This window comes from Strongylocentrotus purpuratus, unplaced genomic scaffold (assembly GCF_000002235.5).
Source record: "Strongylocentrotus purpuratus isolate Spur 01 unplaced genomic scaffold, Spur_5.0 spur5_scaffold_12, whole genome shotgun sequence".
In the NCBI taxonomy this organism is placed as follows: domain Eukaryota; kingdom Metazoa; phylum Echinodermata; class Echinoidea; order Camarodonta; family Strongylocentrotidae; genus Strongylocentrotus; species Strongylocentrotus purpuratus.
The window spans coordinates 23,419,793-23,491,881 of NW_022145597.1; the positions used below are offsets into that span (position 1 = coordinate 23,419,793).

Below are 72,089 nucleotides of genomic sequence, written 5' to 3' on the forward strand. Positions count from 1 at the left end.
TTTCATTAACTCTTCATTGTATCCATCTTTAATATATTCTCAGACTTCTTCACTAAGAAAGAAAAACTGAAACCAAAAATATCCGTGTCTGCATAGGAATATTAAGTAAGAGAGAGACCCAGGGGCTATATATCCATTCCCCAAAGCACTGATTTTCGGACAATAATTGAAATAATCTTCGGGCAAATTTTTGTCTAGATCTAAACCTGTAGCTATCCATTGGTACCATATTATGATAAGCATTAATTGCACCTCTTAAACAAATATCTTGAAGATTTCCATATCTTCGGCACTAAAAATTCCCCAAAATGTGGCAGTATTTGACTCGTTGGATCGGTGCATTGTGCATGTATATGATTATCATCAATATCTTTATTTCCAAATACCATAAAACAAGTTTTTTTTAAAAACATTTATTACTAATTAATTGGCTAGATCCATTTGTTTACTTTATCTAATTCTGAGTTCATGATGATTAAGGTTGTTGTGTTTCAAGAATATATTTGTATCATCTGCAAATAAAATAAATTTTGGCACACTGGAACATAAATGCAAATCGTGTAGAGTAAAAAAAGAAGGGGGCTAATATCAAACCTTGTGATACACCACATTTTGAATGTTTCATTTCAGATTCACAAGAGTTAAATACTGTATACTGTTTACGTTCATGTTATAAATAACCGTGCAATAGTTAACGCGGTATATCTCTAATTCCATGAAAAGAAAGTTTTTCTAACAATGTATCATGATCACTTTTAATCAAATGCCCAAGTACCGTCTATTTTCTAAAGCTTCATTTATATTGGGAAATAAGTTAGTACTAATGCAGTCGAGTGTTTTTGTCTAAATCCAAATTGTATTTTTTTTTGTCTAGAAAACACACAATCTTATCATTTAAACATTTTTCAAATATCTTTGCAGAACATGGCAGTTAAGATATTGGCCTATAATTGGAAAATATATTTTTTGTCCGTTTTTGTAAATTGGAACAAGTTTTGAGATCTTGCAACTTTTTGGAACTATGCCCTTTTGAAGAAAAAAAATTCAATATGTATATTTTGGGTTTTGTCGTAAAATAACCATTTCTGGTCTTCTTTATTCCTCATGATAATATATACATCACATTTTCAGCATTTACCTCCATTTCTGGAGGGATATACAAGATTTTCTACATGAAAATCTTCTTCTATCTGTAAACGATAATTTAAGAGTTAAAAATTAATTAAGAATAAAGTCTCTGTTTTGTTCTTTTCTTTTTGAATTCTTTTCGAACAAAGCTTTTGTAAATAGTAAAAAGTGCATACTGTTCAAAATAATATCAACATATCTTTTTTTCTTTGAATTAAATTCAATGCCAAACAATAAATGACATGGTTTGAAATTAAAATTAGACATAAAATATTTCTTTATATTCATTTCAACTTTTTTCCAAAACTTAACTTGTTACAAGAAAAGAACACATGCATGCAATCACCTGGTTGATCATGATAACAATAATAACATTTTTCATTGGCATTTACTTTCCATTTAAAAAAAATATTTGGTATTGCCAAAATATTGCACATGAATTTGAAATTGATCAGTAAACTGTCTTTTAAATATTTCATATATAACGCAATGGTTTACCCAATATAACCTTCTTCAAAACCTTAATGGTCATACGATCATAGCCTGGTGATTCATCATTATCTAAAGCAGAGACGATATCAATGATTGATTTTTCAGTCATTGAGAGTGGGAATACCACCCTTTCATATACCGGTCTGTTTTATACGATATATTACAATTTCAATTTCAATTTCAATTTCAGTTTCAGTTTATTTTCAGTTTCAGTTTATTTTCATATTTCACATGTTGTATAATACATCATTACATTTGGCATGTTACATTTTTGTAATAATTTTTTGGATGCATTTATACAAACGAAAAGAATAATACATAATACTAAGTTAAATAAAGAGAGAAATATGATGGAGCCTAAAGAGAAGGCAATGCTTGTAGGTCATAGGCTCCGGAAATTGATGTATGTTATCAACAAAACATTACAAATCAATTAAAAACATGTACAACAAATGTAGAAATACATATTGGAAACAGAGGGGTCCACTAAAAACAATGCTTGTACAAGTGTGAACACCTCAAATGATACTTAGGAATAATGAGTAGTTAAATAAGTCCGTAACTACAAAAGGAACTACAAAATAGGGGATGCCAAAAGAAACGAGAACGGGACAATTAAGATAGTACTATACATGACGAAGATAGAAGAACACGGTCATAATACAAAGAGTAGACAATGCCAAAAGAGAAGCGAGAGATTGGGGGTACAGAAAATAATACAAAATAATGAGCTGCATGTGGGGTTGAGAAGAAGATAGGGAAAGAGAAATGCACATTAGAAAGAAGATAAGCATGAGAAGGCACAATATAATATATCAAATTACGAGATAAAGTGGCAAGATTTTGACCCAGTTACAAAATAATCATTAAAAGCATTTACTACATTTTCCCCCTCAGTCACCAACTCCTTACCTACTTCAATATCAACATATTCAAAAAATTATTTATCAGTTTCCATGTTTGATTCATACTTCCTTTCACGTTATAAAATTCATTTGAGAGATATTTTTTTTCGCCGACTTTACTGCATTAACATATTTATAAGCAGAATGTCTATAATTGTAGGATGTTTAACAAATTTAATATATAATCTGTTCTCTTTTCTATACATTTTTTTTTCAGCTCCTTTGTATACCCAGGATTATTTTCATTAGAAAACAGTCTTCATATATTTCAGTAAGAGACTCCATAAGTTGATCATAAAGATTGTCTGGATCTTAATTGTTCTTAATTAATCAAAATTATTCAGATTTGTTTCATTAATTAAAAAGGAAAAGAATAATCACACAGTGAAAATGATCAGATAGAACAGCAATTACTGAACCATAGCGTAGTTCACAATTCTTGTTCACAAAAATATGGACAATTTATGATTCAGTAGTGTCTGTAATTCGTGTTGGTGAAAAGAAAGATTGAAAATATTTCTAAAAATTCATTTACATATGTACAAGAGTCAATCTTCTTGAGATCAATGTTTAGGTCTCCCAAAAATATGCACTCTTTCTTTTCGTCATTAACCATTTCTTAAATATTTTAAACACAACATTAACATCATCAACACTTTTTAATACTAGGTGGCCTATACAACACACCAATAATCAAATTCTATCTAGTTTGAGGTATAATACATTTAAATCTAGCCTTACTTTAAATTCAAGTTGATTATGTAAACAAAGACCTACTCCTCCACCTTTCCTATCATTTCGTTTTCATCCTGTAAATTAGTTATCATTAAAAATAACTTCAGAATTATTTTCTATATCTCACCAAGATTTGAAAAAGCTAATATTTAAACTTATGATTTAGCATTTCTAATAACTAACCTATTTCATCACCATTTTTGCAATCTCTGCAATTTTTCATGCAGTGCAGATAATAAGTCTTGTGAATATGTTGGTTCCACAAAGTTCACCTATCAAAAACTGGTTTAGATTACTATTCATTATAATGTGAGTACTTTAAATAGAATATGCAGAGTATAGATGTGATAGCATATGAGGACATCTTGAGCACAATGATAATTATAAAAAACATTGCTTGGTAACATAAATAAAAAAAACATTGCTTGGTCAAAGAGAAGATAGGTACAGAAAAACAAAACATATAGAGCATTAAACACGTCACCTTAAGTACAAAATTAAGAGAAAACATGCCAAATTGAAAGACCAATATTCTAAATAATCTAAATGGAATCATCCAAGTTTCATAACACAACCAATTGAAGAGCAGCATCAATTTTCTGGTTGTAACTTCCCAGATAATAATGGAATACATTACCTGATACAGCAACATCAAATTTAAAAATATTTTACTTTTTTAAAAACTCACATTCAATATTTCAGGACAAATTTGCTCATTTATTTTGTTGTGGTTTTAGTCTGCGGAACTGGGTTTGGGTTTCGCAAGGTTCAGGAGGTCTCGTTCACAGGAGATGAGTTTCGTGTTATGTTTTCTGTCTGTTGCTTTAAGTAAGGCGATACCTCTTCCGTCACTTGTCCAGGCTTGGCCCTCTACAGATGGCGTTTTGAAAGTTTTTCAGAGGATATCAAGTTCTTTCTTTGTCATGTCTTCTGAGATGCTGATGTCAGTTTTTTCAGATGTTTCTTCTTTGAGATCTGATTTGAACACTGAAAATATAAAAATGTCAAATGTTAAGTGGGATAAATGATTTGAGAAATTTGACTGAAAATCATTGATTAAAAGAGGCCCAAAATAAATGAAGGTAGACCGTATGGGGTCATTATTTTTTGCCTTGTGAAATTCATTCCATAATTATGCTGAGAGCTGTCCCCTTAATTCCTTGGTTTTGTACATCAGAGATTCTCTCGAAGGCTCCTAAATCTGCGCCAAAGTACCGCTTCTGGCACAGGAAAGTATCACTGCTTGGACTCACTTGCATAAAAAAGTGGTTATTAAAAAAAAAAATCCCAAATAGTCATGAGTCGTGTTTGAAATCCTTTTTGTCATTGTGACAACATTACAACTTATTCAGTGGGGTACCCTTCTTGCATTTAAAGTACAAGTCCACTTGGAAATTCACTCATGAGTCTGTGACGTCATGTCCTCACTATCGACTAATTGTTTTCTTTATGTTGATAATATAAATTTCCTCTTTTCCCCCTAAGAATCTTATTTCTTCACACCAGCATCCAAGTTAGATTGATAGTAATATGTTTTTGTGTGGATGCACTATTAAATATAGAGTAATTTTTTTTCAGTAAAAAAAATCATGAAAAATATGACGTTTGATGAACTATTTAGATAAAAATCAATAATTATGAATATACAATATTCAGAAAATAGAATCAATTCTTCAAAGTTCATAAAAGATTTTGTGCAATGTCATGAATGCAATATGATACAAGTCATATAAACTGGGCAAAGGCATGGGGAAATTAAGTTTTTGGGGATAAAAAGGGAAATTAATGGGATTAAACTATATAAAGCAATTGATAAATAGTGAGGACATGACGTCACAAACTGATAACCAAATTGGCAATTTGTGTAGTGATTTTCATTGTTCTATAGTTTTAAATACTTTTTCAAAAATTCATAACTTTCTTATTAGATATCCAATTTTGCTCAAACTTTTTTTGATTGGTTTGTCTGATTTTTCTGCTTCTATTGAAAGTAAGTTATTTTTGGAGTGGACTTTGCCTTTAAGGATGATCTGGCATTTGGTGATGGTGATGATGTCATGTAGATGATTCACAGCATTTACATGGCGCAAATATTTGGTTTGGTGGCAATTGCTCCAAACAATAGGGTTAGGTGTAGAATTTGGTGATGGGTTGAAGCTAAGAATTCGGTTCCTGTGGAGCAATTATTGTCGCCGGGACATGTATATCAAAACTGTATTGAATATTGTGATGACTTAACGCAACTCCTATGTACGGGAAGAAGGTTTAAAGTCTTTTTCGTGAATGCAACAAGCGGCCATCGTTAAAGAGGTTGTAATTTGCCTTAAATGAACAATGTTTTTTAATATATTGAATTGAATTGAATTTCTTTATTGTCATGCACAAAATAAAATGAAGGCATGAAAATCGTCTTACAGCTCACATTTGTATAAAATATAACAATACATTAACATATCATAGACAGTAACTACAAATAACATAAATAAGATAACAATGTAATATAATTTAACCTCCCTGTTGAGAGCCAGGGGAATTATTTGATTATTTGTACTCCCCTGGCTCCCAACAGACAATACTAACTTAAATAAATAGCAGAAAATGTACATGACAACAATCAATGTCATATAACATATAAATAGAACAAGTCACAGCAAAGATCTAAAATCAATTATTCATCAATTGTTCAAAATTCCAGATAAAAACTGTTTATTTTGGGAAGTAGACATAAACTAAATGTACATCATACTGGATGGCAGAGAGGAAAAACAAGAGAGAGAACGAGAGAGAGAAAGGGAGAGAGAAAGGGAGAAAGGGAAAGGGGAAAGAGAGAGAGAGTGGAAGAGAGGAACAGTTCAGTGTGAGATGATGCATATACAATTTCATTCAAAACATTGCTTTGTAATAGACATTATTTATATTGCACCTGTGCTTAGTACTGTTACATAATATGAAACACTGCTATGCATGCCAAGAAGTACAAATACAACTGTATGCTAGTACATGTACAGTACATATAGATGGTAGATACACTGTACAGTTGAAAGAAGAAAAATGATGCCAGATAGAAGAGGCTAGCAGAGAGACAAGAAGGAAAGAAGAAGAAAGAAGAAAGAAAGATAAGTGGAGAAAAGGAAAGAGAGGAAAGAAAGGAAAAGGAGGAAAGAAAGGAAAAGGAGGAAAAGTGAAGTGTGAGATATTAAAAATATTGTTGAATTGAATTGAATTGATGAGTCCACATGTCACTTACAAACTACCAACCACCCAACCATAACAGCAGGGAGGACCCCCTCCCCCCTTGACCTTATACAAGCCGACCCATCTTCACCCCCTGTACTTCCAGGATATGAAGAGAGAGAGAGAGAGAGAGAGAGAGAGAGAGAGACCGAGAGACAGACAGAAAGAGAGAGAGAGAGAGAGATATGTAGGATAGAGAGAGAGAGAGAGCAGAAGAAGACAGAGGAGAGAGAGATAGAATGAGAGGGTAGGGGATCGTACTCGGGGGTGTACAGGGTCATTCATCTACAGAAATTGTTGTTAAACACCTTCATTGCACTTGGGAGAAAGGACCTGCCGAACCTATCAGTTCTTATTCTAGGTAACCTAATTCTTCCTGATCTATTGAAAACCACTTCATTATGCAGAGGGTGATTAGAATCCTTCACAATCACTTGCAGTTTATAATGCCCTTAATAATGCCCTTTCTGCAACATCTTCCAGCTCTTTCACAGAGACCCCAATTACTCTGCTGGCATGTTTCACTATCCTATTCAACTTTGCTCTGTTTTTCCCACTGTTAAACCAGGCTAGACAGCAGAAACAGATGACTGACTGTATGACACATTGGTAGAACAGGAACATTGTATCACTTTTCACATGTAATGCTTTCATCTTTCTTAGCAAAGACATACGCTGGTTGCCCTTGCTTAGTATTACCTTGGTATTACTATCCCACTTCAGTTTGTTATCAATTACAACTCCTAAGTATTTGCATTCAGCCACCTGTCGTATGGCTTTCCCATCAATGTACAGGGGCACTTTATTTGTGCCACCATTTTTCCTGTAGTCAAAGATCATTTCATGAGATTTAGTGGCATTTAGAACAAGTGAATTCTCTTCGCTCCAAGAGACAAAATTATCAACTGTATCCCTATATGCAACTTCATCGTTGTTGGTGATCAAGCCAATGAAACAAGTATCATCTGCATACTTTACTACTTGACGAGATGAAGCAGTCGAACAAGAGAAATCACTAGTAAGCAAGGTATAAAGGATGGGCGAGAGCACACATCCTTGCGGAGTGCCTGCGCTAAGTCGTCTAGCTTGGGACATAACATTTCCAAAACGTACTTGCATGCACCCTGTTTGTCATGAAATCCCTTAACCATTGACATAATTTGGGATTCACAACACTGCTTAGTTTTTTCACCAAGGTTCCAGGAACTATCGTATTAAATGCAGAAGAGAAGTCTACAAAGAGCACCCTAGCATATGTACCAGTTCTTTCCAAATGTTTACAAACTGTATGTAGCAGGTAACCAATAGCATCCTCAACACTCCTGTTTGGTTGGTAAGCAAACTGGAGGGGATCTAAAATATCTTTTGTATGTTCAACCAAGATGTTTCTCACAATTTTCTCAAAACATTTCATGACAATAGGAGGTTTTGGAATTTTGGGTACTGGGAAGATTGTAGCCCATTTACAGAAACTAGGAATACTACAAGTATCTAGCGACCATTGAAATAGTACCTGAAACACATCAGCAAGCTGTTGGGAACATGTTTTCAAGCTTTTCCTGACACACCGTCTAGTCCTGTAGCCTTATCAGTTCTAATTGACGCAAAGACTTGTTTGACCTTTTCACCTTTTACAATTATCCTATTATTCACTGGGGTACTCTCGTGTACTTTCTTGCGTACATTCCTGACATTGCAAGTTATCAGTTACTTTATTAAGGCAATCAAAACGACAGTAAAAATCATTTAAATCCTTTACAAAGACAGATACATCATCGTTGAGGCTTACACCTTTACCCCTCCTTCTACTTTCAAAACCAGTTATCAGTTTCAGTCCTTGCCAAGCTGCTTTGGAATTACCTTCCTTAAATTTATTTTCTAACTTACTACAGTACTGGCGCTTCCTATTTACAATGTATTTCCTGAAACTCTTATTTATTGCTTTTACTGAATCTGGGTCATTATTCTTAAAAGCCTCTGCTTTGTTATTTAGAAAGACTTTACACTGCTTGTCTACCCATGGTTTGTTATTTGGATAGATTTTGATCGCTTTCTCTGGCACTATCATATTCTCACAAAATTTGATATAATCAGTCACTACCTCTACAGCTGCTTCGAGAGATGTAGTTTCAAGGAACACTTCCCAGTCCGTCCATTCGAAGCAAGCCTTCAGAGTCTCAGCACTTTCTTCAGACCAGGTTTTCACTTTCTTTATTGTAGGTTCGAACCGTTTCAGCTTTTGCCTATATCGAGATAACAACTGGATGATATTGTGATCCGAGCTCCCTAGTGGAGGCTTTGCCACTGCTTTGTAGCCATCTTGGACATTTCCATAACATTTATCAAGAATATTTGACCCTCTCGTCGAAACATCGATGTACTGATGCAGATGGGGCATGTCGCCGCGAAGATCACAACTGTTGAAATTCCCCATGACAAGTTGGACGGAATCAGGAGATGCAGTTTCGTTTCGTTCAAGAACATTCTGGATCTGGCAGACCTGCCAACCTCTGGAGTTCAAAAACTGTATTCTGTAATCCCAAAAGTTGTATTTTACTGACAAAAGTTGTATTCTTAAAAATAAACACAGACTGTTACAAGGATCAATGCCTCTTAGAGTTCCTACATACAGGAAGAATTTTTTTTAAGGATCATTGGTTGATTATGGATGATTTTGTCACGACTGATGTGTTCGATGAACCAATGAACATCCCTAAATTGCCGATGTGAGATGCTTGTAGGATACTTTGTAAAGGGTTAGGAAATTACCCTGTGACCTGTAGAGGGCGGAGTGCTAAGACAAGCCGGCACTCTTTGCTTGGCCCGCTCACAGGATCTGTCTGTCATTGATTTCGAGTTCTCGACCACCTCACAACTGGCGACGAGGATGGGATTCGAACCCAAGTGGACGGCGGCGTGTGCAACAGCAACATCATCGACGAGGGTGAGAAGACCATGTCCGGAAGACCTCGCACAGAGTCAAGTAGATATGTACGTCAAGAACTTGTATAGTTTTAGAAGGAGTGCTGTTTATTGAATAATAGTCGTGGAACGATAATAGTTAGCCAGGACACATTGAACATAATTTAGCAATGAGTGATAGAGCGACGACGATGTGCATGGCAAGGTGGTGAAAGAACATTGCTTCAAGAACTTGCTTCAAGAACTTACTTTAAGAATGTATTTTAAGTTTTAAGATAGTTGTTTTTATTAAAGATTGATATTGCTACATATAGGTATTGGGGAAAATGTTTTTAACTGAAGTGAGTAGATGTGGTTGGAGAGTATTACTTTTATGGAAAGGTAATTAATTATTCTTGATATTGATGTTATTGGAAATTTGAGAGTCGGTCAAGTTTTGAGAATGTTTAGATTCAATAGATTTATTTTTTTGAAGTCGGTTTGGAACATGTGATAGTACCTTGGTTATTGATATTGAAATCCTTCGGAAGGTGTTATAGTTTAAAGGACTAATTTCTAAGTGAATATATTTCATGATTTAAATCGAAGTTTTTGAGACTAAGATATATATTAGGAAAGTTGTTGTATGCAATTGGAACATAGCTTGTTAATTTTTTTTGTTGATACTCGCCGATATGGCTTTGTACGTTAAGATTGAAGAGGGGGGAAGGAAATTAAAATTTCCTTTGATGGGTACTGATGGGCCCCTTAGCCTAGAAGCATTACAAACCAATTTCCCCAAGGCCAAGGGGCTGGTGTATTTAGACACAGACGGGATGGAGGTAGTTGTACCTGCTATCGGGGGGAAGATCCATCCAATAGGGGAGTGGGGTCATGTCTACCGGCCACTTCTCCAACCTAAAGAGGACAACAGGGATAGTGTCCAAGGACAGTTGGAAAAGTTGCTGTCCCGCCCCCCACTCCAGATTATTATGGCACCTGAAAGAAAGCTGCCCACATTTGGAGGCCGGCCAGGAGAGGTTGCAGATTTTGTGAACTCCATGAGGAGTGCTTTCGCCAAGTACACCATTCCCGACCAACAACAAGGGGCATTCATCCTAGATTATCTCAAAGATGGACCGAAGAAGTCGCTAATTAGAGAGGGGAAAGGCATCGCAGATATCCTCTCGTACATTCAGGACTCGTATGCGGACCATGTCAAGGTGTGGGAGCTCCAACGACTATTCCTGGAGAGGAAGCAGCAAAAAGGAGAAAGCGTCAGAGATTTCGCGTTGGACCTTGAAAACCGTTTTCTCCGCCTCACGAGCTGGAGTGGCCGACTATATTCGGAACCAGAAGCCACCCTAGCTGAGCAGTTTATCGAGGGAATCGGCGACCGATACCTTAGGAACACCCTCCAAAATAGGTATGAGGGGGGAACATCAGTTCAATTCCGGGAACTCAGGGAGGTTGCCATTAGGAGGGAGCAGCGGGAGGAGGCCCGTTTCAAGAGTTCCACACGAACAGTGCACCAGATGGCCCTCCAGTCACAGCTACAAACACAGACGAACCAGCCAGATGTAGTAGAGATGATGCGGGCAGTAAAGGAACTGGCCGATCGAGTCGTCGGAGCAGTTAGCGACCTAGCAACATCGCTGAAACCACCCTTGACTCGCAATGCAGAGAATGTACAATGCTTCAATTGTAGCGGTTGGGGACATTATGCTCGGGAATGTCCACATAAGAGACAAGGACTTCAAGATACCAGGGCTCGTCAAGACAGGGAACAGGGCCCCCAGTATTCAGAGCAATATAGACGTTGGGCACCGAGAGGGGGACCATCTGCACCGCCACCGTTTCCCCATCCCGATGGGTGGGCATCTCATCCTGGGCAACCTTATGGGCAACCACCTGGCGGCTGGGTACAGCAGACCGGACCCTTACCAGTACCTTTGCCCAACCCGGGGGTATGGGTGCCGCCACCAGAAGGACCACCAATTGCCCCATCTTCGATCCCTGTGGAACAGACGCCACGAAACGAAACAGCCCGTCTCAGACAGGAGGGAAGTGTTGCGATATCTGCACGTCAGACAGTGGTGCTTGAAGCACAAAGTACAACTGGAACGAGTGAGGGACCATTTGAAGTGCTTCTAGAGCCAGGAGAATGTAGCGCCTTACCGGTAGGACTAGATATCCAGCCATGTTTCGTTCGGATAGATCAGGAGGCATCCCCCATCGTAATCCGCAATAAGGAAGATGAGATTGTGATCCCAAAGGCTGTCCAACTGGGTGCCCTTTGCGGCAAAGCGTCAGTCGTGCGAGAGATGGAGCAAGATGAACTGTCAGTCGAGAATCATGAGAATCCGGTTGATATGGACTAGACGAGTTTGTATCTTGGAGAACGCACAGATCTAGAGGGTCTTCCGGAGAAACATCGCGAAGTGTTTTCAGCTCGTGGTCAGTATGAGCGCCTGAACCACACTCTGCACAACATGCTGGGATCTCTGCCTGAGAGCAAGAAGCGACGCTGGAATCGTTACCTGCCCTCTTTTGTATATGCCTACAACAGCACTGTCCATGCGAGTACTGGTGTTGAACCCTTATACTTGATGTCAGGGAGAAATGGAAGGCTTCCCCATGGTCTAGTCCTAAGTGGGGAAGGACAACCAGGGCGTCAGAGAAACGTCAAGTCGTATGTCCAGCAACATCAGTCAGAACTGCGAACTGCTAGGCCGATAGCAAGGGCCCCTGATTGAATTTTAGTCATTTTGCTATATATTTTGGTCTTATAGTTTTGATTGATAGCGTTAAAGACGATTATGTTTTTGTTTACAGACAGGAGATGACTTTTTAGCAACAAATTTTATTTTTGGTTTTTGATATTTGCAAAGAAGAAAGATATGCGATAAGATATTGCATACGATTTTTGTATATCATGTACACATGCCTTTTTATGTACTTGTTAAGCTTGTTTTGGGGTCTGGTATGGATCCGTCCAGCATTGGGCCACCCCATTCATTTTTATTGAGGTTCAATTATACTTAATTACCGCTTGTGATCCGTGGTTGACATTCGGACATGAAGCGCTGATTTATAGACATTATGTGCGAATTTAATGGCGATAGATAACATGATTAGTGCATTCCTATTTGAGTTGTAGGTTGGGAGATAACTTTTTGGTGAGACGGTTTATGCTGGGTTTGACGTCTCGACATTAGTAGCAGTCGGTAAATTAGCCATGTTGGGATTTTTATATGTGTTCATATGTATGTATAGTGTATACTGCGTTTGACAAGCTTGCAAAATGACTCTTAAAGGGGACTGCTGTGTAGTGGAAAGATACAGGTAATGGTGCAGTTTAATATAGGTGTTATATCGCCACGTGCTATATTAGTGGCAAGTTTAATTATGTGTTATACGTTTGTTGGTAGTTGATGGCTTGAATATTGTTCCTTCGGTCATCGAGGTCGATGACGTTTTAAGTGGGGAAGGATGTAAAGGGTTAGGAAATTACCCTGTGACCTGTAGAGGGCGGAGTGCTAAGACAAGCCGGCACTCTTTGCTTGGCCCTCTCACAGGATCTGTCTGTCATTGATTTCGAGTTCTCGACCACCTCACACTTTATAGGACAGAATGGGCATTTTGCCGTTGAAAATGGCACACACACCAAATAAAAATTCAAAAATATATATGTAAAAAAATTATTATTAACTCATAGCCTGCCATGAGGCTGCATGCACGCTACCTATTGAGTGCCATGTGCGTGCAAGGGCGCTTTCGTAATAGCAGTTATTGTTCATGTTCATTGGGCTGTGCTGTGTGTTTTGCACTCGCCTTTCATAGAACCATCGCGTTAATCAGATTATCTCCAAAACAACCTGGCACAGTGTGGATTAGCCCTGTGGCACGATAAGAGTTAAAAAAAAAATAAAAAAAAAAAAAATTGTTTTTTGTTTGTTTTGAAAATCCTCCCGTAGACTTTCCAGAGTCTGATGTACGGTCGTTTCTAACACAAGTAAAACCCTCTATTGCAGTGCTACTTTCAGAATCCCTTGGAGAAAACCATGTTTTACTAAAGCACATCATACAACTATCCTGGTATCTGTAGTTTACACATGCCTTCAATTCATCTAGCTTGTTACGCAGAGATCAACAATTTCCCGTCACAATTGATGGAAGAGCAGGCCTAAATTTTCTTTTCCTGAGCCGTGCACGTACATGTACCCCTCCTTTCTTTCCCCGCTTCCTTTTCTTCATTTTTACAGGAATGTCATAATCTTGTCTTACCTTGGAGGCTGTTTCTGATGCTAACGCCATTAATGTATCCTTGGCATAGACGAAAAATGCAATGGCGTGGTAGAGTAGAAACAAGGTCGTTAGAATGAAGTATTCCAGCATACTAGACCAAAATCCAGCCATGGTTGGTGTCACTTTGTTATAATAGTTCACATAATAATAACGTAAGAACAAAAAACTGAAGAAAACCACGAAAATGACGAAAAATTCAACAAAAATGATGAGAAAATATATATATTTTGCTCACAGGATTTTTTCACTTATCAAATTTAGTAATTGTTCTTTGAAATTGTATGGCTATATGAAGGAGAATGTGGTATTCTACCCATTATTTCAAGTAAGAAAACAGTTATTAATAGCTATAGGTAGTGCAAAATTAAATTACAATACCATCTCATGTGAAATTCTTTTCTTTTTATGGTAAACATTACTGTCAATTTCTTGCGGAGAAGATATACTTTTGATCTGGTTGAGTGAGCCATAGATCTTGGTGACAAACAAGAAGCAAGCAAAGAATCCCATGGTACCTGTGAAAGTAAAAAAATAAAAGGAAAGAATTGTAAAGATTGTGGCACATTTCTATATAACAGATTGAAGGGCTAATACAACATTAATGGCACAATGATATGAATGAAAATAGGAGGGGGGGGGGGGTGTAAAGTGTTGTACACTAATTATGATTTATAATAAGAGTCTTCTTGAGGCTGGATTTTGTAGAACTCAAATATGAACAACTTGTTGTATTTATTAGATGTATGTGAAGCCGCATTACAATCTGCGGTAGCAATAATCATGGGCATATGATATAGGTCATTTGTTGAACATACATGTAGATATAAAATGATATCATATCACAATCCCTCTTCTCAATGAAAACTTAATTTCATATTTAGATCCATACTGTTTAAAATATCTTTTTAAAATTCTTTGCTTAAGAAATTAAACTTGTGCTAATATGAACTTACAATTTCGTCCCTTTCTTTGTTTGTTTGTTGTTGTTTTTTTCCAAAAACAATTTGAAAATTCTATCACATTTGTTTTTCATTTGAATGCGAATTGTTTGCTTATTTATCTAAAATGTTTTGATCAGACTTCAGTTATCATCTTGCTTTATAATGCAATAAACTTAATTAATAAACAAAACATGACATATTCAATATGTCTCTTTAAATCTAACTACTCAAAACCTTGTAAACATTGTTAAAGAAAGCAAAAGACAACAATTATTTAAATTATCTCCAACCATATCAATATTTTACATATCGTATCTCTCTGGTTTCTTAATAGTACGACCTGATCTGGTGGTGTATGGTTGGTGGTGATTCGATGGTGTGTCTGGTTTGCTTTGTGTTTGTTCTGTTTGTGCATTCTGCTGGTCGTGTACATCATTTTGTCTATCACTAGCATGTTGACGGTTTTGTTCCATGCTGTCCCTCTCTTGGGTTGGTTTGATGTGCCTACGATTTCGTCGTAGAGTGTAACCTGATGATGTCTCTACTTCATATGACCTTGGTTCTGGTCTCCTGTTTGTGATCTTTCCTCTGTCCCATCTACCAGTCTCTTGATTTTGGATTCTGACTTCTTGTCCTTTGTGTAGTGGGGGAAGGTTGGTAGCGTGCTTGTCGTCAAAGTATTTCTTTTGGTCATCCTGCCTGGTCTGCAGTCTCTGGTAGATGTCATCCTTTTGGGGTGACTGGTTCCGAATCCTGGTCGGTATGTTGGTTTGGATCTTCCTCCCCAGTAACAGCTCTGCTGGAGATGGTAGATGGCTGTCCAATGGAGTGGCTCTCAGGCATTGCAATGCCTTGTTGACGCCTATGTTATCTCTCTTAGCTTTCTTCATGGTGTTCTTGACAGTTTGTACTTGCCTCTCTATAAATCCATTGGATTGTGGATATCTCGGGCTTGAGGTTACATGTTGGAAATTCCAGTCTCTGGCAAACTCTACGAATATGGCACTATTGTATTGAGGTCCATTGTCGCTCATTAGTCTCTCGGGGGTTCCTTGTTCAGAGAAGATTTCCTTAAGCAGTCTGACGACAGCACTACTTGTTGCTTGCTGTGGTAACTGCTTTACAATTGGATACTTTGAGAATACGTCAGCAACAAGAAGGTACTCTCTTCCATCAAGTGTGAAGAGGTCAGTTGTGACAAATTGCCAAGGTCTGACAGGAATTTCATGTGGCTGCAGAGTCTCTGATGGCAGGGAGTTCCCATATTCTTGACATACAGAACATTTCCGTACCATCATCTCGATCTCCTGATTTATGCCATTCCAGAAGATACAGCTCTTTGCTCTCAGTTGGCATTTGATGATGCCTTGATGTCCCTCATGTAGCTTGTTCAGGTATTCCTTTGTCAGGCATTTGGGGATGACAATTCTTGAACCTTTCAGGATAATCCCGTCTTCAATGGACATCTCGTCCCTGTATGGCCAGTATTTGATCAGGCTTTTGTCAAGTTTACGCCTTTCTTCTGGCCATCCCTCTAGGATTACATCTCTCAGGATGCAAAGTTCACAGTCCTCTGATGTTGCGGTGCGGATCTCCAGTAGCTTCTTGTCTGAGAACATTACAAAGTCAACTTTCATGTGCATTTCAGGAGACTCAGGAGGCAGAGGATTGAGTCTTGACATGGCATCAGACAGAAGCATCTCCTTTCCAGGTTTATATTTCACTGTCATGTCATACCCTTGGAGTCTGAGCAGTAGTCTTTGTAGTCTTGGGGGTGCAGCTCCAAGGTTCTTGAGAGTGATCATCTCTAGTGGTTTGTGATCCGAGAGGATAGTGAAACTTCTGCCGAAGACGAACGTGTGAAACTTTTCACATGCGTAGACAACTGCTAGCATCTCTCTCTCAATGTTAGCGTATCGCTGCTCGGTGTCTGTGAGGGACTTTGAGGCAAACGCTATTGGTCTCCCTTCCTGTGTGAGGGCTGCTCCAACGCCTTTCATCGATGCATCTACTTCTAGGACAACAGGTTTCTTTGGATCAAAGTAAGCAAGTGTGGTCTCCTTGCAGATCATATCTTTGATGGTCTCAAACACCTTCTGATGTGAATCAGTCCAGCTATATATCACATCTTTCTTCACAAGTTCCCGAAGTGGTGCAGTCAGTGAGGCAAGTCTTGGAATGAATGGTGACATGTAGGTCACAATGCCTAGGAACTCTCGGAGTTCTGTCACGTTCTGTGGTGCGTTCAGGGCTGATATGGCTGCTGTCTTCTGTGGGTCTGGTTGCACTCCATCTTTGCTGAAGACAAGGCCATAGAATCTCACTCGGTCTTGCTTGATGTGGCATTTGTTCCAGTTCAGGACGAGTCCATGCTCCTTTGCGACGCGCATCAGATTGTGTAAGTTGGCGTCATGTTCCACTGCCGTCTTTCCTACGACTGCTATGTCATCGGCCATTCCTATGACTCCAGGACATTTCTCTAGTATTTGATTCATTCGTTGCTGGAACACGTCCTGAGAAACGCACAAGCCAAAAGGTAGTCTTTTGAAACGGTAACGACCAAAGGGACTATTGAAGGTCGTCAAATGGCTTGATTCTTCATCTAGCTGTATAGCCCAATATCCATGTCTGGCATCCAGGGTACTGAACACTGTTGCTCCTTCAAACTGGTGTCGGACTTCTTCAATGGTTGGCATCGGCATATGGCTTCTCTTGATTGCCTTATTTAAGTCTTTTGGGTCAAGGCAAATTCTCCATCTTCCATTGGGCTTCTGGGTGTATGCCAAGCTTGATACCCAGTCTGTTGGCTTAGTGACACTTTCTATCACTTCAAGACTCTCCATCTCATCAAGTTCTTTCTTGATGTCATCCTTTATGCCTATCGGGCATCGTCGAACTGCATGTATCACAGGAGCCGCATCTTTGTCGATCACGATGTGGTATTTCCCATCAAATTTTCCGATTCCATCAAATCTATCGGGATACAAAGTCTTCAAATGCTCTCTATCTTTGATGGGACTATCATGGCTCTCCATCAGACTGCAATTCAAGACTACTAATCCTAGATCCAGGCACAACTCAAGTCCAAGGATGGCCGGTCTTTGAGTCTTCACCACAAAGAATTCTGCATCTGCTTGTCTGTCCTGGTGGTTACAGCTCAGCGTATGTAGGCCTACTTGTGGAATAACACTCTTTTCACCATAGCCTGTTATCGTTATCGGTGACTTTCTTAGCTTTCCTGTGATAGGTTCCCCATTAGAGTCCACGCGATCAGGGTACATCTTCTGGTAAATGCGTAATGGAAGAATATTCCCTTCAGATCCTGTATCAACTTTGGCTTTTAGAGTCGCTGGTCCTCTTCCGATCTCAACTCCGATCACAGCGAAGGCTTCGTTCTTTCTGATCTGGTCTACACAGATGGTCTCAAACCGCATGTCGTCAGTTTCTTCTGTTTCTTCCTCTTCTTTCATCTCATGGAGTCTCTTTGATCTCTGTGCTTGCGACCTTTTCGGATATGTCTTTGTAGCTTCTTGTTTCCTTTGCCACTGCTGTTTAGATTCTTGTTCCTGTTTCTTCAGTCGGCAGCATTTCTCCCAGTGATTCATTTTATCACAGTTTCTGCATTTGGTGCCATAAGCAGGGCACTTCCTCGGTGGATGGTTCAGTCCACAGAATGAGCACTGTTTCTTCCTTTGGATATGTTGCTTCGTCATATCAACGTTGACGGCTTGACCATGAAGGAGTCTCATATCCGCCTCAGTTGCCTCCTGGGTTCTGGCGATGTCCAAAGCTGTATTTAACGTCAGTTTCTCATCCTTGGCCAACAATGTTTGCTGTACCTTCTTGCTTGAGGTGCCAATGACGATCTGTTCTATGAGGCGACCTTCAAGTTCAATGTCCGCAAACTTGCATTTTTGTGCTTGTATTTTGCATCTGGCCATGAAGTCGTCTATGGCTTCGGCTGGTTCCTGTGCCAATTTCTGCAGCTGAAATCTTGCCAGACGGAAATTGGTCTTTGGTTCGAAATGTTTTATGAAAGCTTCGAAGACCTCAGCTGGGGTCTTGAAGTCCTTTCCCCAGGATTTGTGAATCCTGATACCCTCTTGACCCAGCCACAACATGATGTATGTACATTTCTCTTGGTCAGACTTCTTGTTAAGCGGCCCTGAAAATATCAACTCACAATAGTATTGAAAATTTCTAAATTCAGTCGGCAAATCTTTGGATGCCCAATCCATGCAGGGTGGGTTGATTCCTGTCATCTCTCCCATGTTGTTTGTTTGTGTGTGTGACTTTGTAACAGCCAATAAAATCTAATATAGCCTAGAAGTCTAAGTCACATAAAAAAAAAAACTACTACTAGTCATATTCAGCCTTATACATAAAGGAGTAAGGTCATATAGTGTGCCTTATCCTAATATACAAATAGGAGTAGGGTTACATTAAAATTCACACCCTATCCTGTGTTATCAATACTGCAATGAGACAAAATATCTATGGCATTCGTTATACTGCATCGCAACAAACATCATCAATAATACAATTCCAAAGCAATTTATTCCTTTGCCAGTCCAACTCTTCCATGTCTCTATTAAATATAAGCCGGCCCTTCAATACCTATCCATGGATTTACTCACATTAAATGATCATGGTCAGGTTGGTGATTCAACCATTCTATTCAAACATGTGCAAATAATGAATTCAGCAAAGCGTCCATTATTTCAAAATGTTGAATCTTGATTAAAATCTAGTGTCTCTCAGTTCAAGTTCATATCTTATTCCACGGAGATCTGTATTCCCAGGTTTCACTCTCATAGGTCTATAGTATGTGGGTGTCGATCGAGGTGTCCAGCTCCAGCGACGTCGTCGATCCTCCCGATGAGCTCCGAGTCCGTGTGGCTCAGTTCCAAACCAAAATGCAGGGCTGGGAGTAGACCTCTATAGCGCCCTAGCTGTACTGTACTGTTCCCGGTCGAGCCTCTAGGCTCTGCTCCTGGCGAGCCTCTAGGCTCTGGTTCTGCCTCCGCATCAAGCTGGTCCTGAATGTAGGGCAAATAATCACTTCTCGATCAGTGCTGTGCTATCGGACGGTAGGCTCACTCGGTCTCAGTTCGTATGGGGTTTAAAATCTCATATTTGCGACTCACCAAATAATCAGTGTCGTTTTCTGCAGTACTCAAACGTCCCTCAAATATATCGCTGACCTGTTCAGAGCTTCACCTTTCTCAGTTCAAAATTCATCTCAGCGGAATATCAGTCCAAAATCGTTGTAGATGAAAACTAACTTGCTCAAATCGCGAAGTTTCCGTCATTCACAATGTAAACAATCGACTCACACTGTTCAGTTCAAAATTCCTCCGCGGTTAGCGCGCGTAATTTTTCGTACGTGCTAGTCAGTTCCATACCGCATATACACACGAGCCAAATTAGCACAGGGGGTCGATGCGCGTAAACGAAATCCCAACCTAGGCCTGGCCGGTAAACGGTGCTTAAATTGTCCATAGAATCCAAATCCGGGCTCCACCTGCACTCAAAATGGTCTAGCAAAGTCCTGGCACCGCTGCCACCATGTAAAGTGTTGTACACTAATTATGATTTATAATAAGAGTCTTCTTGAGGCTGGATTTTGTAGAACTCAAATATGAACAACTTGTTGTATTTATTAGATGTATGTGAAGCCGCATTACAATCTGCGGTAGCAATAATCATGGGCATATGATATAGGTCATTTGTTGAACATACATGTAGATATAAAATGATATCATATCACAGGGGGGGGGGATGAGAGGACTGATCGACACATGTGGTTTCTTTTGCTGCAGCAGTTTTTTTGAGGAAGTTTACCACATGTGAGAATGAGGCTTCAGGGGGAGGGGGTAAGCATCACTGTAGACAGGTGGCCTTTCTAGAGAGGTGGGCACTGTAGAGGGGTTCGGAATGTTACACTTACCACAGAAGAGGAAGAAGAGGATAACCATGATGATTGTGTATCCAAAGTAGAGGACAGTGCTGGCCCAGCCGTGCATGGTCAGTTTGGAGGCAAAGTAGTGAATGCAGTAGATGAAGAAGTAGATGGCAGTGAAACCGCTCGTCACGAAAGAGCGCCACCACCAGTGATAGTTCTTGAACAAAAAAAAAACAAGGCAGCAAACATTTAAAAGCAGATAGGCGACATTAAACTTAGCTGTGGGACACATTCAAATCAGACTGACCATTTCTGATGTATCATTTTTTTTGTTACTAGTTTGCAGGCACAGGCCCTAGTTTGGCATACTAACACAATTCCATAAAGCACTGGCTGTGAAAGCAGCAGCTACTGTACATGGCCTACAGAGGGCAGTAGACAGTGATTTCCTTGTGACCTTTGAACTCATGACCCCAAAAATTAATCAGTTCATTGGCTCTGCAAAATACATACATGACCTACGTTTAGCAGGAATCCATCAATCGGTTCTGGTGATAACGCAATCACGAGAACAGGACGTACAGACGGATATACAACCCGAAAACTTAATGCCTCCGGCTACTTCGTTGCGGAGGCATAAAAATGTGCTTGCAAACTACTTTTTTATATTGACATGTTCTAATTTGACTTCACTATTTACACATTCTGGGAAATAGAAGTCATTGGCTCACAGTACTTATCTCCATAAAGTCTCCACTGAGCATTTTCCCCCTACAAAAAGAGAGAAGGAAAGAGAAAGAGAGAGATAGAAATATGGAAAGACAGAGAAAGAAAAACAGTAAAAAAATAGGGGAAAGTAATAAGAAAGAATAGGAGAGGAAAGAGGGCGACAGAGATAGACAGATAGAGAGAGAATGAAAGAAAGGACCTTACCTCGGCACGTAAATGGAAATAGCAAAGGATAATGGTTGCTTCAGAGCAAGTGATGACCAAGATAATAGCCACCAAGGACAGGAAACCAAACATGTAATAGACTTGGTGGGACCTGGTATTAGAGAAAATAACAAAATAAAGTAACGCATTATGGGTTCAGAGTTTTTATTGGTCTTAAAGGTATTACAAAGTTTTGGTATGGGTTCTTGAATTTGGTTCAAATCAACATTTTGGAAGCATAATTTTAAGCATTTTACAATATTCAATGATCCTTGTCGCGGTTGAAATCGAGTCTAAAGTGATGAAATTGTAAATAATAAACTCTTTACCGGTATGTTGTATATTTCCCACTCAAGACTGATATTACTTTAGCTTTAAAACAATTTTTCTTGACTGCAATCGACTGATTAGCTATTCCGGTTTGGAAATTGCATATTCTGAGATTTTCATGGTTGCAACTACCATGGAATGGCCTTAGGCGAGATTTCAAATATTTGAAACTTACCGGGAGCACCAGTAAATTTTTGATTATTCAATTTCTCGATCTGATCTGAATAAGATATTTTCATTACTCTGTATGATAGAAATTTAAATGTACAAACCATACTATTCACTTGTATGCAGTAATCTCAGTCGTACTTAAAAGAAAGGTTAACATGAAATTCCTCAAACTATCATCTTTATCCCCCATATAGAGCAAAAACGTTCAATCCATGTTACCATGGTAATGGATAACTTACCAGATGCCATTTAGGATGAAGAAAAGTTGTACGAAGATGCATCCAAAGGGCAGGATACCACCCATGATGATACCTGGGAGAGGGCGGGTGCAGCAAGACCGTTTGGGGATATGACGAGGGATCTCATTGGTGGGTAAAGGGAACTCGATGGGCTGTCAACAAATACAAAGGGTTCATATTTAGAATGTCATGAAATGTTAGAAGTACATGCACGCACTTAAAATTTCATCTTGGTCCTTTGATCTCCAGGATGGCTACCTGAGTGCTAAAAGGGATGGCTGTAGAACTGTGTTTGTACCACAGAAGGTTGAGGATGAAGAAGATACAAAAACTTATGAATAAACTGTTCATGTCTTTTTAGGGTAATTTACTTGTCTGCTTCTTGAAGCCAAAGCCAAAGAGGCACCTATTAACTCATATCCTGCCATAAGGCTGCATGCACGCTACCGTTATAGTGCTTTGTACACGTGAGCGCACTATCGATTGGCTGCTTAATTCATGTGAGCGAGCCACAGCTTAGCTGCTTTAAGCATGCATGCATGCATTTGTAATTATAGCAGTTATTGTTCATGCTCATTGTACTCTGCTGAGTGCTTTGCACGTGCTATTCATTGCACCATCAGATTATCAGATTATCTCACAATAAACTTGGCACGGAGGATTTGTGGCTTGGCACAATGGGGATCAGCCCTGTGGTACTGGGCTGTATTGATTATGGCAGGATAAGAGTTAAGACCAGGAGGTATAGAGAGTAAGAAGCAAAAGGGCAAAAGATAGCTACCTCCTAAGGAAAAAGGTCTTTCTAAAACTATGATCACTAACCCGCTTCAAGCCAAAGTAGGCACCGATGAGGACCAAGGGGGTGGAGACGAAGAACCAGAGAGCCAAGATGGCCACCAAGGTGCTGAAGGGGATGGCTGCAGAGCTGTGCTCATACCACAAGATGAGATTGAGGATGAAGAAGATACCGAAGATAATGCCTGGGATGAGGAAACTGGTAGAGAGGACGTTGGACTTCCAGCGCTCACCACCAAATGCTGTAAAATAGGAAATTAATAAATGATAAGAGGGGCGGAACGACATGGCTATCTATCTGGCTGGAAATGCTAGTATTATATAGTTTTAATGAGCAAGTTCACACTTTGCAATTTCTCTAATACCGGTAATCACTTTAATTCAGATAGATTGGCCTTTTCATGGCTAATCATTATATAGTTTAAAAGAGCGAGTTCACACTTTGCACTTTCTTTAAGGAGAATTTATTCAGCTAGAGGGTTGACCTTTTGCTTCTTTCCTTGTATTTTGTCTTTTCTCATTCTTTTCTTGTTGTTGTCCAATTGTTATTATCAATTTGGACTCAGGCATACCAGTTGGGTTTTACAAATTTAGCCTGAAAAGATACCTAGAAATACTGGAGCTGCATAAGTCCTGTACAAATTCAAGCCTGAAAAAAAATATGTAAAGAGAAATGAATAGGCCTAAAATCAGGGAAACCCTGAAAAGAGGCATCCCTGTATTGAAGAGGGCAGAAGGAACTTACTCTTGTATATATTCAAGTTGCTCTAACTGTAATTATTAATCTGAACTTGGGGAAACCTGTTGGTTTAACTCATTTAGCCTGAAAAGATACCTGGAAATATTGTACCTACACATGTTCTGTACAATATCAAGACAGAAAAGTGGCCTCCTTGTGAACTCCACAGAGGGCAGAAGTCACTTACTCTTGTATATTCTGGAGGAGACGTATCCAGCAATGAATCCCAACAGGACATAGAGAACCATGACACAGGTCATCAGAGAACCACGGTTGGCAGGTGACAATAATCCCAGACAAGCTAAACCTAGAGAACAAAAAAAGTTATAAATGTATAACAAAAATGCCATACAAGAAAAAAGTGGTGGACTGCACTTGAAGAACAACTTACATTTATATTCAATGATGGTGAACCAAAGAGAACCATATCTCCTTTTTGCTTTTCATTGTTCTGTAATGAAATCAAACTAGTGTCAATATACTATCTGATAACATATTCTTATTCCTGTTTTTATCACTCAGAAACCTGGATGCTGTAATCCAAAGAGTTGTCTTTCTGGGGCCCTGTTTCATAGAGAGTTGGAATAGATTCAAATCAATCGCAACTCAAAATTAATGCAACTGTGTACTTAAAAGATAGGAGTTGCAATTAATTTCAAATTGCTATCGATTCGTATCTATCGCAACTCTTTAGAAGATGGGGCTTAGAGCTTCGGCAGATTCTCTATGTGCAGAGACTTAATTCAAGTATTACTCAGCATAAAACTTTCAAAGCTGGACCACTGGCAAGATTTGTTATGAAAGTTGCTGGTTTTGCAGTATCACAGTAAGTATATAGTTAAATCAATCTTGATGGACACCTCTTTATAAAGTCCTCAATGTCTTCCTTGAGGAATAAATATGTTGTAAGAGTCTGTCTAGAATAACCACTTAGCCAACCGTTTCATGGGTGGTCTTTGCAGACAGGTTTGACTGGATTATTGTTTTTTGGCAATTTCATGTATACTGCTTTCAATAGCAAGGGACAATCAGTACTTAAAGCTACTGAAATCCTGATTGGCCATGAGTAGATTTGTCATAGATTTGAGGCAGTTGTTCTTGATTATATGTTTTATGACACCTATCCGGACCCTAACTTACCAAGTGTGAGGAAGCTTGTAATGATGATCTGGGCCCCGGTTCCTAGGAAGATGGAGAGGAGCATTCCGCCTTTTGGTGGCCTGAACACATCACCATGGACAACCCTCCAGCCAGACTCTTCCTGGGCCTTTTCCTACAGGGACAGAATATATGATAAAGACTTGTTGACGAACATTGAACAACAAGGGATGGACAGGGTTTGAATCCCTACCACAGCTTTGACGTCCTTGGCAAGAGCAGTGGTCTCCTTATCCGGTGACCCGGGTCCATAACCAAGTCGATGTGCTAGTGCACTTTGGTAAGGCATTAATCCTCATCACCAGGTCCCTCAGAGAGGACCTAAAGCCGTGGGCCGTCTGGTTGCTTACTTACAAGTATTTATGCTTTCTTAGCAGTCAGGTAAAATAACAACCACCACCATTAATGTACGATTGCAACACTCGATCCAGATGTAGGAGTACATGCAGGTACCTGGTGGGCTTAAATTCCTTGAACGCACTGAGCACAATAATTGTGGGAACTACATGCAAAGCAATGCAATGATATCCAAAGCCCTTTAGAAGCGCATAGAGGTGTTATATCATAATGTGATATAAGCTATAATATACAAGAATGGATTATTATTATTATTATCATTAATCTTGCAAGCCGGATGTACATCGATCTCATGGACTATCCATTTTTTATAGAGAAAAATCATAATAAAAGAAAAAAATAAAATTTAGGAAAAAGTCAGGGAAAAACAAATACATTGGTAAACAGCTTTAAATCAGGAAATAATCAGGCTCGATTTTACTACACAGACAGTGAGTACGAGTATGGGACTTTTATTGAATGCAGCTACATTTTTCCATCCCCACACACCATTCCTTTGCATGTAAACGAAAAAGATGCAGTGATTTCCTGCATCATGTGTGAAAAAGCGCTAACTCTTATTCTACCAAAATGAATACAGCACAGGGCTAATCCCCATAGTGCCAAGCCACAAATCCCTCCTGTGCCAAGTTCATTTTGAGATAATCTGATGGTGCGATCAATAGCGCATGCGTAGCACTCAGCACAGTACAGTAATAATCAAGAACAATAACTGCTATTACGAATGCGAGCATGCATGCATAAAGCAGCTAAGCTGTGGCTCACTCGCGTGAATTAAGCAGCCAATCGATAGCGCGCTCGCATGTACAAAGCACAATCACGGTAGCGTGCATGCGGCCTTATGGCAGGATATGACTTAATAGTTGGACTCATTGGCTAGTAATCCTATGAGTGGACTAAGTTTAGACAGTTTAAACTTAGTTGGTGCAACTTTGTTTAACCAATTTCAACTTACTTGGCTCCACTTCATTTGTTCCACTTGGCTTAATCATTCATTGAGACGCGAGTGTCAAACCCTTTATTCTGGTCCAATTACTTTTATTCTGTAACAAAATGATTCAATGAAATACATCTTGTCCTGACATATAAATCACAATTCAAACCACAGTGGCATGATTTTGGTTTACTTTGTTACAGAATAAACAGTACTCTTTCCATTTGCAGCCTTTAAAGGGAGACGTCAAGACTAAAATTAATATTTAGCCTGAAAATTGACATCATCATGGTTATGTATCGGACACATCCATCTTGGTTCTGCCTAGTTTTAATGATTCAACCAAACTTACCAGATCCTGTTGATTGTAACGAGAGATATCCTTGTACAGTTTCCTCAGCAGGATCAATAACATACCAGACAAGAACAGGATGACAACCAGGGAGTTCAGAATACTGTAAGGTATGAGAAACAGAATGGTTTAAACAAATGGTACTGGGAAGATGTCTTTGAGCATGTCTTTGTGGATCTTATGGCAGATTAGCCCTGCTAAACAAATTATCCAATGAAGTCTACTACTACTAGTGTCCTCTGCATGATTGTGGCTACCAAACCAGATGGTTACAGGACAATTACCAGGCAGTTCAGTCTTTAATAGGATAGTATCCTCAGCATGATCATAGGTACCAAACCAGGGGGAAGGGAGCGTTTCACAAAACTTGTCATCAGTGACAAATGACAATTTTTGTTATAAGCTACTGAAATCCTTGCTTCTGATTGGTTATCAGCAGATCTGTCATTGAAAAAAGGCTTTGTGAAATGGGTCCCAGATGGGAACAGAGCAATCACCAGGGATTTTATATGTATAATTTGTTTATTTGGATAAAACATAAGAATTCAACCGAGCACTACTGGGGAAAGGTAGCAGCCAACGTTATGCACACATGTTAGTCTTGTACTCTCCTATTCATTTGAAAATGCTCACTTTAAAGGCCCACTGCACTACTTGTAGCTACTTGCACCCTCTATATAACAAACAATGCCTAATCGGTGACCATTGGTCCCCCATGATCCACTTTTTCTTATGTTAACTGAGAGCTGAGTTGATGAGATAACCACCTGTCCAGTGACCTTGCAGGGCACTCTAATCCCTCCTATAAACTACGGCAGATAAGCTTTAATAGGTAACTATTAGTGGCATGTAAAGATGCGTTCAGAAAGCAAAACTATGCATTGTTATCTTACCTGAACCATTGGATGTTGGTGTGTGGCATGGAATCTAGGATGTAATCCCAACGTGATGCCCAATACACATTGGGGCTTGGCTGCATAAAAGCAAGAGAGAACGATTCTGAGGAGTTCTCTGTAGTAGCAATTTAACTGTAACTAATCATTAAAGTCTTTAATTGGCAACACGGTGTGAAATATAAATGTAATATTTCGTGTAGGAAATTGGCAATTTTTTGGGGATCGATTTTGCATACATTGGTTCATTTAATAAACAATTTTTATTTTTTGCGTTGGTGATAGGTATACACTTTAATGCAATGGTTAAGTTCTGGAAAAGATGGACCCCCAAAAAGGTGACATTTTCATTCTTGTAATGTAAGTGCAGAAGAGTATCATAGACAAAATATTCCCTGAAAAAAGATGGCTCCTCAAGTGCCCTCATATTCAAATTATGGCAAGTATAAACAGCTAAAGGTTCAGGACCACAGCATTCATGCCACCTTTTTGTGTAGTCCCATATACACGTTTCTTTGTACGGTGCATGCGACTCTTAGCTGGACTGATCCAATTTCTTATCATTTTGATGAATCCAAAACCTCACAGTATACACCAATAACTATATATGCAACATGATCAACCTTTCCAATCGCTTCCACTCAGTTTCTTTCACAGTGCTATTGCAAGACCAAAGTGTTATCTTGCAACAAATCCAATTTGGGTACTTACTATAAAGTGTACTGAGTAGGAATACGTGATGTCCAGGTCTTTGTTCAAGTCTGATTTTTGGAGTGACATGGGCTCATAATTCAAGCTATTAAGGAAGACGCACTCATCTGGTGTCTTGTGTTTCATACTGGTGAGAGAAAAGGCACAACATTTTTATAACATGCTACAAAATCCTATGAGCTAAATATATATTAAAGTAGCTTGGCGAAGAAATTTCACATAATCACTAAAAATGGGCAAATTATACATGTCAAGATAGCGTAGACCAATATGAAGACACACATTCTGCTCTAAAGTCTTGTGAATATAAATGAAACACGGTAAGAAGCTTTTTCCAAGAACCTTCTCAGAACTTCAATTCCTGGCTTGAACATTTTGTTCGCGCAGTAGGCCGATTATGACGTCCCTGGTTGGGCACGATCGCAATTCCAGGCCTCAAGCTCGCATGTGGTATTTTGCATAGCTATACGTATACATTATCCAGACTTTGCATGCTTCATATCCTGACCAGAAAGTGGAATAACAATCTCTAGAAATCATGTAATTACATATAATATTAAGCAAATTTATGTAATATAATAAGAGGGATGAATCGTGCAATTCGATTTGTCCAAATACCCTTCCGTTCTGTGTAATTTGCTGAGATGTTTTGTATTTGTTCGGTCATCATGCCTTGGCGTGATAGTGATTGCTGTTGATTATATACGGAGACCAGGATGAGTGAATCGCGAGCGTCCTTTTGCATTTGTATGATGTCCTGCAGCTGCAGTTCTATTTATGAATGGTGCATATATGTAATTGATTTTTGCCAAATATAATCTCACATCTAATCATCTTTGTTTTATTATCTGTGAAATTTGCCAAAAAGCCCCACACATCCCGAAAAATTAGAAAATGTCTCGCCCAGTCATGACAGATCGATCGCCAGTTGAGCGGGGCCGGGGGAGCTGAGCGGCAGCTGGCAGCTCAGCCAGCTCGCGCTGATATGCTATCACTTGACCTGCACCAGCATCGACGCCGTCTTCTCCGAATTGTTCTCTTTCTTCCATCTCTCCTAGCTACATCCCCATCATCATCATCATCACTATCACTACCAGTACCACTGTTGTGGAGCTGTGCTCATCAACTTCAAATTCTAAATCGAGTAAAACCTCTTCTTCGAGCTCGGACATTTTGATCAGATATTTAGCGTTCGAGTGGCGTTTGTGTACGTATAATGCATGCAGGCGAGAGTTGTGTGAGAGCTTGAGGATCGCACTCTTGCTCATGTGCCCAACCTCCTACGTCACAAATCGTATGTCACAATAGCGGGCCGATCAAGGGCGGAATAATCGGGTAGTAATTTCACCACTTTTAAAAGCAGATAAGTCAAATCTGTAACAATCTTTGAAAACTAAATATGAACTATTAGAAAGATAGTAACATTAACTTTACAATGATACCAACATTATTAAGGTTAAAAGCCTTTTGAAACCTTCACTCAGCTACTTTAAGACATTTTAAGAGTAAGAAAATGGGTAAACAGATACTTTAAGCAATTAGAGCATTCTGTAAATGGATTTCACAATATACAAGTAAATAAATGCCTAATATTGCAATTTATGTGGAAAATGGGATAGAAATGTGCAGAGTTAAAAAATATAGCTTTTAATAGTCCTAGATACTGGATGTCTTTAGTCAACCATTACATGAAATGGAACTTGATGTGCAAACAATAATATTATCTTTGACAAATCTAATATTATCTGAACATGAAAGCCATTTACAGGGCTCTCACTTAACTTTTTTTCTTGGTTGCAAGCCAGGCATCCTATACAGCTTTTCAGGTTGCCCAATGGCAGTTTAGGTGGTCACAGTGAAAAGGTTTGGTTTAAAGAGGTTTGTGTAATGCCTAAAAATTCACCTTCCCGTATTTCCCTTATTTTGGCTTCAAAGCTCATGAAAATTTCACAGCACATACAAAATGATAATATTATTCTTCAAATAAATTTAAACTCTGTGCTTACCTGAGTGGTTCAAGCTTGGCAGAAACAAGAAGGTTGGTGTCATCAATAAGCGGCTGGTAGAAGATGGTGATGTTGATATGGTTGAAGACGTAGTAGTGTTGTGCCCTCTCGTAATGGGCCTGGTAACGTAATAAGGAGAAGGCCACACATTTGTGCATGCATGTAATAGGAATGATTACAATAATAACAAATGATGAAGATTAAAGGGATCGTTTATAACAATGTTAAATCTGAGATACATGGCCCTACGTGTTATCAGTGTCTGTGATATGGTGTAATATTGAAGCCCTAAAAATAATTGTGCTTCAAGCCTTCAAAATGATCAAGAAGTGCCTAAAAAAAGTTAAAATCTTGGAGTAACCGGTTTTATCATACTCGTTTTCCCAAATTGACTGTAGTGTTATGAAAACCGTTAGACAAATGCAAAATTTGGTTTCGATTTCCAATCATAATTATCTTGATAATTAGACAGGCGATCGGCTTGTAAAAGTCATGGGGTTCCTGACTGACCTAAAGGTTTATAATTATCATTGCAGCATGAGCTACATCAAGCATTTTGTTTCAGAATCTGAGACAAAAAGGAAGAAAAAATGTAGAAAGAAAAAAAGTAGAAAGAAAAAAAAGTAGAAAAAAAAAATGAAGAGTAGGAAAAAGAAAAAGAAGAGAAAAAGGAATAAATAAGATGAAGAGGATAAGGAGAATGAAGAATAGGGGATGAAGTTAGAAGAAGGAAGAGAAGGAAAAAGAAAAGAGGGAGAAGAAGAAGAGTAAGAACCGGGGTGTTGGCTCAGTCAGTAGAGCGTCCGCCTCACAACGGGAGGTCGTGGGTTTGAACCCTGGCCGCGTCATACCAAAAGACGTTAAAAGATGGGAGTTGTTGCTACCTTGTTTGGCGTTCAACAATATCTGGCGCTGCTCAGTGGCTGCCGGGCTCATGATCAATTGGGCAAAAAGAATTTCCGTTTCGGTTTAATACAATTTGGAGTGGACTTTTAGGCTATTATTATTATTATTAGAAGAAGAAGAAGAGTGAGAAGAAGTATAAGAAGAAAGAATAATGACAATAAGATGAAATAATTAATAGAAAGCACATGGAGTCATCAAAGTGATAAGAAATTTGACCCAGTCTTGGTAAAGTTACAAGCACTGTACACAGAAAGATGTATATGGGACTACGCAACACGTGTGCGATATCTATCCGGTCCAAATAGGTATAATAATTTACAAAATGTATCGATTAGTAGGCTTCTCGGCAAAATTTGTATCATCACGTATTAGTCAAAACATATTCTTTCACATGTTTGGTAATAAGAGCTTCCGTTTCATTTTTTAAGAGGGGGGCGTTTCCAAAACTGGTCTTTACCTTTAAATTGTAGATCACACTGCTTTCCAATAAGCCATATCGCTTTCTTCAGCTTAAACAAAATCATCTGTAAACAATAATCAAGTCGGTCTATGCACTTCATATTTTTAAATAAAAACATGTTACATACTGAGAAAAGAAAGAAAGAAAAAGACTTACATCAATGACACAAGCGTCCTTGCGGTTGCCATCTTTATCTACATAACATCCAATGGGAAAACCTGGAGAGCAATATCTTGAGCCAATTAGTACCTCATAACACCACGACACTGGCATGTTGTCAATAATCCTGCAAAGGTGAATAGAACAGAAATGAATAAAATAAAAATAAAAATAACTGTCTGTACAATGTATCTCACCTCTTGTAGGTACATGCATACCAGGTACTAAAACGAGGCAAATTTCAATTTACATGTGCTAGCACTATTAAACATCCTCTTTAAACATTTATCAAATCAGGGGGGTTTCACAAAGATCCTAAGTAGAACTTAACACTAAGTGGGACATAAAAATTATGGACAGCCATTGGAGCCTTAAAATGAAATATATTCAAAAGCAGAAATTCAAGTATTTTAGACTTTTTATAAATTCCACATCCAGAACATGAAATCTCCTTGATGATAGAAAATATGAATGATTTGAATCAACATTTTATGCCTTTTAAAATAACTTTTACAAAATATTTTCAAAGATGCTAATGGCTTTCCATAATTTTTAAGTCCAACTTAGAGTTAAGTTCTACTTAGGATCTTTGTGAAACACCCAACTGGTTGGTAAATTAGTAGTACACTCTATTTTCTCTATTTCTTGATCATTCCAAAAAGTTTCTTTCGCAATTTAATCGTTCGACCAGTACTCAATTCTATCTACATGTATATTGGAAAACTTACCAGTGGTGTTGGTAGTTCAGCTGAATGCCTCGAAGCAAGAAATTGAGCTTGTGCTTCATCTCTGCCTTTTCTGCCTCTTCACCTCCAGCCTTGTAGCTCTTAGTGCAGACCTTCTTACACGTGTTGTTTTTACCAAAGGTGAAGTTATACGGTGAGGAGGTGATACGCTCCCCAAAGACCACCTGACCCAGGTTCTCCGATGGGGAGTACTCTTGCTGGCTCTGGCAGAAGTCATATCTGTTGATAAGATTATTGTGCAGCATAAATAGAAGTTTGGGGCACATCAAACAAAAAGGTTTTGCAATTTGCAAGTTAACAGGTGTGGAGTTGTACATGTTATGCTTACCGGTAGATATAAATGTGATTTGAATACAAGTAGGTAAGGACATAACACTTAGCCAAGCCCAATGCTACATGTACATGTACAGATGTATGTAAAATACTGGCTTACCGGTAATATGTGTACTGAATTGAATACACGACCCATGATGTATATCTGGCTTGCTGTAAGGGCCCTCTAACAAATTGAGGCCATTCTAACCACATGATATTATTACTATTTTGCGTTTGCTTCTGTACCCCACTGATAGAAACAAAGGAGCTGCATCTGGGTTCCGTAACATGTACATGAGCATCTATTTGCTCTTCAGAGCCAAACACCCTTCTTATCTAGATGAAAACAGACCCAGAATAGTATTAAAGGGAAATCCAACCCAAATAGACAACTACTCTAAAAGAAAGCAGACAGATCAGAGAAGCACTGATGAAAGTTTCAATTAAATCTGACTTAATATAAGAAAGCTATGAATTTTTAAAAGTTGTAATCACTACCGGTATACGTATGGGCACTTCAAATTGGCTGAAGGGGTAATGTCAATGTGATGTTATGTAGTGCTGGGCTACTTTCCCGTCTATTCCAACATATAAAATGACTAAAATTTAAATTTTTCTAAAAATCATGGCTCATCAGGAGGATCTATTCTTTTTAGAGGACCTTTAATAATATATTTTGACTAGTGCCCTAAGGGAGAAGGAAAGTATGAGAAAAACAGAAATAAGTCAGTGATATTTTTGTACACAGCAAATGGAAGAGTTTTTCACATCCGACGTCACAATAGACTGACCAAACTACCAATTTGAGATCCGCATAGACTTGGTGTTCTCATATTGCAAACATTCATAACTTCCAGTTTATTATTGGTCCGCTTCATTTGAAACTTTTTCCATTCTGTTTTCTGCTTTCAATACAAAAGAACTTATTACAAGGGTTGGATTGCCCTTTAACTCTCTGTTAAAGTTCAGTACCCTTCTGGCTCATAACAAACAGTGTATGTGTAGTACATTTGCTGGCGGCAAAATGAATACCAGTAATGATCAGATACACGAAATACCGGTAGGCAATTAAATACACCTGCATGTTCCGAAGCCACATATTTAGTACTGGTAGTCTGGTACCTGTACAGTGTAGAAAACCTGCCCAAAGAAATCAACTATTTCATGTACTAGGTAAATAATTATATGCAGATACAAAATCATACCAGTATGTACCGGTACCTGACTGTGCAAGCAATAAGGTTGAAATTAAAGTGGGCATACACACAGATGCATTTTCAACTACAGGTGTAGTTTGTTTATAAATACAATGAGGGGCCAGTGGAATCACATGTATCCGTAGCAACCCACAGCACCAAGCACATCCATACTAACCTGTCATAATCATAAGGGATGACAGTTTCCACAGAGTCTAACCGGTTGACAAACATATTAATGTCACTCTAAAAAGAAAAAGAAATGAAAGACAAAACGATGGAAGATTTTACTTCATTTACGTGTATCTACACATATTTTTATGCACTTCTTCTTCTACATTAAATGAGTAATACAAAATTCCTAGTTAAAAAGAAGTATGAATATTTATCATACATGAGCGTTGACAAAATAAGCAAAGCTTGATACATTACAGTTACTCAGCCACGATTCATTTGCCGAGTTAGACTAGATCCATGTATTTCAGTGTACCTAATCTTCTAATCATAGAGGGTGGGATGGCTACAAATTTCACACTTTCCCTTTTCAACGACTTTTCTTGCTGTCTGTCTTTCACTTTCAGTAAAAAAAAATGTGGTCAAGACGCTCATATTCAACAATAATCAAAGCGCGCAACCTGGAAAAAGTTGCTCTGGTTAAATTACGAGTAAATTACAAAGTTGCATGCTTACTTTTAATTTAAGATGGCGCCCATGCATGTCAATATGTGAGCGCACAGCGCAGGCAGTGACGCAACAATACATGCGCATCTAAAAACATAGATGACGCAATGTTTATGCGCAAATTAAAATGGCGGCCTTAACAGTGAAAGGGTGTATTGACTGGCAAGCCAATAACCTATAACTTTTTCACTGGAAGAAGGAGCAATATAATTCACCCTTCTCCAGAGACACCAAGTTCAAAGATCGGCAATGCGTGACATTTTCATGATTCGGCGCGCGTGTGCGAGGGTATAACACACGTATAAGGTATAGCGTTTTTTCAAAATCTAGCGCGTGCGTTGTGCGTAAGAGCATTTTCAGACCCTCAAAATGCGTGATGTCACGCCTAATGCGTGATACTTGGTAGCTCTGCTTCTCCCTGTAGACACTCCAATTATGACATTCCTGATATGACCCAGCAAGAAAGATACAGATGTAAAGTGACTATGGTGCAAGACCTGGAAGCTGGGACATCCCCCCTTAAAGTTAGACTTGGAAGCTCGACAGCTGGAGATGGCTTTCTTCCAGAAGCTTAGGTATTCAAGGTATTCAGGTATTCAAGGTTACATTTTACATGTCAATGAAAATGAAGTTGACTATATAATTAAACAAAATGTAAACTCTTCTTTGGATTATTTAGGAGGAATTAAATTCAAGATCCAAGATAGGTCTATGTCTAGTTAATACTATAAAATATACTACTAGCCATATGTGACAGTTGACATGGTTAAATGTACTTTAGAGTTTAGTGTTGCTAATAATAATATGGTCAATTCTGAAGTCATTTCTGTTTCACATTCTACAAAATTATACAAATACAATTTTTTTTTTTACAAGATCTAATTTTCTCCTAAAAATCAATTATAAATAACTAGACCCTAGATCTATCAATCTCAGACAAATGTAGCCTTGATTCTACAAGTTGATAGGCGGTCTAGCTAGGCCTACAATGTACATGTAGATCTAAGTAAGTTGACAATAAAGGAGATGTCACCCTCCCTGGTTGACTGCATGTAGACTGCATTGTAATATATCAGTCACGTCCTTCATATCATAATCACCTTGCAAAGTGAACGGTGTTCTGCTTCGTGGTATTTTTGAACTGCCGGAGTGCAAAAGCTAACCGGCGCATGTAGTGGAAAATAAAATGCTTCAACAACATGGGTAGCCAGAATGAAGCAGCAGACCAGTAAGATTGATATTTTTCTCGTCATGGTGAATTGTGATTTCAAAATTCCGAACGAGAAGCCGCAAATAAGCTTGTGGAAAGATTCCTTTTGATGCGACGTGTAGATAATGTAAATATTGATAACACTTCCTGACTAATAGTCTTTCTTTAAGTCACTTTGGTTTTTTTATCATTGTCATCATTTTTTTTTTGCATTGTAAATGTGTAATGACCTAATGTAATGCTCTCCTGTGACATTTGAAGAAAAAAAACGAATAAATATCTTATCTTATTTTTAAAATCTTATATTATCTTATCTTATAGTAATAGTAAGAGCCCTAACTTATAACTGGTCATAACATGTAAGTCTAACATCTTGTGGTAAGCTACTTACTTGTCACGTCCGCGCGCTACGTAAAAAGGGGAAATCCCCGCACGTGCACCATGCAATGTGGCCAATGTACGTGGAGATCAGTGGTGGTGGAGAGTATTATATCCGTACTAAGAGATTATGTACCATGCACTGATCTCTACGGAAAAATCCGTTTTTTCCGTAGAGATCAGTGTTATGTACACGGTCCTCTTTCACGAAGCCCTCTTTGCCAAGATCAAGGACAACATCCGGACTATAAAAAGTATATGACGTTAAAAAAAAACTTGTCATATCTCTATCATAACTTCTACTGTGTTCAAACACCCCCCCCCCCCCCCCCCCCGCTTATTCACCGGCTGGCTGATTCGCCGCTAAATATTTTTTCACGAATTGGGCGAGAAAATAAAAATAATGATCTTCATAATTTATGGCCGTACAGGGGATTTTTATATGTTGGGGACCGGGGTAAACTGCAATGAATTATTGATAATTTATTGCATTTCTTTGTTTTTTTTATTTATTTGTGGGAACTGCCCCCTACCCGAACCCCCCTATATGCGTACAGTCATGGTTCAGTGGCAAAGCAATGGCCTCGTAACTACTGTGAGGCCCCAGGATCAAAACCGTGTCGATGTGCCATATCAGTGCCCCTTTTCTGGGGCATAAATGCTAGTTGATAAGCATAGTAGCATACACATGCTTTAGCAGTCACGCAAAACACACACTGGCACATTATTATTCAATAAAATCTGAGCATACTATCTAGATCTATTAGGAATAAATCATTGTCAAAATAATTCCAAAAATTGGGCCGGGTAAAAAAAAAGATATTCCATCTTTATGAGCAACAGTGTAGGCCTACATGCAAATGCTCCATTTATCCATCCTTTTTTTCAAAATTGATAACTTCGTTGGGTTATGATAATTTTTGTAGGTTAAATTCTCAGAATTTTTTGGCGTGGAAAAAGACTCTTTCCCACATCTCCATGCATCTCGGATATAAACAACGATATTCTTTCAAAAGGAAAAAAGTTTTGCATTATAAATCGTCTGGAAACCCGATTTCAATACACCAAACGTGTCCTCAATACATTATACACAAAAATGTAGACTAAGATTTGGGTAAACTAACATTTTATTGAAATCAAGTCAATAACTTTCGGTTGCTACATCTTTTCAATAAAATGCAATATAATTATAAACCTCTTCTCTTCACAAAATGTAGTCCTTTGTCGTAAATGGGCAAACTCTTGGAGAGTTACAAAATAAACACTTTTTTCTTCGATTTTGATATTTGAAAATTATGTTAATTGATAAAATTCAATTTTTGAAGAAAAAAAATATTAAAAAAAAAAAATAATAATAATAATAATAACAGTGGCGGATCTAGGGGAAGGGGGACACAGGGGACATGTGCCCCCTGGTCCCCCCCAAAAAATAGTGCTCACTACCCCTTCCGATTTAGGGGTGACCGGTTTAAGTAAAAAAAAAAAACACCTCCGAAATGTTGTGTATCATTTTTTGAATTAACAAGGTGTGCTTAAATTATTTTGTGAATTGCAACCGAAACCCTCTTTTCTGACTTTGGCCCTCCTCTTACATTGACAAAATGCAACTTTGAGAAAGTATCTTTACAAAAAAAAAATCAATATTTTACCGGTTGTATCCGAATGTCAAGAAAACTAAGTCAATGATTTTTGGTAAAACAAAGAATAAGCCTAAAATATGTTTGAAACTCGATGGACATATCATTGAGCAAGTCAGTAATTACATCTACTTAGGACATAATATCACAGATGATGCCAGATGCGAAGCAGAAATAAAAAGAAAAATAGAAATTGCTCGGAATACATTTCTGGCAATGAAAGGATTATTCACAAATAAAAAGGTGAAATTTGCGCTTAGGTTGAGACTAGTATGGTCTGTCCTATTGTATGGAGCAGAAACATGGACAATACACAAGGCCATAGGAAATAGAATACATCTTTTGAAATGTGGATCTACAGAAGAATGATGAAAATATCCTGGAAACGAATGAAAACCAACAAAGAGATATTGCACATGGCGGGGCGTATGAACAAATTGCACTAGTAGGATTGAAAAATCAAATACTTTGGTCATGTTAAAAGGCACCAAAGCCTCTTAAAGGATGTATTGGAAGGAAGAGTGGAAGGAATTAAGTAGACCTATAGAGGGAGACCCAGAATCAAATTTCATTTATCATTTGTTTTGCAATCTTCTCAAAAGGAACACAATTTAGGGGATTTCGTTTTCCTAACAAAATAATTAATTCAGTTTCATAACATCGACTTGTAATTTGCACCTCAAGAAAGAAAATTACATTTTTTAATAAATAAAAAAGAAGAAGAATGAATTGTACTAAGCACTTGAGTTATTAAAGTCAGATGTTAACAAATTGCTTTCCTTTACCGTATTTTTTATTTATTATTATTATTATTAATATTTTTTTTGTTGGGGGGGGGGGGGCAAATGTTGGTCAAAGAAGGGCACTCTGTGTGTGTGTGTGTGTGTGTGTGTGTGTGTGTGTGTTTTCAGGAGATCCAATACCCCCTTCGAAGTTGAATTTTTGCCAGTTCTTACATTTATATGATGTACAGCCATAAGTGTTCCTTATGACGCTGTTTAATGGACTTTTGAAAGAGTGGGGGGTAGGGGGGCGGGGGAGGATTGTGACGTGAAAGACCGCATTTTCTTTTCTAATTGCAAACAGCGCATGCGCCTTACACCAACACAACATTATTACTCCGATATAAAGCCTTCATTCCGACTCAAATCTCCCTTTCAGAGGTATAGCTCACCGGTGATGATCATAACTAATTCTCCTCCAGGCTTACAACTATAGATGAGGATCAACACTGAATTAATTGTTCACCAATCTTTTGATATTCCCAATAACTTTGAGAGTCGCATGCATGATTGTGTGAAGAATCATCGATCGGCTCGAGAAAGCGATGAAAAGTATGCATCGCCGCTAAATTCAAAGTCTTTCAAACGTTGCTTTTATTGAGAAAAAACTCCGGCAAATCTGGAAGAGAAACATCAGACGATTAATCCCTTTTCAGGACAGTTCTTCTGCTGCTGAGAGGAGAAAGGGGAGTAATCATGCCTTATTTCCCTTCAGTAAGACTTCAGGTTGCCATCAGCTGTTTCTTATGTGTTTTATTCCGAAGAGAAACGCTTGCAGGTAAGTCAAAAATGTTTTTCCATCTTTCTCGATCGCATGGTTGTAAGATAAAACTTCGATTGGCTCGAGGATGTGAGAAAGCTTTTCCTGTTAAATTTAAAAGTATTTCAAACGTAGCTTATATTAAACATATAGATATTTAAGAAGAAATAGATATCAAACGGAGGAATCCTATTTTAGTAGAAGAGGATGGGGAAGAAATATGAATAATGCCTCTTTTTATATGAGTAAGAATGTAGCATTGCCATCGGCTGTTTATTATGTGATCTATTTCGAAGAGAAACACAATCGGGTAAAGCCATAAATTGTTTTTACTAACTTTTAACTGACAATGATCTAGATGATTATTCAAACGGATGTGACGAGTTATTTCATAGAAATAATAATAATAATAATAATCATATCACATTTATAAAGCGCCTTCTCATTAGATAGATAGATAGATAAATGGTATTTATTGATTCATTTCCATGTATCGCAGTTACAAGTAACTGAATTGTGCATGAATAAAACATTGATGGTGAAGACAATTATGCATTTCAAGTGATATCACAGTAAAAAGTAACTGAATTGCACATGAGTAAATTGCTGAAAAAAAGCAAGTATACATTTCAAGATGTCACACTACAATCTACATAATTATGAAGATCGTGTATATACTATATACCATTAATCTTTTACAATATTTCAATTTAAAAATTTGAGTTAAAAAGAAAGAGAGATGGGAAAGCAGGAGAGAGAGAAAGAAAGAGAAAGAGAGAAAGAGAAAGAGAAAGAGAGAGAGAGAGAGAGAGAGAGGGGAGAAAGGGGACAGATGGACAGAGAGGGAAAACAATTATGTACATGTTGATAAAATACAAAGATACATTGCAAGACAAATATGAATATATTATAAGGTGAACATTAGAGATATTAAGATATAAATATAGATATGCATCGCATTCTTCATGTCATAAAAAATACATTGACTAACTTGACTAAAAAAATCAGACCTCAAATTTATGAATTAATTATATACTAAGGAATATGAAATTGTAATTTGTGTCAGAGTATATTAAATACAATCATAAAAAACTTTTGTTATACAAACGGATCAAATCTGGGATTGGGCTATTCTGCATACGTTTAGTTTTGCACCTGGGTTCAGGGATCTTGTTAGTTCTTCGCAAAGTTCTATTGTGTGCTCGTTGGGGTATAAATTGTTTGAACTGGTCTGTGCATAAAAGAGTTTTTTTAAAGAAGGTAACACATAAGTCATTTCGACGACTTTCCAATGTTTGTAATTTCGATTTAGTAAGAGCGTTTGCGTAACTATGATAATCCTTTCCAAAGATAATCCTCAATGCACGTTTTTGTAATCTTTCTATGCGTTGTTTTTGTGCACTAGTGAGACCTCCGCTCCAAACTTGAGTAGCATATTCAAGGATTGGGCGAATATAGCCAATGAAAATAGTAATCAGATCTTCATGTGAAAGACCGAATTTCCCCAAAGAATGGAGCATATATAGTTTCGCATTCGCTCTTTTTCAATATCTCTGACATGGGCTTCCCACTTCAAGTCGTTTTGTATCGTGACACCAAGTAATTTCACCTGTGAAACAGTTAAAAGAACACAATTTTCGAGAATAATGGAAGACTGATTGACTGGTACTCTTGAAAAACAAAGTTTCGTACCCTGGGGCACACCTGCATTTATTTGACACCATTCTGAGAGATCGCTGTGATAGCGAACTCTTTGTTTACGTTCAGAAAGAAAATCAGATATCCAGTAAACTACCGCTGGTCGTACACCGATTTCAATTAACTTTTTGATGGCAACTGTATGATCTATTCTATCAAACGCTTTTTGAAAATCTGTGAGAAGTATCGTCGATGACGATACAAAGCGTATGAACAAGAAATACTAACAAACAAACAAATAAGGAGAACACTATCATACGGAACTTAAATCATTTATAAAGAGAGAGGAATGTTACAACAAATTAGGGATTTTTTTTCAGACACATCTTGAAAGCTGTGAGAATATGGCAATTTTATAGCGGGAGCAATTTAAAAAAATACTTCCTTGCAAGGTTTTCCAGGGCACTGCAACATAAAAATCAACTTGCCAGCTTGATTTAATAATAATAATAATAATAATAATATTGGATTCTTATATAGCGCACGTATCGACCTTCCAAGGTCCTCAATGCGCTCCAACATTACCCGGCTATGCTAGGCTGCCGATTTCGACGCTCACAGCATTTTAAAGAATTCCTTCCTACCGGTACCCATTTAACACCTGCATGGGTGGAGAGTGGCAAATGTAGATCAATGTCTTGCCAAAAGACATTAGTCCTTTGGCAACCGCGGACCGCGGACCTTGTGATCGACAGTCCGGCGATGTATCCACTCATCCACGAATGTATCTCCAGTCTTGCTACCATGAATTATTATATTTAACATGAAATTACTTGCATGATGCTAGTTATTGTATAGAGTTACAATTGAAGTAAATACGATTTGTGGGGATACAAATAATTGTAGTCTTTATATTAAAGGGCCCAGATGTCACATCGTTGACCAACGCTTTATTAAAGGTAATACAAAGTTTTGGGAAATTTTGAAAATTGGGTGGAAAGTGATGCTTTAAGGCCCGGTCACACAGGGAGGACGCATGGGGAACGCACGGCCAGCGCATTGGAAATTTGCAATTTGGGCCAGTGCGTTGTCGTTCGCTAGGCGTGCGTCATCATTCGTTACTCGTTCGTCGAGCGCGCTGGACCAACGCTGGACCAGCGCTATGCATGCGTCGTCATTTGCTGTGTGCGTCGGGATTTTTTGAGCATGCTCAAAAACGTGCGCCGAGCTCGACGCATGAATATACACGCCAAAGGCACGCCAGACATGCGCCGGAGCGCGCTAGACCAGCGCCAGACATGCGTGGAGCGCGCTAGACCAGCGCCAGACAAACGCGGAGCACACGCCCTGTATACGCACAGCGCGCTAGCTACACGCCGTGCATTTTGTGTCAGCTCGCTAGCTTTTCCAAAATTATGACAAAAGTTAGGCACACGTTCTTTTCCGATTTCCAATGCGCTGGCCGTGCGTCGTAGAACGCGGTGCATGCGTGGACCATTCGTCCAGCGCGCTAGCAACACGCTGTGCATTCGTTGAAGTTGTTTTCATGTGCGCTCTGTGTGCGCCCTGTGTGCGCCCTGTGTGCGCCCTGTATACGCCCTGTATGCGTCCAGCGCGCTATGCATTTGGTGTCAGCAAGCTGTATAGCTTCGACAAAAGTTGGGCGCACGACAACGCACTGGCCAAAATTGCAAATTTTCCATGCGCCGGCCGTGCGTCCCCCATGCGTCCCCTCTGTGTGACCGGGCCTTTACAATTTTGATTTATTTGGATGCCCCTGTGGATGTATTATAAGCACTAAAAAAAATTAGCCCCCAAAACACTTCTGTTTTCGAGAAAAATTGAATATAAAAATGTACCGGTGCTCCCGGTAAATTTTGATAAATTTCAAATAGCGCCTACGGTCGTACAATGGTAGCTGCGACCATGCAAATCTCAGAATATGTAGTTGTGATATATCATTTCCGAACGGGAACAACTAATCGGTATATTTTAGCCAGGAAACATTGTTTTATAGCTTAATTAATATCTTGACCTTGAGATGGAGCTATTCAACATAAAGAGTTTATTATTTACAATTTCATAACTTTAGACTCGATTTCAACCGCGACAACGATCACTGAATATTGTAGGACCGCATATGCGTCCAATATGTTCATTTAAACCAAATTCATGACCCCATACCAAAACTTTGTATTACCTTTAATACACCAATAACTGTAAACCTAAGGATTTAGAATCTTTTGGTTTAAAATCTTAAAACTTAAAAATTACAATCTTATTTACTAACACTAACCATAATCCTTACCCAAGACCTTATCCCAATCTCGAAATCTAACCCTAATTACGGGGGGCGGTGGAGCGTCTTCGGGGGGAGGGGGGGCACCTACAAACGGTAACTAAAAATCGGAGAAAAAACAATTTGAAGACATTTGTATACATGTATAGTCCCATATTCTTATCTCATCTTCCAAACTTATTCTTTTTTTTTCTCTGTACCTCGTTGTAGATGCTCCTATATACATGTTTCCGCATCATTCTTTGCAGTTGTTTGTAATGGTCTGACTATTTATTTGCGAGCGAGTGAAATATTCTAAAGATTTGTGCGGGAGTACGCATTGAGGTTATAACCGATACCGATATAAACTGTAAATGCGAGCTCGAGCAGCAACCTAGTTGATATTCCACAAAGCATTAAAGCTAATCGTGTAATGAATGTCTCTGATCATATCGACAACAGAGATTGGCTTGTTAATATTGTTATACAGTGTGTCCTAGAAAAAAAACTGAATCCGGATTTCATGGTAGAAATAATAATAATAATAATGATAATATTGGATTCTCTTATAGCGCACGTATCGACCTTGCAAGGTCCTCAAGGCGCTCCAACATTACCCGACTATGCTATGCTGCCGATTTCTACTATAATGACTAATGGGATATACATGTATGAAAAGTTTTGCTTTTATTTGATTCATTATTCACACATGATTGAATTAAAACATTGGAAGGTGGTACTGTCAAACTTCCATTTGTACTCACAAATTGCAACTATGAGTAAGTTGTTTAGGGAATCATAGGTGATCATTATAAATAGAAAGAAAGCAGAACATACACATCCTTAATTTTCTCTTTACGGACAACAGTGTAGTCGAAAAGGTATCCTTCAGTACTATGAGTACACTAATAACAAAATTCCTTCAAATGCTGGAGCGCTGTAATGGCAGCTAGGCTAAAGCCGGGGTAGTAATTAATGCACCTCGGAATATAATTTTTAGATAGACGCCACGGCGCTATAGAAATGCCTATAATTATTATTATTATTAGAGTATGTATGTCAGAGTGTCCATCCCACCTTAAAATGCAACATTTCTCAGCTCTAAAAGGGCAATATTCCCTCCCAGCCTATAGCTAGTCAATCTGCCCCCTAAAATAGTGACCATCTAGTAGGTCTACACCGTTTTTTCAACCTGGGGTGCCAAGAAAGAAATTGGGTTATATTAACAAATATTTATAAAATACCGTCGATTTGGAAAATACCGAAGACAAGAAACACCGAGAGAATACTTAAATTTTAAAAAAAAAAATAGCATTTTGAAGCTAATAAAGAGTCTTTCGTAATTTGAAAAGGTATTTATCGCATAAAAACACTATTGCAGCTTTAGGGCTGAAATTACAGTGGAAGTTAGAGTTTGGATACGTGATATAAACCCAATGACAGCAACTAACACCACTGAATTAATAAAAATTCATTAGAGTACGAAAAGTAATAATAATGTTCACTTATATGGCGCTCACATCCGTGTCGCTCAAGGTTTCTGGTTTATGAATGATCTATGACAGCCGGTAAACATGCATGACATTGAAAAAGATAATTACAATAATTGTGAGACAAATTTGCCCACTTATATTTTCTATCCATACGAATTGATGATTTTGTTAAACCCGTGAATTTCGTGTTATTATTATAAAATTATTATTATTATGGATATTATTATTGTCAATATCATAATTGTAACTTTTAAAATATTATTGTTACTATCATTTTTTATTATTATTGTTTTATTATTATAACCATTTTTATTATTATTATTTTAACTATGATTATCATTATCATCATCACAATTGTTATTATAAAGTCTTCTTTATACAGGGTGGCCTCATTAGTGACATGCACTGTTCTCACAGGGGGCCAGTTTAAAGAAGGATATCAGATATAAATATAAAAAAGAAACAAAGAGTCAATATTTACAAATATACTAATTGTTCGTGCTTATAAATCTAAAACTTGAAATTCGGGGTCTCGGCTTCCACAAGTTTGACGAAATAAAGGACAGGACTGTTGCTGAATTTTATATCGGACATGCCAAACTATTTCACAATACCGAGCAATCAACTGATGGTTATTAAATATTCTCATGACATTCTGTGTCTACAATCGGAACATTATTAAATGAATCTTTTCTATCATTGCTAAAAATAAAATAAGTATGAAAATTAAATTTGCCTTCATACTTATAATTTTTGATTTTCACAAGATGTACCTGTGCATTTTCAATGAGAGAATCAGATGTTTTGGAATTGAAATAAAAGAAATGCAGTACAAGACGTGTGAAAGGCAATACATAGGTGTTAATCAAGGTTAGGAATTTTAAGAGAATGTGTTTAACTTGTGCATTCCTTTTTGAAACGTCGGTTTCTTGGGCTGTAGAATAATCTACCCACTGAAGTCATTGATGCCCCGCCCCTTAATTAATTTAAGCGTTTATTAAAGGTACTCAGATTTAGTTGGGACGGGGTGTGCCGCTCAAGCCTCGAACTCCCTACCCTCATTTGGGGGCAATCTTTTCGAAATAAAGGCCAGTTTTTAACAATTTTCGGAAAATTTTAGAAATTTTGAAAAAAAGGGACTATGTTTAGTGTTTAAGGGATATCATTGTTAAAAATGGGACCCATGTTTAGGGATTTTTTTTTATAATGAAAAGGTGATCCATTAAAGTGGTTTACCCCGTATGTCGTAGTATGTAAGTATCCCCCGGGTTAAAAAGCATACCTTTTTACATTGTACTATACTTAACTGTAATCCAGGTTAATTTAATAATCCTCTGAGCATTGTAGCCATTTTTATAATTATATAGTGTAGTATATTGTAATTGTGATGTCATTTCTTATACTCATAATTCATATCTGTTAGGCACAGAATGCCAGGGTATTTTTAGAGGTTGATTTTGTATATTCATTAGCTGTACCTAAATTATTTTCTGTAGTGATTGGTACACTTATAATTATGTATTTCCTAGAATCTCATATAGAACCCATTACTGGAACTTTTTCTTTAAATTATCTTAGGGAAAATTAATATCTACAGTATATAAACTGCAGGATCGTCAGAAATGTTAGACAGTACATAATAAGAGAGTGCAGAATATCACCAAACCTCTTGTTTAAAGAGAAGGTTGAGTTCTGGGAAGAGGTGAAAAATTATTTGTGAGCGTTATCATTCTTATTATGCAAGTGTGGAAGAACATCAGATAAGACATGTTCCCTGAAAAGCATGGCTCTTCAAATGCCTTCATATTCTAAATATTACAGTGGAAGTTAGAGTTTGGATACGTGATATAAACCCAATGACAGCAACTTACACCACTGAATTAATAAAAATTCATTAGAGTACAGAATGTAATAATAATGTTCACTTATATGGCGCTCACATCCGTGTCGCTCAAGGTTTCTGGTTTATGAAAGATCTATGACAGCCGGTAAACATGCATGACATTGAAAAAGGTAATTACAATAATTGTGAGACAAATTTGCCCAATTATATTTTCTATCCATACGAATTGATAATTTTGTTAAACCCGTGAATTTCGTGTTATTATTATAAAATTATTATTATTATGGATATTATTATTGTCAATATCATAATTGTAACTTTTAAAATATTATTGTTACTATCATTTTTTATTATTATTGTTTTATTATTATAACCATTTTTATTATTATTATTTTAACTATGATTATCATTATCATCATCACAATTGTTATTATAAAGTCTTCTTTATACAGGGTGGCCTCATTAGTGACATGCACTGTTCTCACAGGGGGCCAGTTTAAAGAAGGATATCAGATATAAATATAAAAAAGAAACAAAGAGTCAATATTTACAAATATACTAGTTGTTCGTGCTTATAAATTTAAAACTTGAAATTCTGGGTCTCTGCTTCCGCAAGTTTGACGAAATAAAGGACAGGACTGTTGCTGAATTTTATATCGGACATGCCAAACTATTTCACAATACCGAGCAATCAACTGATGGTTATTAAATATTCTCATGACATTCTGTGTCTACAATCGGAACATTATTAAATGAATCTTTTTTATCATTGCTAAAAATAAAATAAGTATGAAAATTAAATTTGCCTTCATACTTTAATATAATTTTTGATTTTCACAAGATGTACCTGTGCTAAATTGCTAAAAAATAAAAATAAGTATGAAAATTAAATTTGCCTTCATACTTATAATTGTTGATTTTCACAAGATGTACCTGTGCATTTTAAAAGAGAGAATCAGATGTTTTGGAATTGAAATATAAAAAATGCAGTTCAAAACGTGTGAAAGGCAATACATAGGTTTTGATCAAGGTCAGGAATTTTATGAGAATGTGTTTCCTTTGTGCATTCCTCTTTGAAATGTCGGTTTCTTGGGCTGTAGAATAATCTACCCACTGAAGTCAGTGATGCCCCGCCCCTTAATTAATTTAAGCGTTTATTAAAGGTACTCAGATTTAGTTGGGACGGGGTGTGCCGCTCAAGCCTCGAACCCCCTACCCTCATTTGGGGGCAATCTTTTCGAAATAAAGGCCAATTTTTAACAATTTTCGGAAAATTTTAGAAATTTTGAAAAAAAGGGACTATGTTTAGTGTTTAAGGGATATCTTTGTTAAAAATGGGACCCATGTTTAGGGATTTTTTTATAATGAAAAGGTGACCCATTAAAGTGGTTTACCCCGTATGTCGTAGTATGTAAGTATCCCCCGGGTTAAAAAGCATACCTTTTTACATTGTACTATACTTAACTGTAATCCAGGTTAATTTAATAATCCTCTGAGCATTGTAGCCATTTTTATAATTATATAGTGTAGTATATTGTAATTGTGATGTCATTTCTTATACTCATACTTCATATCTGTTAGGCACAGAATGCCAGGGTATTTTTAGAGGTTGATTTTGTATATTCATTAGCTGTACCTAAATTATTTTCTGTAGTGATTGGTACACTTATAATTATGTATTTCCTAGACTCTCATGTAGAACCCATTACTGGAACTTTTTCTTTAAAATTATCTTAGAGAAAATTAATATCTACAGTATATAAACTGCAGGATCGTCAGAAATATTAGACACTACATAATAAGAGCTGAGTGCAGAATATCACCAAACCTCTTGTTTAAAGAGAAGGTTGAGTTCTGGGAAGAGGTGAAAAATTATTTGATAGCGTTTTCATTCTTATTATGCAAGAGTGGAAGAAAATCAGATAAGACATGTTCCCTGAAAAGCATGGCTCTTCAAATGCCTTCATATTCTAAATATTACAGTGGAAGTTAGAGTTTGGATACGTGATATAAACCCAATGACAGCAACTAACACCACTGAATTAATAAAAATTCATTAGAGTACGAAAAGTAATAATAATGTTCATTTACATGGCGCTCACATCCGTGTCGCTCAAGGTTTCTGGTTTATGAATGATCTATGACAGCCGGTAAACATGCATGACATTGAAAAAGGTAATTACAATAATTGTGAGACAAATTTGCCCAATTATATTTTTCTATCCATACGAATTGATGATTTTGTTAAACCCGTGAATTTCGTGTTATTATTATAAAATTATTATTATTATGGATATTATTATTGTCAATATCATAATTGTAACTTTTAAAAATATTATTGTTACTATCAGTTTTTATTATTATTGTTTTATTATTATAACCATTTTTATTATTATTATTTTAACTATGATTATCATTATCATCATCACAATTGTTATTATAAAGTCTTATTTATACAGGGTAGCCTCATTAGTGACATGCACTGTTCTCACAGGGGGCCAGTTTAAAGAAAGATATCAGATATAAACATAAAACACAAACAAAGAGTCAATATTTACAAATATACTAATTGTTCGTGCTTATAAATTTAAAACTTGAAATTCTGGGTCTCTGCTTCCGCAAGTTTGACGAAATAAAGGACAGGACTGTTGCTGAATTTTATATCGGACATGCCAAACTATTTCACAATACCGAGCAATCAACTGATGGTTATTAAATATTCTCATGACATTCTGTGTCTACAATCGGAACATTATTAAATGAATCTTTTTTATCATTGCTAAAAATAAAATAAGTATGAAAATTAAATTTGCCTTCATACTTTAATATAATTTTTGATTTTCACAAGATGTACCTGTGCTAAATTGCTAAAAAATAAAAATAAGTATGAAAATTAAATTTGCCTTCATACTTATAATTGTTGATTTTCACAAGATGTACCTGTGCATTTTAAAAGAGAGAATCAGATGTTTTGGAATTGAAATATAAAAAATGCAGTTCAAAACGTGTGAAAGGCAATACATAGGTTTTGATCAAGGTCAGGAATTTTATGAGAATGTGTTTCCTTTGTGCATTCCTCTTTGAAATGTCGGTTTCTTGGGCTGTAGAATAATCTACCCACTGAAGTCAGTGATGCCCCGCCCCTTAATTAATTTAAGCGTTTATTAAAGGTACTCAGATTTAGTTGGGACGGGGTGTGCCGCTCAAGCCTCGAACCCCCTACCCTCATTTGGGGGCAATCTTTTCGAAATAAAGGCCAATTTTTAACAATTTTCGGAAAATTTTAGAAATTTTGAAAAAAAGGGACTATGTTTAGTGTTTAAGGGATATCTTTGTTAAAAATGGGACCCATGTTTAGGGATTTTTTTATAATGAAAAGGTGACCCATTAAAGTGGTTTACCCCGTATGTCGTAGTATGTAAGTATCCCCCGGGTTAAAAAGCATACCTTTTTACATTGTACTATACTTAACTGTAATCCAGGTTAATTTAATAATCCTCTGAGCATTGTAGCCATTTTTATAATTATATAGTGTAGTATATTGTAATTGTGATGTCATTTCTTATACTCATACTTCATATCTGTTAGGCACAGAATGCCAGGGTATTTTTAGAGGTTGATTTTGTATATTCATTAGCTGTACCTAAATTATTTTCTGTAGTGATTGGTACACTTATAATTATGTATTTCCTAGACTCTCATGTAGAACCCATTACTGGAACTTTTTCTTTAAAATTATCTTAGGGAAAATTAATATCTACAGTATATAAACTGCAGGATCGTCAGAAATATTAGACACTACATAATAAGAGCTGAGTGCAGAATATCACCAAACCTCTTGTTTAAAGAGAAGGTTGAGTTCTGGGAAGAGGTGAAAAATTATTTGATAGCGTTTTCATTCTTATTATGCAAGAGTGGAAGAAAATCAGATAAGACATGTTCCCTGAAAAGCATGGCTCTTCAAATGCCTTCATATTCTAAATATTACAGTGGAAGTTAGAGTTTGGATACGTGATATAAACCCAATGACAGCAACTAACACCACTGAATTAATAAAAATTCATTAGAGTACGAAAAGTAATAATAATGTTCATTTACATGGCGCTCACATCCGTGTCGCTCAAGGTTTCTGGTTTATGAATGATCTATGACAGCCGGTAAACATGCATGACATTGAAAAAGGTAATTACAATAATTGTGAGACAAATTTGCCCAATTATATTTTTCTATCCATACGAATTGATGATTTTGTTAAACCCGTGAATTTCGTGTTATTATTATAAAATTATTATTATTATGGATATTATTATTGTCAATATCATAATTGTAACTTTTAAAAATATTATTGTTACTATCAGTTTTTATTATTATTGTTTTATTATTATAACCATTTTTATTATTATTATTTTAACTATGATTATCATTATCATCATCACAATTGTTATTATAAAGTCTTATTTATACAGGGTAGCCTCATTAGTGACATGCACTGTTCTCACAGGGGGCCAGTTTAAAGAAAGATATCAGATATAAACATAAAACACAAACAAAGAGTCAATATTTACAAATATACTAATTGTTCGTGCTTATAAATTTAAAACTTGAAATTCGGCTTCCGCAAGTTTGACGAAATGAAGGACAGGACTGTTGCTGAATTTTATATCGGACATGCCAAACTATTTCACAATACCGAGCAATCAACTAATGGATATTAGATATTCTCATGAAATTTTGTGTCTACAACCGGAACATTATTAAATGAATCTTTTCTATCATTGCTAAAAATAAAATAAGTATGACAATTAAATTTGCCTTCATACTTATAATTGTTGATTTTCACAAGCTGTACCTGTGCATTTTAAATGAGAGAATCAGATGTTTTGGAATTGAAATATAAAAAATGCAGTACAAGACGTGTGAAAGGCAATGCATAGGTGTTAATCAAGGTCATGAATTTTATGAGAATGTGTTTCCCTTGTGTATTCCTTTTTGAAATGTCGGTTTCTTGGGCTGCGGTGGAATAATCTACCCACTGAAGTCAGTGATGCCACGCCCCTTAATAAATTTAAGCGTATATTAAAGCCCGGGGGGGGGGGGGAGGGGTACTCAGATTTGGTTTGGACGGGGTGTACCGCTCAAGCCTCCAACCCCTACCCATTTTTAACGCTCATTTGGGGGGAATCTTTTCGAAATAAAGGCCAAGTTTTGACAATTTTCGGATTTTTTTTTTTGAAATTTTGAAAAAAAGGGACTATGTTGAGTGTTTAGGGATTTTTTTATGATGAAAAGGTGACCCATTAGAGCGGTATACCCCGTATATCGTAGTATGTGAGTACCCCCCCCCCCGGGAGTTTAAAGTTACACCTTTTTAAATTGTACTATACTTAACTGTACTCCAGGTTAATAATCCTCTGAGCATTGTAGCCGTTTTTATAATTATATATTGTAGTATATTGTAATTGTGATGTCATTTTTTATACTCATACTTCATATCTGTTACGCACAGAATGCCAGAGTTTTTTTAGAGGTTGATTTTGTATATTCATTAGCTGTACGTAAATTATTTTCTGTAGTGATTGGTACACTAAAAATCATGTATTTCCTAGACTCTCATGTAGAACCCATTAGTGGAACTTTTTCTTTAAATTATCTTAGGGAAAATTAATATCTATATAAACTGCAGGATCGTCAGAAATGTTAGACACTACATAATAAGAGCTGAGTGCAGAATATCACCAAACCTCTTGTTTAAAGAAAAGGTTGAGTTCTGGGAAGAGGTGAAAAATTATTTGTGAGCGTTTTCATTCTTATTATGCAAGTGTGGAAGAACATCAGATAAGACATGTTCCCTGAAAAGCATGGCTCTTCAAATGCCTTCATATTCTAAATATGTCATGTAACGTCGTAAAACTCCAGGGTAGGATTTTTACGCCACGTGTTCGTGTAGTCCCATATACATCTTTCTGTGTACAGTGTTTGTAACTTTACCAAGATTTGGCCAAATTTCTTATAATTTTGATGATTCCACAACCTTGCAACACACACAAATTCTTATATGCTAGATGATCAACCTTTCTGGTCGATTCCACATCGTTTCTTTCACAATGCAATCGCTTGACCAGAACTCAACTTTATCTTTAAAGCCAGACAGTATACCTTTCTCAAGTTATACTATCAAAATGTGTCAAACATTCATACGACAGAAATATTTACTGCTCCAAGATTTCTGCAGTTCGAATTTTGAGCGCTTAAATCTCTTTTGATACTTTATTACTTTAATTGAATTGAGTATAAATCAAGAGTTTGTTCTTTCCCCTTTACAAGGATGCTCGATTGGAATGATAATGTAATTATGGGAAGTGTTGTAGTCCTCTTCAAAGGGAGCCAAGGCAATTGTGACAAGTTGCATTATCCACAGTAAATTGTCCATTTGTTTGGAGGATGGAATGCATTATTAATGACGCAGGGGCAGCTTTACAAAAATACCTATGACGTAATCTATTCAATGGCAGATATTATTGAATCATGGACCCTACTACAGATGGAGTAATAATGAGAGTGTTTTTTGGATCATATCATGACCACCACCACCTGATAATGTGTATGTTGATGAGGACATTCATTTGACGCAACAATGCTGATTATGTAATCCCGCATCATCACAGACAAAATAACCTTTGCATTTCTTCAGATTCTTTTCGCTGGGCCAGGGCCAAGGGTGTAGTTGCAGGAAAAGTATTGTGATTTAAGACCAGTTAGAGGAGCAGTGAACCCAAATTAGGAAAATTTGGGTGATATTAGATTGATTATTAAAGAAGTAGACACTGGTGGACATACATTTGGACTTGCCAAACTTTGAAAAATACCTATACTTTACTGTCCTATTACCTTCTATTTCTTGTAAATGGAAAGGATAAGTTTTTAAATGAAGTTTAAAATCATTGAATTACAGCCAAATTTACAGGTATCTCTTGTAAACTACTTCTAATTTCCTATTGAAAACTTCATATACGTCAATATTCATATGTACGCCACAACTGCACAAGTCATGCATTTCCGTGATTTTAAGCGATTCAGTTTCTTTACGCAGGCATTTTGTTGATTCTTCAAGGCACAGTTTAGGTTTTTTATGGCTGACTGGCGGCGGTCGTGATGAGATCAAAGCTTGGAAGCAGGTTTGGAATGTCATTATGATACTTTTGACAGAGTCAGGTGCATGAATGTATTATGCTACCGATCAGTGTCCATTTGTAGTAGGTCAATGTTTCTTTAACCCCTTTCTTCAATTATACCACATTCAATTGTAATACACTCATATTATTTAAAAAAAGTGGACACTATTGATTATTCAAAATGTTCATATAAACTATAAAATGAATATAGACAATAAAGTGTTATCGATTTAAAGGAAAATAATTACTCTATCAACATCATATTAAGATCAATTTTTGAACTTTCACGCAAGGATTGCCACATGGCGTGATTTCAATTTTATATCACCTTAAAGAGGATTGAATTATGTTTACTTTGATATATGAAAGATTAGTTTATATAATATTTTTATTTGAAAATATAGATTATGAATTACTTTCTTACTTTTATTTCTTGTTTGTCGAGTAAGCAAGAGATGTTTCAATGCTCAAACTCGAATCGGAGAACTATTCGGGAGAAGGTTACAAAGTGGCAAATAAACTGTTCAATCTTTCGGAAAGTAAACATTTTGTTTAATGTTTGAGAGCCCGTAAACGCTATACAGAAATTATTATATAGTAAATTAAAGTAAAAAGGTAAGGTATAGTAAACTAAACTAAAATATAGTGAAGTAGAGTTAAGTAAATTAAAGTAAAAAGGTAAAGTATAGTAAACTAAACTAAAATATAGTAAAGTAGAGTAAAGTAAATCAAAGTCAAAGTAAATGAAGTAATGTAATGTAAAGAGACGTTCCTTCCAGGGGCTCCACTCATTTACTCTGTACTAAAAGGAAAGTTAATTTTCCAATTTCTTTGAAAGAAACGATGCGTTCCGCTGAAAAACCTTCCCTTTGAACTTTATAAAACTTCTATTGTTTTACTCTATTTTTGAATACCGATTGATCATTTCAACGAGTCCCCTGCATGATGGATCATTTCATATTTGTAATGGACTATTGAATGTAATCAGGTTAAGTGGAAATGTGTTATTATTATTCATATTGTGGATCGAGGTCGTCTATTGGCTATTGTCAGTGGCGCGTAGCAACTGAGAGACCACTGAGAGGGGAGGGGGAAGGGGGGGGGGGGGATCGTTTTCCGAAGGTTCTGACTGCGAAAATGATTTCATGCCATTTAGGTAGGGTTTAATTCGGTCAACCTCTTTTGTAGCACAAGGCTGAATGCGATTTATTATAAACAAAAATTATTTATGAACGAACAATGTAAATGATTGAATTATACATAGGTACCTTGAGCATCTCTTGAGATGGGAATGAGCGTTTCTTTTGTCTTCATCATAATAGAAATCAGATTTCGTGAATGAGGAAAATAAGTGCAGGACCTAAAAACTGACCTGTCGGTTGACCGATCAATTCATTATGGAGAAGAAATTTTGAATATTGCATCATATCAGAGCATAGATATCTTAATGCAATTCCAAACGTGACCTGGTTCTCTTTTTCATTGATATTAGTTGAATGCCTGGCATTTTTTTTAATGGATGCGGTAAATTATTAATTGACTTTTTTCTGTCACGGCACCCTTTTAAGACATAACAAGATTGCGCATCACCCCGATCCCAGAGTAGTTTGAAGAAGATTGCATCACTCTGAAACTCGTTAAGTGCTATGTACACATTTATTTCTACATTTTTCGAGCGAGCAAAGAAAAATGACATTTCGAATATCATTATGATAACAATTTTACTTTATAATGAGCACACTAGATAACATTTAGAATTAAGTGTGCAGGCACCTCGCTGCCGAAAACATAATACATAAATCAAAATGCCGAAAACATAATACATGAATAAATATGTTTGTTTAATTCGATGCACAAATGTTAAGAGATTCAGGTATCTCATTGCCAAGAAATATAATTTTATAAGTTGCGAGCGAGTGATGCAAACGACCGTGAAGAAGAAAATGAAATATAAAAGATATAACAGATTTAATATATATTCGGGCACATCGTTGTCAAGTAGAAGGCTATTCGTGCACATCGTTGCTCAAATATGGAGATATGCTCGCACTTACCTGCATGCCCAAAATCATCATATTTCTTTTAATTTGCCATTTTCTCCTGAAATAACGTATTATAACGGTTTCTAATATTTGGTTTTTACGAAAGACGTTACTCCAAAGTAATGATTGATTAAATAAATTAAAATTACTTGAAATCTCTCGCGGCAACCCTTACAGATGTTTTGCGGCATCCCGTGTTTCCTGGCGACCCGGTTAAGAACGCTGGACCAGATAGAGACAACTAAAATTGTGATCTTTGACATGCCATAGGTTTTGCATTTGGATTCATTATGAGAGCTTTGTTCTATTTAAACGATTTTGGAGGGTCAATGTTTATTAATGAGCAATGGCATAAAAACCTGCCATTTGCTGTTTGGCGATTAGCTATTAACAAAATGTTTTTTGTATTACTATTAGGTCATGCATAATCATTTTTTTCTTCTCAATCCCACAACTCCCTACGAAATGTCCGCAAGAATCTGAAAACGGCGGTAGTATGAATTGTGCAACTCTTGAGTAATTGGGAAAAGAACGCTGAAATATTTTTGTGAATTTCTATTCAAATAGAAGTTTGTCAAGTAAATCTCAGTGAAGCAGAAAATCTTATAGGAAAAAATCGACATCGAAGTGATACCATATGATACCAAGAAAATGAATGAAAGATCCATGTTCTGTGAAGATCTTTGAAATGATTGTGATGTGTTCGTAGTTGCAGACAGAGGTTCTCTGCATTGTCACAACTTAACCTAAACTACAATGTCAGATCTAGGCTAAAAGCTATTTCTATATTTCTTCATTAATTTTGTTGAAGTAAAATTATGTTATTCTGCAGTTGAAAACATCATTATTAACAATTTATGTTGAAAAATTGGGTCATAAATGTCAATAGAATTACTTAATACTGCCCAATTATTTTCTTTCATTTATTATTTTGTGAAAGATATATGATGATGGGGGTGATTATGATGATGTAGGCACAATATGTTGTACTATGTAATGATAATGCTGTATGACTGAGGTGTGATAGTGCTGATACAAACGTATGCAGGATTGAGTGATTAGTGTTTGACCTTGTGATTTTTTTATAGATTTGGCAGCAGCCAGGTAGATTTAATCAACTTTACTAATGATCGAGAGAAGGCGGAAATGTAATAAGAGAGCGGGCAGGGCAAAAATAGAAATGCAATACAAAAGTGGTCACAATATCGAAGGGGGGGGGGGCAAAGTTAAATAAAGAATGAGTCAGTTCCAAAAAGACATCATGGGTAATCGTTGTGGTGTATGTGGTGTGTGTGTGTGTGTGTGTGTGAGAGAGAGAGAGAGAGAGAGAGTGGGGGAGGGGGTTATAGGGCCTATGGGCATTTCAGTAGTGAAAGGGGGCCTGGATTAAAATTTTTACTGTCTAGGGGGGAGGGGGCAAATGTTTTTAAAAAAATCAATGGTGTCCATCGCAAATATAAAGCGAAAGAGGCACAATTTACATTTCATGGGCGAGGGGGGGGGGCACAATGTGAACAAATCAACGAAGAAAAGGCGAGAATGAACAATCACTGCAAATATGAAAATATGTTTAGTGAGTGGGATAAATGATTTGGGAAATTTGACTGATAATCATTGATTAAAAGAGGCCCAAAATAGATGAAGGTAGACGGTGAAATGGGGTCATTATTTCTGGCCTCACACCGTGGCGACACTGAAATTTCTTTATGTAATTTCCACCCATGTTCCCCTTCTAAAGTTTATTTCCCCCCCCCCCAGGCGCTGACTGTTTTCCTACACTTTTAGTTTGGGCCGGCCTCAGGATTTTGTCGATAGTAATGCATGCATATTTTGTTTTCATCGGTAGTAAGTAGAGCTCATGAATAATAAAATGTGTAATTCCAATAAACGCACTGCATGCAGGCCAAAATCCTCATTTTGTTCTTGCTCTAAAAAGTTGTCGTATTCATAGGAAAAGTGGGAGCAGTAAGCACTTTCCACCCGCCGCATAATACCTAGGTAAAGTAGGTTCTTGAGAAATGCATGGAAATATCGTTGAGTAACAAAATGTACAGGGCATCTCCCGGCCCAATTTCTAGTTGGACTATGCTGTTGGAAAAATGGCCGCCATGTGTAACTACTGTTGAACGATTTTGGGAATTAATATGTAACGGAACATCATGTAACCATGCATGAGGTGTCATATGAAATGGAAAAAAAAAAACGTCTTCAAGATGATATCACATTAAAGAAGTTCGAGGATATTTTGCATTTCAATTTTGAGCCATAAGTGCGAATTTTTAGTACAATTTTTTTCAAAAAAATGAATTATCCCCGAAATACATATTTCTCCATATTGAAAGAACAATGATGATTACTGACTTGAGTTTTTCTGATAAACCGTCCATATTAGAATGGTTCAAGGTTATACGCTCTAAATTTGACACTTTGATATGAGCTAAAACGGCAATTTTGGTTGCTAAGGGATGTCTTCTCCTTAGCAACGTTAATAACGAGAGATGAACAATAGAATACATCCCTAGTAAAGCAGGGAACCACAGCAGAAAAATACTTCAAAATAATTGCTACATGTGCCAATATCATTTGACTCTTAAAGGATTTCTACGCCAACTAGAAATGATAGAATAGATGAAATATGTCATTGGATTTTTTTTTTATGAACCACTGTGCATTCCCAGTTACGACGGGTTAAAGGAAAACGACCTTGTAACTTTCTTAGAATTCGAATGGTAAAAGTGAAACTACTTCCTTTCCTATGATACACAACAAACTGTTTAAGAAAGTTAAAGTACATGTACGTGTCTTAAAAATAAAGATTCGTAGAAAGAACACAAGAAGAAGTAAACTATACAGCTTGATCAACAAGAAAAAAAGCTCGAGTTTGGATATCGATTTTCCGTTAGCTTTCAAGCAAATGTAACGAAAAGAATTCTCATATGTCAAAGAGCGCTATATGTTGGCCTTTAAGCAAAATTAACAACAAAAAAACTTACCCTTTTGTCAAAGAACGTTAAAGTTATATAAATTCTGATGAATATCTTTCACGAGAAGTAAGCTATATCACACAAAAATAGGACGCATTATAAAGTATATGTATACCTAAATATCTGGAATATCAAAAAGAGAATAAAAAATATACAATACTAATGGGGGCAGGGATTATAAGTTATTGATGTGCATTCTTTAAAATCCTTTCAACGGTAAAGGGCAGGCAGGACACGTCAGGCATTTGTGTTGCTTTCAATTTCTAGGTACATACAAGCAATAGGGGCGGAAGCGAACGAAATGGTTTTTACTAAGTGGTCATTGCTTTTTTAAGATGAGAGCGTTGGTGAATACTTATAATCGAAGATGAAAGAATTGTTGCTTCATCCGGAAGAAGTATGATGGCCTTGTCTTTATCATCCAACTCATTTACCCCACTAAAAATCGATACAAAAATGGAGATATTAACTTCGAAAAACGCTTTTTAAAACATGGTAGACTAATAGCATTTTCCTGAAATATATATATATATAGATTTTAACAACAAGAGACTTTCATATATAAATCAAAGAAATGGTTCGGGAAGGCCAATGATATAATGATAGGGTATGGATTTTCGCTTCAAATACTCTTCATATCATGAAAGAAGAAAAAACTTCTTGTTTATAAATTGTGTTCACTTTGTGGAAAGAATATCGGCCAGCGAGATATTAACTTCGAAAAACGCCTTTTAAAACATGGTAGACCAATAGCATTTTCCTGAAATATATCTAAATTTAACGACAAGACTTTCATATACGAATAAAAGAAATTGTTCGGGAAGGCCAATGATATAATGATAGGGTATGTATTTTCGCTTCCAATACTCTTCATATCATGAAATAAAAATAAAAAACTCTTTTGTTTATAAATTTGTTCACTTTGTGGAAAGAATATCGACCAGCTTGAAAAGAATACGTTTTAAACTGTGTACAGTCTAATTTTCGTCGTTGGTGTTCTTTTTTATATAAAGATACAAATTCCCACGTTACTTACGCTTGTGCTTTGGAAAAAATAACGCATATTTCTTGAACCAAATTCATTGTATAACCAGCATTGTATAACTCAAAAAGAAAGGATTGATTAAAAACTTATAATTTTTGTTTACAAGGGTCAGATTTAAACATGACTGGAAAGCGTACGAATCTCAGTTAATTTATGCTATTCAGTCAAAACATTAATTTGTTCATGAAATTGGTTAATATTTATAATATTCCGTTTTTAAATAGCGCCCAATACACTGATACAACGGTGTTTCTAAGCGCTTTACAGGTATATTATTACCTCGGTCATCGAATTCAGGCTTATCCGCACACAATGTATGCACATTCTTCACTCCCTGGGGAGCATTCCAGCCAGTCGCCATTTTACAACTGCACACTTGCTGATCCAACCACATGAACTTTCACATTTTTCCTGGTACCCATTTTACACCTGGGTGGAGAGTGGCAAACGTAGATTAACGTCTTGTCAAAGTCATTAGTGCTGCGGCGGGACTCGAAGCCCGTACATTGTGATCTGCAGTCGGGTGACTTATCCACTAGACCACAACACCTCTATGATGAGCGATTATAATCACATGTGTGAATGATTACGTTCATTTTGGTTTCATGTTCAGTTGCAGTGTGCAAAATAAAATACTCGTGAATAGACATACAGATTACACATTATAAGCATTTCCATTTTATATCAATCACCTTTTTCCCTTTCCCTGTCACCCAGCTTGTCTTATCTTTATCTTTCTACAGTTCTATCACGTCATTGCCTCTTTCCACTATCTTGCTCAAACTTTCTTTATTTTGACACACCTAATTTTTAAAGCTGTAGTATTTTCCTGTGTATTAAATGTAGCTAGTAGTATATTTTATGAAAAATGTAAATATTTGTTTGTGTTTCATGCAGGGCCCATTGGAAGACTTGTACCATTTATTTTTTGTTTTAAATTATATGTTCATTTTGTATATAATATATATATATATATATATGAAGGAATGTTTCAGCTCCTTGATATATATAAATTACTGTTATATATTGTTACTGAACAGGCTACTCAGATTAAAGATTTGAAATTGTAAAAAAACTAATTAATACATGAATAAAATTGCCAGGTAAGGAGACAGCCGTTTCTGAAGGACAATTGATGTCCTCCGTTTACTGCTCATGTTCAGCATCAATGACACGCGTGAACTTTTACCAACGTTACACGGCACAGATTTGGCCGATTTATATCAATTTGTTTTCCAAAAAGATTTTTTTTTAAAAGACTATACGTATAAAGAATAAAGTAAACCATATTTTTGGCATCTACAAAAACAACCGTTATCACCGATAAGGGTCACATCTAGTCAACGCATTTCTTAATAGGACAGGGCCTAATGCGGATATTTTACATATTTAATGTATATTAAACTTTCGAATCCTAGATAATAATATTCATACTGCCTACTTCGATTTCTCCTTATCTTTGTTATAATAAGTGACTCTGGACAACTCCCCTGACGATATCCATCACATCAGATTGTCCATCAACCAATCGGTTGCTGTTGCTTCACCCGGCAACCCAAACAACTATCCCAACAACCTTCGCATCGCGTGGTTCTTTGAGGTTGCCCATGGCAACAGCGCCATTTTGAATTTCACTGCTTTTGATCTCGAAGCTGGGTACGACTATTTGAAGGTCGGTTTCGGGAATGATTCGGGATTGGAGGAGACTCGGCTGATAACACTGAGTGGTAACACCGTACCGACAGAGATTAACACCAGACACCGGACTATCTGGATGGAGTTTAGTTCAGATTCTGCAATCGGCGGTGAAGGATTTTTGCTTGAAGTCCGCGGGGAAGGTGAGTAACAAAAGAGATCGAAAGCACGGATTTCCAAAAGCAAGGTCTCAAGGGCTTTGAAGAAACCATCATGGCCTTCCATGCCCTTTTGTATTACTTCTAAAAAGAACTCTATTTTCGTGTTCTCACATTTCATTTAGACTCACCAGGCTATCAATATAGCTGTAGGTTGATTTATTGAAAGTCTTGGCCAGCGTGTTGCAAGTGAGCCACTTATTGAAAAAAATGCAGTTATTAAATTCGATATTACCCTCAATATCTCCCCACCGCGGTTTGAATCGGAGAAAGATAAGGGAACGATTACCATTCAATCCTTTCAGGCCCTCGCAAGGGAATTTAAACGAAAAACCACACACACAAAAAGCTCCATACAACCACACACGCACACGCACTCACACATATGTACCGACACACCCAGTCATAATATTGAACCCCAAAAAGACATCCACCTTTTAGGCGGTCTTTGCGATTACTCTCATAGTCTTTACAAAATCTTTTATTAATTTATTGTATAGTGTCCTGAGCATCTTTTGATACCAAAGGTGGCATTTAAGGCGCCCCTACTTCAAAACCTCTAAAACAAAACTTCTTATGGTTAGGTTGTAGCGCAGGTGTAGAATACTTAAGTCATTAGGCCTAACCATAAGAAATTGGTCGCTAAATTTACATGGAACTAATAGGGAAATATTGCATTAATCCATTTTCTACTCGACTACGGGTCGTAATTACATATTTACCTCGATTTTTAATAGACGTGCAAATTTTATCTCGTATTTGCCGACCTTAAACTAGGTCGTCTCCATGTCACCAAGCAAATAGTCTCCCTTTTCTTCCCTCAGCTTGAAAAGTCGATTCTATAATGTTATTTCCTATATATTACCCATTACAACGTCGTAATGCATGTAGCACAACTCACAATGTTTGATAGCCCTAAATAGAGCTCGGATCAGAACAAACATATAAAGTAAAATGATACTTCCAGAGACAGTTTATGTTCACCGTGTAACGTAATGGACACAGAAGCTAAAACCGGGATGCTAATATCAAAACTACTTTGGAAGCGCATATAGACGATATACCATACTTTGATTTGCGCTAAACAAGAACGGCATATTGTTATAATTATTAGAATGATCAGATCTACAGAATGACACGCTGATAAGTATCAATGTACATTGAAATTGATCTGCAACTTTCATAGGATATTTACTCTTCTTTTCTGATTCGCGTATCATAATGACTTTCAATCTATACATATTGCTAAATATGTACGAGTACACTTTATTCCATTACCTAGTAAAATATGTGAAACAGAAACAACAGGTAGAAAATCGAGGTTATTTAAGATTTAAATTTAAACACACGTCAATGGCGTAAGTAGAGAGGCATGAGAGGCACATGCCCACCAGAATCAATCAAAGGTAAATAGAAAGAGAGAGAAAGAAGAAAAAAGAAAGAGGGTAGAGAGGGAGGGAGAGAGGGAGAGAGTGAGAAAGAGCGAGGGGTGGAAAGGAAAGTTGAAATAAGATGTTAGAACCCCTCACTCTCTCTCTCTCTCTCTCTCTCTCTCTCGCTATTCGGTAGCCATAACAATACGCCCATTCTGTTTCCTAACCCAAAAGGCTGGACCCACGCTACTCCAATGTAGGGAGCAATTTGTTCTCTGTCACTAATATGATATAAAAATATGGTTATTTTTGTTCGAATCTGACACTTTTGTTTTAAAAGGATTTTATTCAATATTATTAATATGATTTTTTTAAACACAGGGAAGCCTCATTAGCATAAGTGTTGTTGTTCTTTAGGGCCCTTCAATCACTACACCCCAGCAATCGGCAGATACTCATTTACACTTTGATGGAGAGTGGCAATTGTTTTGTTGAATGTCTTGCCAAAGGACGTCAGTGCCGGACTGGGATACGAACCTTCAATCTTCTGATTGAAAACCAATTGAAGGAAGCGCTAAACCAAGACACCTCCACAAATTCAATCGGAAATGCTTGAGATTTCAGTTCGCTTTCCTCTACACGAATTCAAATATATTTGAATTACTTACAAGCTTACTTACAAGCATTTATGCTTTCTTAGCTGTGACGTAAGATAACCACCACCATTCATTCATTATCAAGATATTTATGATTGGAAATGGAATATATATATGTTCATATTATATTCCATTCTCATCCGGAAACAGAGGACACCATCGATATTTCTCCGCTAGATTTCCAGTCAAAGGATGACCAGACCTTCCTGATATCCTCGCAGAATCATCCACAGAACTACTCTCACAACTCCTTGGTTTCTTACATCATAGAGGCACCCGAGGGGTCCTACATTTACGTCAAAGTGTCGTTTTTTGACACAGAAAACGGGTAAGGTATCATGGCTAGAGTGATTTAGGCGCTTGTATTTAAAAACAAAGGTCTTTAAAAGACGAGATTCCAGCTTGGATTTAAAGAAATTTATGATTCTCAAATTAAATGGTAAATTATTCTGAAGATAACGTGATGTATGTACGGATTGAATGTTTAACAGTTTTTTTTCGTGCATACAACAATGTTAAAAGTATTTGTAATTTGCCTTAAATTTGCAATGTTTTTCATGGATGAAATATATATTTTTCTCACGGGACTTGTTCACTTGTCGAATTTACATGTGCACTCATACATTTTACAAGTAAGTGCCTTTTAATATTGTATGGGTATTTGGGAGGAGAATGTTGTAATTTACCCATCATTTCAAGTAAGAAATCAGATATAAATTGCTAGATAGTGCCAAATTTCAATACAATACCATCTCATAAAATATATATTTTTTAGATAGTGACCCCTTTTTTTTTACAGTGAACATTACTGTCAATTTTCTTGCAGGAAAGATATTCTGTTCATCGGGGAAGGGACAGAGGTTGGAAAAAAAGATACACTTCGTGACGCTTTCACCGGAGACTTGAACAGAAAATATTCAACCGTGGAATCTAATACTCGTTGGCTCTGGGTCATGTTCGTGAGCGATTACAAGAACGCCGGTGCTGGCTACCAGATGTCGATCACATACGTAACACGTAAATATATCTTTCCTTGATCCGAGACAATCTTGATACCTCAGTCACACTGCCAAACCTACTCCTAACCGATTTTTAACCGACTGACTTGTTTGCCATCGGGGGTAATGTAATTGTTTGATCGGTATGTTTTTGGTCTGGTGTCGATCTCGTTGGTGTGACTAAGGTATTATCATGTTTAAACCAAACTTACCAAAGTCAAAGTCAGAACGACGAGACCGACTCCAGACCGAGGACAGACCAAACAGAAGCGATACATGTGTGACTCCAGACCGACAGGAGACTGAACAGGGCCTCGTTTCATAAAACTTGTTATCAATATCACTGTTATATTTAAAGCTACTGAAATCGTGGCACTCGATTAGCTGGGAGCAAATATGTCATAGGTAACTAGCACTTGTTATCAATAACAGGTTATATGAAACAGGGACCTGAAGTCGGCTGTAGTCGGCTCGGTGGTGTGGCTGAAAACACTTACTATTTACTGAATAAAAAGGAAATTTAGAAGATCCCCTACACCCCACTCTTTTCATTATGATATAACCAAAGAGATACCCTCCTTGACATAACAATAGGCCATTTTCGTAAGGTAACCAAACTTATGCACATGCCTTTGTCAATTAGCGCCTCTATACAAATTATTTCACCCCCCTGTTACGAATAAATATATCTAAATAGTCAGAATTCGAAATGCATACATTAGTTGTTGCTGGGCAGGACTAACTTTATGGCTTGTCCTACCTAGCAACACGTAATATATGAAACTTGCATTCTGATCATTGAAATACAATTATTCGTATTAAGTGAATGAAATCATTCTTATCGAGCCGCTTCAGAAAGGCATATGCGTAAATTTAATTACATTACGAAAATAATTTTTTGATCCGATGCCACATTTCAGAGCACTTCAACTAATATATTTTACTCAACAGCCAATATTCGCCTTTCCCTTGACGAAACCATCACCATCCTCTCGACCACCAACCTGGAGTACTCATCTCGTCAGTTCAGCGTTGCAAGATGGCGAATTGAAGCCCCTGATGACACCATCATGAATATACGATTCCTGGAGTTCGATCTCGCCCCCAGCCTCGAGTTCTTCGTGGTACTTGATGGCCTTCGTCCTCACAATCGTGAGCGGTATCGCTTCGAGTATGACGGGAACCAACTACCTCCCGACATCGTTTCACTCAGTAACCGAATGAATATTGTCTTCGCGACCTACTCGGACACGTTAAATGGTACTTTCGTTATAGATGTAACGGCGAGAGCGGCTCAACATGGTAAGTAGTGTCAGTCAAATTAAAAGTACGCTAAACATTTGTAGATATGATCGCAAAGACTTACGCCTCAGGCGATTTCAGTAGTCTTGTGTGTCACTTTGAATGTGCGAACATTAAGCATAATCCGAACATAGGCTGTTGAAATTACCCTGAAAAAGTAGATTTCTTAAAGTCTTTGCAATAGAATGCAATTCACATGTTGATATTCTCAATTTATTTATTTGTTTATTTATTCATTTATTTATTCATTTATTTATTTAGACTTGATTCTTCGTATACATGCAATTGATCGTACGATTTTCTTAACTACTTCATCAACATGACATGCTCAATTAAGATTGTGTTCAAGAGTTACACCACGGTGTTTAAGTTTAGTGACAGTTTCTAGTAATTGACCATTCATAAATATCATAAAGTAAAGTATTTCTTTTCCGACGGGACGAAAACAACATTATTTTTGTTTTGTCTGAGTTGACATTCATGTCATTATCTAAAAACCGTATACTGAGCTTATTTATATCTGATGGTAAAATTGACTGCACTTACTTGACATCGAAACCTGAATAATAAAAATGTATCGTCCGCATATAAAGTGAAAGTTTTGTATGTGGATTAGAATTTTGATTCGAGATATGATTCATAAACAAACATAAAAAAGAAGTGGTCCTAGTATGGATCCTTGTGGGACTCCTGTTCGAACGGTGAGAGTGTTACTTGTTTTTCCTTTATAAAATACACTTTGCTTTTGCCTGTTACGTAAGATTCAAACCATTTCAGCTCAACTTCATCCATTCCAAAGTACGACATTTTAAGGAAGCAAAGCAAGTCAATGACATAGACACTATGGACCTACGCCGATGTTCTAGTGGTCCTACGTAGCAATGCTGCCTGGACTAATCTTTCCTTTTTTTATTTTTTTTAAATAATGATACAAAGTGCAATACGATACACATTTTTTTTTTTTATCGTAGAACACAGAGCTAAGTGTGTACGTGCACTCCCTTTGTTGCGTACAGTTGCCATTCATGAACATGTAAAAAAAAACAAAAAAAACAAACAAACAATATCGCGGCGGCGTCTTTTTTATGCGGCGGTTGACCGCAGCACATTTGAACAAGCTCTTACTGGAATATTAATATAATGTTACAGGTGATTTGTCCCCGACCCGCGTCCCTGCCGGAGGAACGGTTTCTCTAACATCACCCAACTACCCTGGTCCGTACCAGAACTACTTTCAGCGAATCTGGGTGGTGGCTGCTCCGAAAGGATACATCATTCGCTTCAGGTTTCTAGACATTCGACTGCCGAATGATAACGATTTTGTTAAACTCGGTGATGGATTCTACTACTTAACAGGTAAACAAGCGATATATTGGTATCTAGTGAATAGACTGCTTTACTAGCATATTCAAATTCATGGATGTTTCTTTCCCGGGGACCTATAGTGACGAGTTATTCCTTTGACATGTTGCTATTAAATGAATGAACAAACTACAATACATGGAATCCAGTCTGCATTCATAACTTGTTCCTTTGTCAGGCAAGCACCGGGCTACTTTTCATGGGCTACCTTTCATGTTTTCAAGAACAACTTTAGTTTAAAAAGAAAGCATAACATTTGAATATGTCTGTAAACCGTTCTAATTATTCCCAGTAGCGAACCCCAAAGCCCCCGACTCCCACAACCCACCTCAAATTTGTCTACCAGAATGGCACCAGCAACGTAAACATTCCTTTCCATAATCGGTGGCATCTCACGAAATGAATGATTAGGGGGCGAAATTCGTCCTAGATCGCAGTGAAGATGTCTTGCATTATGTTCGAATTCTTGCAAGGTGTCGGCCCTATTTTTGTGTGCATTAAAATAATTGCCTAGTATATGGGCCTAATTGGCGTAGGTGATGACGCAATCGAAAGTACACTTCGTGTGCACGGGCCTATAGGCCTACCTGTTGCACTCGAAGCGTCATTTCGATTGCGTCATTGACTACAATAATGAAGAGTAAGAAGACAAATACCGCAGTGCACGTATCATTAAATGTCCTCTTTAGGTGGGCTTTACTTTTAATCTGATATAGATCTAAGCATGCATATTCAAAACGACAAGACCGACCCCAGTCCAAAAACAGAACGACCAAATAATAACATTCCTCCTATGTCAAAACCTAAGTCGGTCTGGAGTCGGTCTGGAGTCGGTCTGTAGTCGGTTTGGCGGTGTGATGGCATGATGGTATGAGGTATGATGCCCCTCTTACATGGTGCGTCAATGACCGCGCATGTCGCTGACGCAAGTCCTACGTCAGCAAAAGACGCCTCGCGCGCAAGGGGCTTTAGTCTAACTATGATGATGAATATCTTTACACAGAGGGAACAGAGATTCTCATTGTAAGTGGACAATCCGATATGACACACGAAGATGTTTACTACTACACTGAGACAAACGCCATTTGGCTCCACTTCAAGTCCGACCCAACAGACGGTAACGGTGGATTCAAACTAGAAATCTCCGCCATAACACGTAAGTTGGCAATGCGCCAGAAACAATGCTTGTATGTTCCATCGCCAAATTGTATAACACTTATCATTAAAACCAGATCGAATACTATTACATAAGACCTCATATTGAATGCTGTATTGTTAAAGGAGCTACACAAAGAAAATTCACTAACAACTCATAATTAGAACAAATTACATATGGATGGAAAATTTTCTCCTGAAAAACACGAACAATTTGCTAAGAAATCATATAAATATCATGGAAAGGCGTAAAAATGCAATTTTTCAAGACGCTCCTTAGACCCCCGAACGCCCTGAACGTAAGTCAAACACACAAGCGTAGCGAGCTCTAAATAGTGACGTCACACACTGGACGAACAGCTCAGTGCCGTGTATCAGTATGCAGCTAGCCAGCCGTGTCCCGTATGTGACGTCACAAATATTGACGCTCTACAAAGGATCGCTGAAGGCAGAAAATCTGGATCTCAAAACTAACATTTTTGAGAGTTGATTACTGCGGGCCCCAAACATATTTTGAAGAGAAGAGTTGTTGTATTTGATCGGCAAGGCTTCCCCTTCGCAATGATATGAGTTTTGCATCAATTCAAAACACTTTTGATTTTTGTGTGGGTACTGTTGATATTACGTTGAAATAAAAATTAAAAAAATTTATGAGGGATCACTTTTTTTACATTTCGTTGAAATAGCGTACCCGTTTAAAACTAAAAAAAGATTTAAAATCCCGTTTAACATACAATATATTATCATTCATGTTTATTCTATGATTATTCCAGACGCCTTGACAAGCAATATAATCTTAATTTGAATCAGTTAGCTCTGAAAAAGCACATATTAACACATTTTCCCAAATTGGGTAAAACATTGACTTGACTACTAATTTGTAATATTCAAATTGTATAATGGGGGCAAGAACGAGTGAAACATATCGACAGGAAGATCATCATCCAATGAATCAATAATAAATCTTCTTATCCATGATATCTTGGTTGATAAAGTGTATTCTTGAAAATTTCAGTCACTTAACTCCACCTCGATGAGTAATTGGTTCATTTGTTTCCTTCTTGTTTTATCAATTTGTTTTAATGAGTAAGGTCGTAAAAACATCGCGTTTATGAGGAGTTTATGTTTGTCATATTATTCCATTTATTAAATGTATTTCCTGAATTTTTCTATGTATTTCGTGCTAAATAATAAGTTATATCTATACAGGTCCTACTTCCAAAGTATCATTTTGTTCTGAAGTAATTACCGCTAAATGAAACATTCATCAATAAAACACATCATAATACACACAACATAAAAAGAAACAAAACATGAGATCCGGCTCCACACAGAGAATCAGAGGTGGCTGTTTACCAGAATAAACAATTATCGGGTCAATATACATGTATGTTGGATTAAGTTGACAGTTGTTTAGTTACTATCTAAAAAAAAAACATAATTTCGATTAATTGAAGCAGATACAATTATTTATAGCTATTTATGTCACGGAACCATATATTGTGTTCATGAAAAATCAGGCCCGATGGCTCATTGGTAGACCAGTGGTCTCAAAATCGAGAGATCCAGGGTTAGAGACCAAGTCAATGAGCTATAGTCTCCTTTTTACGGCGATACTCTTTATTACTAGGTCCCTCGGAGATGACTTAAAGCAGTCGATCTCACGCTTACTCACTTAAAATCATACACGTGCTTTCCTATCTGCAGGTAAAAGAAACACCCATCAAACAAAGCGTCTATATAGTAATCAGATGATCGAATGAAAGTGATGATGAAATCTGCATTTAATAATACTTTCAATTCGCCTTACTCAGTGCCAATCGTTCTCGATGTCAACGATGTCCATACGCTGGAATCACCAACCTACCCGATGCCTTACGAAAACAACGTCTTCATTGAATGGAACGTCGAAGTGCCACCTGGTTTCGGTGTCCTCCTCCGATTCATCAGTTTCGGTTTGACGGATCCAGAAGATGTCCTGTCAGTTGGAAAGGGCAGTGATTCAAACGACTCAAGTAGTGTCGCGGGCAGATTCACAGGCCTTCTTACTCCATCAGATTTCGTGGTTTGGTCAGACAGAGTCTGGATAAGGTTCACTTCTGATTCATCAGGACTAGGAGACGGATTTGTAATCGAACTAAGACCCATCGAGGGAGAAGGTTTGTTCATCTTGCTCAGAGCTGTTTTGTAACTATTGACAACAAAGGGCCTTAATTATCTTGATAAGGAGAAAATATCATCACACAGAATTACAATAATGTCTAAACATCGTTAAAACTATTTCAACTTTAATGCACAAGTTGCCTCTTTTTAAGGAAGCAAATAACATAAGAACTTGAAGCTTGCAAAGTTCAGTTTCTGAGCGAAATCCACGTTTTTTGTTGTTTTGGTATTTGCATATTGGTCACTAATATTTTAAGGAAGATGGCAGCCATCTCCAAAAGGATGAATTACATTTTTAAACTTTGAGGCTATTCAAGAATATTTTCCACTCTTCAAGAGGGAAATTGAAACAGAAAAGACAAATAGGAAAACCAAGAAACGAGAGATCTAGAAGTAATTGAGAACAGAAAAAAGTCAGAAAGTGTTGCATTCAACCTCCGGACAAGGGAATAGGACAACAATGGATCATCATGACTTTCATTTTTGTGTCTGGTTACCATTTTCACAGGTCATTGCCTCATCCCTCTTGGAATGGAGAGTGGTTGGATACCCGATAACAGTCTCTCTGCGACCAGTCAAAGAGATAAGACCCATAGCTCAAGTCAAGCTAGGCTTCATGGAACATCGTCATGGATACCTGACCCGGATGTAGATGACTCTACCATTCAGGTATTCCCTACATGAACCCTGTTTTAACTCTTTATATATGCCACACCTAATACCCCATCTACCACTGTGCAACATTGTATATATTATGGGATATATATACCACGGGCTTCAAGATGTTTTAGCTGTTTCCAGGAGGAGATTAATCTATACTGTTGTTAAACGGGTTGTAATGGAGCTAATCAAAACTAGAAAGGGATAATTTTGCAAATTTTCTGCAAAATTGCGCTTGTGGCAAACGAGTGAACGTTCAGAGAGGCGAAGAAAGTAACCGATCTGTTAATATTATTATCATCATATTATATCATCATCCTCATCGTCTTTTGCTTAGGTAAATTTTGACCAAGGTCACTACATCACTGGAATCCTCATCCAGGGCGGATTAGAAAGTGTAGGCACCTGGCTTGAATCGGTTCTCGTCACTTTTGAGGATGAGAGTGCAGAGGTAAGGTGCCAAACTATTTAAATCAAGAGACAGAGAGAGAGAGAGAGAGAGAGAAAGAGACAGAGAGAGAAAGAGAGAGAGAGACAGAGAGAGAGAAAGAGACAGAGAGAAAGATATAAAGAGGGGACAAGGGAGATGGGGAAGACAAGGAGTGTTGAAGTTGATAAAATGTCCTTCCAATGTCTCCATGCACATCCATAAGTTATCTATCATGTAACATATTT

At 37.2% G+C, this 72,089-nt stretch overlaps 2 protein-coding genes across 7 annotated transcripts in view; one reads left to right on the forward strand and one right to left on the reverse strand.

Moving 5' to 3' along the window:
• Positions 1 to 2,609: 2,609 nt before the first annotated feature.
• On the reverse strand, positions 2,610 to 35,982 carry LOC588437 (transmembrane 9 superfamily member 2). 6 transcript variants are annotated; one of them, XM_030982157.1, is made up of 17 exons: positions 35,731 to 35,981; positions 34,128 to 34,195; positions 32,421 to 32,657; positions 31,690 to 31,819; positions 30,168 to 30,286; positions 28,162 to 28,288; positions 27,451 to 27,530; positions 26,558 to 26,660; positions 24,897 to 25,029; positions 23,944 to 24,063; positions 23,045 to 23,259; positions 22,223 to 22,374; positions 21,483 to 21,594; positions 20,595 to 20,766; positions 14,123 to 14,218; positions 13,683 to 13,825; positions 2,610 to 4,247 (listed from the first exon to the last, which is right to left on the reverse strand). In XM_030982157.1, the coding sequence occupies exons 1-17, from the start codon at positions 35,881 to 35,883 to the stop codon at positions 4,182 to 4,184; spliced, it is 2,226 nt and encodes a 741-aa protein (XP_030838017.1). In that variant the 5' UTR covers positions 35,884 to 35,981; the 3' UTR covers positions 2,610 to 4,181. The 6 variants fall into 6 exon arrangements, with proteins under 6 accessions (XP_030838017.1, XP_030838021.1, XP_030838019.1 ...); XM_030982161.1 differs by lacking the exon at positions 13,683 to 13,825 and having other exon boundaries at positions 14,150 to 14,218; XM_030982159.1 differs by lacking the exon at positions 13,683 to 13,825.
• Positions 35,983 to 60,012: 24,030 nt separating this feature from the next.
• Positions 60,013 to 72,089, forward strand: part of LOC105445026 (cubilin-like) — a 15,688-nt gene continuing 3,611 nt past the window's right edge. The window contains exons 1-10 of the mRNA XM_030981435.1: positions 60,013 to 60,025; positions 61,365 to 61,730; positions 63,925 to 64,102; positions 64,601 to 64,791; positions 65,724 to 66,074; positions 67,224 to 67,430; positions 68,440 to 68,592; positions 70,406 to 70,750; positions 71,263 to 71,423; positions 71,752 to 71,865. Of these exons, the coding sequence (XP_030837295.1) occupies positions 60,013 to 60,025; positions 61,365 to 61,730; positions 63,925 to 64,102; positions 64,601 to 64,791; positions 65,724 to 66,074; positions 67,224 to 67,430; positions 68,440 to 68,592; positions 70,406 to 70,750; positions 71,263 to 71,423; positions 71,752 to 71,865 (2,079 nt within the window). The remainder of the gene's footprint in view (positions 60,026 to 61,364; positions 61,731 to 63,924; positions 64,103 to 64,600; positions 64,792 to 65,723; positions 66,075 to 67,223; positions 67,431 to 68,439; positions 68,593 to 70,405; positions 70,751 to 71,262; positions 71,424 to 71,751; positions 71,866 to 72,089) is intronic.

Coding starts and splice junctions, on each gene's coding strand:
- LOC588437 (XM_030982155.1), bottom strand. CDS start 35,883: ATGACGAGAAAAATATCAATCTTACTGGTCTGCTGCTTCATTCTGGCT. Junction 30,287..31,689: donor AGGACGCTTGTGTCATTGAT/GTAAGTCTTTTT, acceptor TTACGTTACCAG/GCCCATTACGAGAGGGCACA. Junction 14,219..20,594: donor CCTCTTCTTCCTCTTCTGTG/GTAAGTGTAACA, acceptor TTACTTTCACAG/GTACCATGGGATTCTTTGCT.